Consider the following 64,820-nt stretch of genomic DNA (forward strand, 5'->3'; position numbering starts at 1 on the left):
AGCTACTTTTATAGAAATAAGATGAGAAATGGAGAAATTGTTGAAGTCACAGTGCATGAAATTAAGGGAGCCCAAACTGTACTGGCAATAGTGCTTTTTTTTTTCTCTCTCTTAAGTTGATGTTTTGAGGACCAAGGTTGTAGTTGCTAACAAACAGGGCTGATGCTGTTTTCTTTCTTTTTTCAAGTTCATAGACTTCTGACAGACATGCCCTTAAGGATTCAATTTGTTGTTGTTTAGGAAAATTATATGAAGCAAACTATGTGCGATGGAGGGCTATTTTCAAACAACACAAAAGCAAATTAACGATGGCATCTAGTTATGCGATAAAAGCTGAAATTGGGCGGGATTTCATGCAAAGCAGGATTCATTGTGTAGACCTGAAACAGAAGAGCTACAGAAGATTTCAAGCAACTTGTGTTAGAATCACATGGCATGTGCTGGGAGGCCCCACCAAACCAATAAGGTGTTAGTTATGTGGGTATTCTAGTCAACATCAAATTTTCTATCATGCTATTGTGTCTCTAAAAATACAAAGGGAAGAGATGAAGCTACACTTTTCTCATACATTAATCAATGTAACAACCACGTTGGAAATTCTACTGCCAAATTCAGGAGTTCTGCATTGCCTTGCTATACAATTTAGATTAACTTGATAACAGACATTTTTTTGGGGGGGGTTGTGGATGCAGGTCAGTCTTGGAACTGGTTTTAATTGCTAGTTTCAAATTATGAAGATTCTGAGTGAGATTTTCCTGCTGACCTAGAATAGAGGATTAGTACTCTGAGATTAGAACAAAGAGGTATTAACCCCCAAGTTTAAAGAGAGAGCCTCTAAGAGCCAGCAACAACTGGGGCCTGAAACCTCCATCAAAGATTATTAGCTCATGAAGCCCAGCCTTCACTCCAGCAGACTGTAGAAAGGAGAACTGAGAAGGCAAAGAGAGCAAGAGCAGCCTCGAGGGCTCGTGTTTCCGTCCTGCAGAATTCCCCTCCTCTCCTCACCGGATAGCTGGGTGCTTGTCAGTTTCTACCCCAGCCCTCTTGTGGTACGGGGGGTCAGGAGCTGAGGGGTTTGGGAGATAAGACCAGATCTAGCTTGCCATCTCAGAAAACTGATCCGTAGAGAGGTTCCCTAAGGTCTCCTCATAAACTCTGACAGGCCACCCCTCAGTCCGCACTTGGACTTCTGACTTTCGGAGGGCAGAGTTGGCCATTCAAGGTGAGCCAGGAAAGTGCTGACAAGCAGTGAGAAGGAGGCTACAGTCATGGTGTTTAGCTTAGAGAACTTTGCACCTCCTTCCCATCTCTTCTCCCACCTACTCCAACCCCAAAGAGGTAAAGCCTTGAAAAGGGACAAGGAGGAATTAGTGTCCTGTCGCCCCTGCCCCCTCCACTCGAAGATGCTAAGAATGAAAGCGCTGATTTCACCCTGCTCTCCACACCCAAGCTTTTGGAGCTGCAGACCTGGCCTTGGCCAAGGGAGGGAGGGCTGAGGCAGAAATCAGATTTAAATGGGATATGAGAGCAATTTTAAACTGGAGAGTGTTCTAATCATTGAGAGTGAACTGAAATGCAAGAGACTTGCTAAAATGTTGGGCAAAACAAGGTTGAAAGCAGTGATTGGGAAAAAAAAGTGGTAGTTTATACCCAAAATGTCAGTTCAATTAATTCTGTTTGGTTCCTTTGATGGCCTTTGATCTCTTTTTGTAATTTTCTTTTGATTTTAGGACAAAACCACTGAGGTTATCCCTCTTTAAAAAACTAAAATTAAATAAACACAAATGCTGAATTTTTTTCCCAACCAAAAACCTTCCATGTTTCCTACATTTAATGCCACAGTAATAATTTTCCCAAGAAAAGAGTTTTCTGGAAAAAGAGAGCAACAAAAAGAACAAAAAAACTGCCCACGAAACCCACAACATTGTTTTGCCTTCTGCATTCTTATCAATCATTTGAAACAGCTCAAAACCAAGTAAATAGTGTTATAATTAGTTATCTTTTTAGAATGATTAATTTTCTATTTTAGCTCTGGGTAATAAACTCCTTCTTAGCTGTTTGTCCCAGGTTGGGTTTTTCAGGAAGCGGTCTCTGCGGTAGAATTTTGTGTGTGGGAGGTTGATTAGAGAGTGCTTGTCCGGGTCAACAGTGAGGGAGTGAAGGAAGCAGGAAGGAGTACAGGGAGAAATCCAACCATGATGCAGTTACAACAAAGAGCTGTCCTGAATTGGGGCCTGGGGGCTGGGCCTTTAATACTCTCTGCCTAGACCAGTCTTGGATGCAGGATGTCCTTAGGAAGGGGATGTGACCTGACTCAGCTGGGGGCTTCAGCTACCTATACTCCCAAGAGTGGCGCACTGGTAAACCAGCTCTCCGGAAAAAAGAAAAACGAAACAAAACAAAAAACAACCACAAAACCCTTATTTTTTGTTTGTTTGCTGGTTTCTATAGTATAAGTAGTTCCATCATGGCTGATTTCAAACTGCTGTTATGATGCCACTGAATGAGAGTTGGGAAGAGATGATCGCAATTGGCTCTCACGAAGCAGTAAGAGTGGCCCCAGCACATCATCGGTTCCGTCCTCGGGGGAGGGATCTTGGTAGTGCACCATGGCACCCACCACACTGACTTCTTTTCATGTAAAGAAATACTTTTAAAACTTTAAAAATTTTCAGCTACATTGGGCACTCCATAATAAATAGTTGCAAGTTTTAATTCAGTGAAATTAAATCACCCGGAGTGAGAAAGTCATTTATATTCCATGATATCCCAACAGCCTATTCTTATTTGGCGGTCTCAGGCTCTGAACCAACAACAACATCTGCTGGCAATTTATTCTCTATTATCTTCTGCCTACTACTTAACCTACTGGATCAAACAATTCTATGTTCACTGTTCCCTATCCACCTGTAAGTTGGAGCGTTCACTTGTAAAAATTTAAATGTAGCTTTAGAAAATTTTTCATACCCTGATTGGAATGTCGTTTATAAAAATTTCAAATATGTAATCATTATTTTGCCAAATCCACTGCTCCTTTGGCCAATTTATAATTTATTTCCCTACGATTTCAGCCTGATTGACTTTCTGAAGGCTATTGACTTTCTGAAGGCTTAGGAAGGGCAAAGAGTATACAAGGACTGTTGAAAACAAAATGGAGAAGTGCCGAATGATGGTGCAAGCTGTTGACGTTTTGCTTTACTGGAACCCAGTGAGATCGCTGACCTCAGGGCTTATTTCCTTTTCACACACATTCATCAACGATTGGCCTGTCTTCTATCTGGGACTCTCTCTTCCCTCTGGGACTCTCTCTTCCCTTGCCCACTGTGGAAATGAACTTAGTAATCCAACTTCTCTCATTCTTGTCTCTAAGAAAAGATTGTGCGCTTGCAATGTAGGAGTTGCACACTCAGTATGTATTGTTTTGTTGGATTTACTCTAACAGTAAAGGCAAGCAGGCAGGGCCTGTGAAATAAGACACAAAAGGGATTTTCAAACCAGGAGGATATTTTCACTCTTTGTAACAATAGTTATCTCTAGTCTTCATTGAGGTGTAAAATAGATCCCAGTTTGATTTTTCATCCATTTAATTTCTTAGTTTATTTCCTATGAGTTGGTAGTTTTCTTTATTTCTGGGGATAGCTCCCAGAATTGTCCTACCTTAGACAAGAAAGCCATACAGTCCCTATAAAGGGGAAGAAATGTGGATGTATATTAGCTATGGCAAAGGCTAAGCTGTTATAACAAAGGGACCCAGAAATAAAATAGCTGGATTAAGATAGTTAGCTTTAGGTAACACTTCAGCCAGTTCAGGCCTGGGTGATAAGGGATCACGAAGGACAGAGTCATTGGGGAACCCAAATTTCTTCTCTTTTTTTCTGCCGTGTTCGCCATCCTCTAGATTGATGTACTAATTGGCAAGGCCCTAGGAGGGATCTGGGACGCTAACATGGCCGTGCTCCAGTTCACGGGAAGGGCAAGAGCAAGAGATCGCTTTTTAGCCAAGATACAATTTACTTTTAAGATGCAAGTGTTACTTCTACTCACATTCCACTGAGGGCTGGAAAATGTAACTTCTAACTGGATGGCCATGAAATTATGCGAGGACAAATTTTGAGGGATGGCTCGCAGTCTGCCACTCTGGCCCCCTAAATACCCATGTTGACATCTCTTACCATCTTCCTGTGTCCCAAGGGAGACAGTCCAAATTCCCTTCCATTTCTGCATCAGATCAAAGTTTAGGAATTCTGGGAGATGATGGATAGTTCTCTTCAACAGGTCCAGTTGAAGTTTTTGTGGTCTGGTGACTATAAACCAATAGACAACTTATTAGCCTAAAATATGATAACTACAATTTGAAACTCTCATTCATAAAATAGAAGAATTGGAAACACACAGTCCTTAGTTATTACAAAGACTTCCTGCCCTAGCAGGGGAGTACAGTTTGTAATTAACCATCTGGCCACCTGTTTTTGTGCTTTCTGGGAGAGCTACCTTGTCCATTTTCCTCTGTGGACCCCAGCTTTATGCCCTGTAAGAGTCTCACATGTTAGGTTTTTCTCTATCTGGAGTGGGTGTTGAAAAGTAAAGTTTTTGCAGTCTGCTCTGCTACAGGCCCGGGAACTAGAGTGTTGCCAGACTTGTGATTTCTTTGGTAATACAATTTCCTAAAAATTGTACGCTTTCAATCTACTTGTTTCCATTCATTCCTATCGGCAGGTGACTTTAATAAAGGTTTTTTCCTAGACATAGTCCTTATGCCTACTGATTCTCTTTTACTGCTGGCATCATCGCTCAGTCCACCCCCCAGTTCTTCACTTAGGCTTGGCTTGGAAGATAAAGCTCTAAAGATAAGGCCTAACGTAGTGTAGGTACCTCATGCCAAGGCATCTTCACAGGAGGTGTTTGAGAGAGGCTCCAGGTAACAGACTTATGTTCTGCCGTTCTTGGTATAAACCAATCCAGTTTGTGTTTCCAATTCTGTGAGTCTCCAAATTTCTGGATTCTCAGGTGATTTAGATTTCAGACTACAGGCAGAGAGTGTCTCACTTAGCAGACTTGTGATTCCTTACATGTCTGCTTTCAAACTGACAAATTCTTGCCTGAGTGTATCTCTTTCTCAGGTGTCTTATTAAAAGTAGCAAGGAACAGCTAACCTCTAAATTTCTGGGTGTTTCCCACTACTTCTTCCAGAGCTATAGGCTCCCTGGGTGTGCTTTCTGAGTTGACACAGGTGAGAGTTTTGCTAAATGCATAACAAGGGTTACAGAAGGCCAGCAGGCAATGTCTGGCTTTTCTCTGCCCACCAGATAACTTCTAAACCAGTTTAGAAATGTATTTTAGGTTTTGTTATTTACTATACTGCTTCCAGGTGCTAATTTCTGTATTAATCAAGCTAAGTCGAGGTAAAGGTTATGTCGCTATAACAAAGAGATATCCACATATGACTTATGTAAGAAGTTTTAGTTTGAGTGATCCAGGATCTTAGGGTAGTTCTGCTACTCAAGATGACCGATAGATCTAGATTTCTTCCATTGTGTCATTCCACTAACCCTCACAAATGCCTGTTTTTATGGAAGAGAGGAGAATGGATTTGAGGGAACCAACTAATAGTTTGCCAAAAGCATTAGGAAATAGGCCCAAAATGTTTCAATAAGATTAATTAATATCTTAGCAATCACTACACTATGCCATCAATCTCGTTGTCATCTTGTTTCACAAATGATGAGACTCTTAAGCCATTCTCCCCAAGTATCTTTTTGACTAGAATCATGAAATCATCCAATTGGATGAAATCATCTAATCAGCTCCTACAGAGGGCACTTGTGGGATGTTTGGGTAGTTGAAATGTCTGGGGACTGTTATTAGCATTTAATGCCCAAGAGGCCTGAATTATGATCGAGGGACATGACCTCAAAATAGAGGACTGTCCGCTCAAAATGCGTGAAAAACTGCATTTCCTAATTCACAGCCCTCATTTTCAGGTCATTAGTGTCAGAACAGAGACAAGAATATAGATTTTCTGACTATCTGATAGGTTCACTTTCTAAAATCCAATCCTTGAAGAATAGTCTTGAGGGAAATTACACTTTAAAAAAAGTTTTAAAATGTTTTGCTGTGCTCTTGGCTCCCACCTGTTCTATAGCAGCAGCAACTTACCTGTATAATTCTGTCTTTTCCTACCATATTTGAAGAGTAAAAAAATCTGTTAAAAATAGAATGACAGTTGTAGGGGAAGGAAATAAAACTCTAAATACAGTATCTCTATATGCATATATAAATAGGGATATAAACAGAAAAATACAGACTATGGCTATAGCAGTAAGACGTTATTCTGGTACGAGGTTTGTGGCATCAGTCTCATTGCTTTATATTCAGGCTTATGTATATGAAGGTACTGTGCTTTCCCTTTTCAAATAAAGAAGGTTGGAGAGTGAAGGTGGAGGCACGGGGATGGGAGCGATCAAGCCCATGGGCACTGGGCAGAAGCCTGCGGCTTGAGTGTCCGGACAGGGGCTTGGTGTCTAAGAGGCTGAGACCAAGGAACCAAGAAGAAGAAACAAGGGAGAGACCCCAAGTCAGGAAGACCTCAGGGACCAGTGCAGAAGCAAGCCAGCCGCAGGCTCGCATGCAGGGAAGTGGGCAGGGAAACAAGCCGTGAGACACCAGGAAAAGGAGGGCTCAGCCCTGGGACATTGCCGAGAACCACATAACAGCAACAACAATATAAAGTAGAAACAAAACACGGCCTTATCAACAACAGTAATAACTACCGTAACAGGATTCCCAGGGAAAGCCACCTTGTTGCCTGGAAGGGAGAATGAAATAAGGAGTGGTAAACATGTTATCTTGACCAGAGGCACAAAAGTTAGACATAAGAGCAAATTGTGACATATTTATCTTAGCCTGTTGCAAGCCTGTTGTATGCTCTGCAAAAGAGCATATTGTGACTGCAGGTCCAACAGTGCCACGGAGGAGGGACAATATAACCATTTGTCTTAGTATCTTTGTGTCTTTCCCTTTCACGTATTGTTTAAGCAGTGAAAAAAAAAATCTGATAAAAATAGAGATGACAGTTTTTGGAGAAGGAAATATAAAACTAAATACATTATGTATATTTGCATAAATAGAACTAAAAACACAGAAATATGGAAGAAGATAAAGTAAGAAGACCATGCCACGGACGGTAGAGTCTGTGTCAGGAAAGGGTACAAAGACGCATCGTTTTCTGTAGGTCCCTGAGCTGTTTATTTTAATTTGCTGAGAGGATTGAGAATGTGTGAACTTGCTTGCACTTCTTAGAGTCTGAGACTGTCATATTCTGGAGCTCCTTTGAGTTCCCTATAGTGTTTTGATTTCCCATAGTTTCGTATATAGTTGGAAAAAAAAAAAGCGTAACTTTTTATTTGCCTCCTTAAAAATCTGTCCCGTCTTTACTGTTACACAGTTGCTGCTAACTGACATTTTCCAGTCTGGTACCAGGGAAAATCACCTGCGTGGACTTTCTTTCTTTTACCTACTCTTTTTATCAGAACCCTAGCACAACTGGACTTCTGTCTTTTCTCTGTGAATGACACCCTGTCATTCCCAGGCACATAGAATTCTACTTCATTTTGTTTTTTTTTTGGACGATAGCTTCAGTTTAACAGCTTACTAGGGGCGTGTTTGAAAGATAAGCTGGCTAGCCACTCACCAACCCACAAAGCACCTTTCTCTTTGTCTGTGTGGTCTATTCTGGAGTTCAAGACTTTAGAATGGGAGGAAGTGGGAAATCAGTAACACAAGATCATTCTTCCTTCCCTCCTTGCTGAAATTTCTTGCTTCCATGAACTGCAGAGCCACAGTTAGCTCGTGACAGCCAGGGTGGCAATAGCTTGTCACTGAAGTCATGTCCATGTCCTTCTTGAGTTTTCTGTGTCGCAATTGCTTAGGTCAGCCAGGTATTTCTTTGCCTTCCTCTGGCTGGATTCTAGACTGCTCTGTGTCCAGTGATCAATCTGGCTGCTGAGAGAGAATCAAGAGAGAGAACCTTGGAAAGTTAGAGTTTTTAGGGGACTTACAGCTTATCTGCTTCACCTCTTCTTGTAGACTGGGAAAAGGAACCTCATGAAACACTAGCTGGGGACGCTAATAAGGGCAATTTTAGTCCCGGAAGCCAGGTCTCCTTCTGGTCTATTTCCAACAGGCCATGCATATTTCCTAGCCATAGGCAGGAGCCTACATGATGGTATGCAAGTATTTGCTCTATAGATAGACTTCTCAGGGTGCTTTCTTCTTTATAGTCTATATAATAACACTGTCGCTAGCAGCAATTTTCTGCCACTACACAGTTAGCAAACAGAAGAATGAAAAATCCCTAACCCCTCCTTTTTCTATTTTTTTCCTGTTTTGTGACTTTTCTCCAAGGTAGACCCGAAAGTAAAAAGAGGAGGGATGTTTGAATCTCTCTTTTTTGCCCTATATAATTTTTGTTTTTGGAAAAAAAAATTGTAACCTTGTTCCAGTTTCCTGAGAAGACAGTGGATTCCTCTGCCACCGTGGAAATCTCCTTCTCTTCTCTTCATATCAGTATCCTCTTAGATTTAACCTTGAAGTGCAAAATGTTGTCTGACTGCCTTGACTAATATCTCGAGTAGCTCCCGCCATTGTAACTGGAGTCATGGAAATCATTCCTCACAGATGGCTGCGTCCCCTTCTCTTTGTGACAGTGTCTCAGCTGAAGCATTTTCAGGCGTGTTTCCTGCTGGGTGCTTGGGATTGTGACTGCTATAGGCTGTCAGGAGCAACCTCTGCATCGATACCTTCTGGATAATAAGGACCCGAAGAGCATTTGTTAGAGATTTGTGGGAACCCAAGAGGTCTGGGTGTGCAGTCATAGTGTGCTATTCTCTCTATTTGTTCATTTATTTGTGCTTTTTTCACTGAGCAGATATTTAGTGAGTTCTACTGTGAGCAGGGTGCTGGTTTTACTGTACTAAATGACACACAATCCCTGCTCTCCAGGAGCTTAGAGTCTAGCTGGGGAGATGGATAAAAATGTGAATGATTACATAACCTGGTGTGATCGTCACTCTGAAAAAAGGCAAATTGAAAGAGTCATAGAGGAAGCACAAAGACACTGCATTTCATTTGACCTGTGAGGGCAGAGAAATCTTCCTGGCATGGTGATGCTTGAGTGAGTATTTAAGGATAGGTAGGCACAGGCCACGCGGTCAGGGAGGGAAAGAAGCCCCTGTCGGGGGAGAGAGCAGTGCAATGGCACAGAGGAGTGAGAAAACATGTCCTCTTGGGAAACGGCAATATTTTGGTGTGGCCAAGGGGGACTACACGAGAGATAAGTCTGGAAAAACAGTGGAGGGTCCAGATCACAGCCAGCCTTCTCAGCCAAACTTGGACTTTCTTTTCTTGGACTGTGAATTTAATGAAATCTTTTGAAACATAATATAATGAGATTTATGGATTGGAAAACTGACCTGGGCAATAAGGTAGGTTTGCGGGGTAGGTTGTGAGACTGAAGGCAGAGAGATGGGTGGAGAATCAACTGTAGTCGTTTATACAGAAATGTGGGTGCCTTGAAACAAGGCTGTAGTAGTTGGGGATAGACAGGGGGGCTCAGAGCTGTTATAGTGTTAGAGTTGACAGGGCTTGGCAACTGGCTGGATGCCGAGAAGGAAGCAGGTTAGAATGCCGTTCAGCAACTGAATTGGTACCATCTAAGGGCAGGTTATCTGATGGGGGTGAGGCTGGGGCTGGGGAACCTGGAGTGAAATGCCTGTGGTACTTGTAAGAGAATCTGTCTGGGAGGTAATGGGCTCATAGACCTATAGCCCAGCAGAGACCTTAGACCAGAGATAGAGACTTATTGGTCATTGGCGAATTTTTTGGTGGGTGAAACTCTACATATAGGTAGGGAAACCAGGAAGACAAGCTAAATGAAAACAGTGGGTATGAATCAGGCTTCCTGGATTCAAATCCCAACTCTACCACTTTTGGGCTGTGTAACTCTGGGCATGTTGCTTCACCTTTCCAAACCTTGGTGTCCTGCTCTGTAAAGTGGGAATAATCATAGTGACCACCTCATACATCATGTGAAGTCCTTAGTCAAGTGCCTGGCACATGGTAAATGCCGATCAATATTGACTGCTATTATTAAACTGAGAGTCTAAGGTTGGAGCTGAAAAGACGATTACAGATGAGGGAGATTTAGCATTTAGAGAGAAACAGAGTGAGGAATCTCAGGAGTGTTGGAGTAAGCCATGAGCAACTTAGAACTGGGGAGGGGAATACATTTCGGAATGAGTGGGCAACAATGTCAAATAGTACTGCGAGCTCAAGAAAGAGTAGGTTTGGCAAACGATGTGATACTTTTTGAGGACAAACACAGTAGAGGGTGGAAAGCCTAGTGGACTGAAAAGTAAATGGAAGATGAGATGATAGAGACTGCAGTATAGAATACTGTTTTAACAAGTTTGGCTGTAAAAATAAAGAAATCTCAGTATTTAGAGCAGGTTTTGAAGAAGAGAGAGGGCTTTTGTAAAGTTGGGAGGAAACTGGCAAGTTCATAAACTGAAGGAAAAGAAATACATGCAGGATGTATAGCTTAGAACTCCATATTGATCTCTCCCTCCTGTGCCAGATAAAGTGTGTTATGTCCCGAAGTCCAAGGTCAAGGGAGAAAAGAGGAAGAGAACAAACTTTAGTTGATTTCCAGGCATTGTGCAAGGTGCTTTCCATTTAATCACTTATTGAAACTTCTTGGAGACTTGGCAAAAAGAGTTTCCTGTTAATAATTCCTATTTTCCTTCGAAAGAAGCTAAGACTTACAGAGAGTAGGTAATTCACCCAAGGTCACGAATAAAAGTTGGGAATTTGGCCATGCTCTGTTGCTTTCAAAACTTGTGTTTCCTGAGCTATTCGGTGGTTTCATTTACACGAAAGATTTGCGGAGAGTGCATATTTATTATGATGGATGGTTTTAGCAGAGAGTATCAGTACTCTGCCCACATCCCCTTAGATTTCTTCACCATTTTCCTGCACTTTGGCTCTCATTGCTCTTTCCTTATAGCCAGCACCTGCACCTCTTTGTTGGAAGGCTGTCCTTGCACTGTAAGAGTATACTTTCCTGTGAAAAGGGCAGGAAATTCTTGGAAAATTAGGTTCACTACTGCCACTGCATACTCCTAGCCCTTAGGCAATGCTTGATGGATGCCATGGTTGTAATACCCTGCTCTTTGGTCCCTGATATGAAAACACTGAGGTGTGACTTACACTGTCACCAGATTTCCTGCAGGGAATTGAGCTGGTTACCCTCTCCGGTCCTTTGCTTGATATCACATCTTTATATGGCTTCTGTACTAGTTTCCTATCGCTGTTGTAACGAATCATCACAATTTTCATGACTTAAAGTAACAAAAACTTATAATTAAATAGTTCTGCAGAAGTCCTGTCTGGGTCTCGGTAGGCTGAAAGGTGTTGGCAAGACTGTGTTCCTTTCTGTAGACTGAATGGAGGATCCTTTTCTTTGCAGAAATTCAGTTCCATGTGGTTGTGGTCTTGTTTCCTTGCTGGCTGTCAGCTGGACCCACCCGTAGCTCCTAGAAGCCTCTCTCTGGTCCTTGCATATAACTCCCAACATCTATGAGACAGCACAGGGCATCAGGCCCTTCTCATGCTGCCATCTCCCTGACCTACCTTCTTTCACATTTAAGTACTCCCGTGATTAGATTGGGCCCATCCATATAATCCAGGATAATCTCCCTATTTTATGATCAGATGATTAGTAACCTTAATTCCATCTGTAATCTTACTTCCCTTTTACCAAAGAAGGCAACATATTCCTAAGTTCTGTGTATTAGGAGGTGGGCGTCTCTGGGGGGAGGCGTTATGCTACCTACCACAATTTCCTCTCCTGTGGTCCCATTTCCCCCAACCCCCCTACTGGTTTCTTCTGAAGACACTTCCGAATAACTCACTTTCACAAGTGATTTATTTGGGAGGGGGTCTGCTTTTGGGGAATTCAACCCGAGACAATGAGGAATTCTCTGAATTCAAGAATAGTCTTGGTTATTGAATTGGGGTGAGGGGGCCGGTGGGGAGGTTAGGCTAGCACTCCAAGTCCAGGCAGAAAACAACCACTCCTGTGCCTGTGTCCGTACCTGCTGGGCTCACTGGCTTTCTGGCAGTTGGACGGGAAGAACAGGGGAGACCTCGCTAATGAGATTCTCTCTGCTCACCTGAAATCCTCTGCACATCAACAGTGTAGCACCCGCAGCAGCCCTGCCTACCAGCCAGCGAGTCTGCGCGCGGCATTTCTAAATACAAGCGTGTGGTTCCGCCACAGCTGTCAAAGGCGGCAGCTCGTTAGTGAGCAGCGGATACCAGCCAGGGCTGGCCCAGCCCTGATGCTACGCGGCAAGGCATAGAAAGTGAACATGCCACCCAGTTCAGGGTCAACATGCAAAACAGAAAAGGGAAAAATGGAAGCCTGACAGCCTGTCGTGACGATTATTAGCTGTCTTCCAGAGTCCTGTGGGCTCCCAGCTCCATGTACACACTTAACCAGTCAGCGGTCTATAACAGCTCTTTAGGACACGCTCCTTTGCTGTGTGTATCCCTTGGGTCTGTTTCATCATGTGCCAAGTTCCTTGTCCTCTAGGTACACAGATGCTCCGGTTACACCCACTGCAGCAGGGTCCCCAGTGATGGAGGCACATATATTTAAACTTAGGACATTTTTCTGGTGTTAGCCAGGTTAATCACAGGCTCTGCCAGGTGACAAAAGGAGAGGGGGCTCAAACAGAGCACACCTGCTGAGCAGAGTTTACATCTGGTCCTTGAAAATATCACTTCAGAAACCATTAGTTGGAAGGCCATGACTGAAGGAGGCCCCTGGGTAATGGTGGTAGTAGATGCCCCATGCTTACTTTTCCTTTGCCTTCATTCCCTTTCTTTCACCAACCTCCAGCTCCAATTTATACTTCCCTTTCCCTTTACAACATAATCCTCACTCCCTGAAATTTACACCTACATTCCAGGCTCCACATGAGAGCTACATTCATAATACCACCCATGAAAAGGCTTTTATGATTTTGAATTTTATACTTCTCCACATTTTTTCCCCACTACTTTCAAAATATACATTCCTCATATCCCAACAAAGGGGAGAAGATTAAAAAGAGAAATACCAGGAAATAATTCAGTGAAGACCTAATAAAAGATGCAATCAATCAAGTAAGTGACAGTAGCAGTTTCTTTTAACAGCAAATCTAATGGTTTCTTTTTCTAGTACAAAAGTGCTCCATTAACAATGTGAGTCTTTTATTCAGGTAATTCACACGAGTGGTTGCCAGGTGTAGTTTATTTTCAGGAGGGCACACTTACAGAAGCAGCACACTGAGCGGAGACAGAGTTATCTCCATCTAACGGACTCTCTAATGACCTTTCAGAGTGCAAGTAGCAGTGAAATCCTAAAAGCGGAGCCCTCAAAATCAGATCCAAGTAGCACTTCACATTTAAAGAAATGGTTGGGTGTCAGGGCTGGTCTGCAAAGAATTGCGGGTGACTCTTTGCCTCGCCATCTGTCCTCAAGGTACAGCCTCGACTTTCCAGAGCCTCCGAGCCCTGTGCAGCCGGGGGCTGGCTCCAGCCTCATCTGTGTTTTGACTCCCTTGCTTCAATCAAAACTCACCTTTTGGGCCTTCTTCCCCTCAAACGCTTCTTTGCTACGAGGTACTTCAATCAACTAATCAACAACTAATGTTCACTAATGTATTCACTTTGTACAGTGATTGATAAGCTTCTACTCTGAGTGTCCATTAGTAAGGGACACCTTTTGAAGATGACGCCTTTAACCCAGAGCAGTGGCTACAACGGTGTCAAGCAGAGGGGGAAGTAAATGGCTTGGTTTCAGAGAGATTTGGGTTGAGATCCAGACTCGTTATGCACTAGCTAGTACCTCTGCATACATTGTCTATGTCCTAGGAGGCTTATGTCTTATTTTGATGAAAGTGTGGATGATAGTGTCTAAATTTTCCTTCTTTCAAAAAAATATGTATTTAGTGTCTACTATTTTTGTTGATTAAATGAGAAGAGGTCGATTAAAATATTTAATACAATGGCTAAATGTAATTTCCCTAAAAACATTAAAAAGATGGTGAAAGTTTCTGGGAAGATAGTTTTGAGTTGTGTAACTTTTGTTCTCCTTCAATTCATATCATAAGTTAGTTGGTTAACCAAAGGGGGGCTGGCTTTGGGTGACATGTATCTAAGATGCTTAAGAAGTTGTCTGGGGACATTGAAATCTGATTCTAGTGAAACACAGTAGACAATCCTACCTCAGGAAAAGTTCATCTAAGGTTGAGAAGATGGGCAAGTGCTTTAAATTCAAGATGACTTCTTAACAGTGAATGAATGAATGGCTTCTTAGGTTAATAACCTTGATGACACACAGATTTAGGGGTAAGAACTGTGTTCTGGGGGTTAGGCAACTAGGGTTTAAGTCTTGGGTCTGTTAGTTAATTATTACATGCCCTAAGAAAAGTCAGTTAAACTTTCCATGCCTTAATTTCTTCATTTGTAAAGTGTTTGGGGTGTAGCAGTTTATCTCTAAGATTGTTTCCATGTCTAGCATTCTCTACAAACTGTGTTCTCGTATCTTCCTTAAACGTCTCATTTTAAGAGCTGCCATTGCACAGATTATATTTGAACCGAGGCTTGATAAAACCTTTGTAAGCATTTCAACTTCTTTCTACATTCATTTTGCTGACTTTTCTCCTTCTCTTCTGTTACCTTTTCTCACTCTCACTCTCACTCTCTCTGTTAAATCTCTCGTATTGGATAGGCCAAGCTATGAATAGAATTTACTTTATATATGGCTTGCTAGACAATTGCATCCTTGAGGGATTCTGTCAACTGCTTTGTTAGTATAAAGACAAGGAGAAGAATAAATCAGACAAATGAGTGGGATGCATTATGGGAAGAACAGGGAAGGAATGGTTTCTAAGCAATCCACAGTTCTAGGACGAGCGCAAGATATTGTGCTGCACGTTAGCAGAAGGAAAGAGAGCAGAGCAAAGCTATGTGGCTTGTCCAGTAGGGCATAAAAAGAGTAAAGGCCAGTATTTTCTGAGCTTTCACCATGTAGAAGGGACTGTGCTTAGTGCTTTACTAAAACCTTAAGAAGAAGATACTCTTCATAATCTGACAAAGATGAGGAAACTGAGGTCCAGAAAATGTAATTTTATTACCCCAAATCACACAGTTCGGAAGTGGCATAATCGGCATATGGATTCAAGCTATGTGACTCCAAATCCAAGGCTGTTTGTCACTATCGTCATGGCTTTCCAGGACCTAAGAATATGAGTTTGGACAGAAATGAGGGATGAACTCTACATGGTGTGGACTTGAATGTGACAGACAGACACAGAGCAAATCAAAAGGAAGCTAAGATGTGTTAGATTGGGAAGGACAGTTCTTTCTATTTAATACAGAAGCCTTTTGCTGGGGGCGGGGATGGGGAAGGTTGCTTTATCTGCTGCTTATGTTAGAGTAAAAGAGACCGTAGAATATTATCTATACCTTGGCATCCATAGGTTTTCTGAGGTTAGTCAGGGTAGCATGGAAAAACAAAAGGTAAAAATGCATACTAAAATGAGAAAGAATATATGTGTTCATGCGTGTGTGTGTGTGTATTTGCTGAGGTGTATTTGGATGACTCACTGAGAAGATAGGTTAATGAATTCACTGAATTTTTCAGTTGTTTAAAGAATAATCTACTCCCTTGCCTTCTGCCAGACTAAAAGGGCTTCCTAAACAGTCACGTAAAAAGTAAGATAAAATATACCAAACTGTGTTGTCCTTGAACCTCTCTTCACACACTTGTTTAAAATTAATATACTTAAACAGAATGACCCACCTATCTGTGGCACCCAGAGGCTTAGAGCTATATATAACACATATTAATAAATTAGGAGAATGTGGTTCCTGCCACACTCATTTTGTTTTTGTCCTCCTGACGGGGCTCTTGCTGTCAGAGGCTTCTTCTCAGATAATGAAAGGCAATGCAAGACATACACATTCATTCCTTCCTCCCCTCAATCCTCTGTCCTGTCATCTCAGAGCAACAGAACCTTCCATTAGTGTTCACTTTATTAAGCCAATTTCTTTGGGTTTATAAGTGACAGCTTTTAAATCAGTGGGGATCCATGCCATTGGGGGTATCTACATGTTGCTCTCTCACAATTAGGTTTTAATTAGCAAGGTAACTGCTAATTTTAAGAGAATGTAGCAGGACCCGTTTCCTTTCCCTCCCTATTTTGGTAACGTCTGGCTGGTAATGGAACCGTATGTTTTATCAGGATATACCTAAATAATGTCAATAAGATCAACAAGGAAGTAAGCCAGAGTGAATCCCACCAGAACTTCTACATAGATTTCCTTTCTCCTTCTAATTCTGCCCTGTATGTATGTCCTACTTCTGTGACTTACGGATACATATCAAGAAAACTTTGTAAAGTTATGGTTTTTAAACTCATGTTTTCATTTTCATTCCATTTAAGTAGTTCAGAGCTGTTAAGAAAGAAGAAATAAATCTGGGCAAAAGTTACAGGGAAAACCCCAGTTTGTTCAATGAAGACAATCCTTTTTCACCTGGGGACTCAATATGAGGGTACGTCAAACCATGGCTGTTTGCTGGGGCAATGCTGGCCACTTTCATCTTTTCTGTAGAGTAGAGGATGGTTAGTGGGAGCGCTGAGGTTTGCTTTTGTCCTCAACAGCCCGTGTGGCATTTTGTCCCTCCAGTTACTTCCAGAGCACCTGACCATCAGCATCGTTACACCACACGTGCTGTTGATGGTGGACTCTCCAAATCTCTTTGTCCACAGCCCACAAATCATACGGAGAAGACTTTTGAATTAGCTCAGAGTGGGCTGTAGCGAGAGTATATATCATTACAAACCTCCTGTTTGAAAGCTCAGCTACAACTAGTAAGGGCAGGCCAGCTTCTCTAACAAATAAAAGCAAAAATCTAAAAGTTCGAAAACCATTTATTTCTCTCTTATATAACAGTCCAGGCAGGTGTTCCCAATTTTATGCTTCTTTCAGAATCATCCCATAAAACTAACTTCATGTAAAACTCCTGATTATGAAAGATAAACTACATTTAAAAAAAAAACTTTTCCGCTCTAGTATCATACATACTCTCTTCTTTGAAAGTCCACAGAACACTTGGGTGTAAGACATTTGAGGTTAATTGCTGTGTTGTTGTGTTGCTTAAAAAATTTGAGGGCTCGGGACTTCCCTGGTGGTGCAGTGGTTAAGAACCCGCCTGCCAACACAGGGGACACGGGTTCGAGCCCTGGTCCGGGAAGATCCCACATGCCACGGAGCAACTAAGCCCGTGCACCACAACTACTGAGCCTGCGCTCTGGAGCCCGCGAGCCACAACTACTGAAGCCTGCGCGCCTAGAGCCCACGCTCCGCAACACGAGAAACCACCGCAATGAGAAGCCCACGCACCACAAAAAAGAGCAGCCCCCGCTTGCCGCAACTAGAGAAAGCCCACGCGCAGCAACGAAGACCCAATGCAGCCAAAATAAAATAAATAAATAAATAAATAAAATTTAAAAGATAAATAAATGAAATTAAAAAATTGAAACCTCAATTTTTTTGTGAAACAGCAGCAGACTGTCTAGTCTGGAATCCATTTCTCAGAAATGTGCCCTTTAGAATCAGAAAGGACCACAGATCTAGCCCTGGAGGAACAGAAAATGAATGAGTGCTACTAGAAAACAAGTTTGTGACTGCAAATTAAAGAATCATTCTGAGATCAGAGTAAATTTCCTATTGGCTATGAATGCATGTTTTCTTATTGGAGTATGATCATCGTTACTGAGGCAATTTTTGAAAATGAATAAAAAAAGAATGTGTGTGTCGGGATTTAGCCAGATGAGTGATGTTCCTGCCTCTCAGTGTCATGGAGGTGGCCAGCTGTTGAAGAGATTTTTGTCAGTAAAGTTATTTCTCATTGAGGTCCCAATCTTCCTGGATTTTCTGTGGCTCCTCCTGGCTGTGTAACTTAGAGGAAGTAGAAGCGTGATTATGTTTTGTCAGGAAAGAAAGCTAGCATAGAATTTCAGCTCAATACCAACAACTTGCACTTTTGACAGTGCCATTCAGCTTTCACTGCAAACTTTCTAATTAATTCAAGCTTCACTGAATTCTGACTTGTATTATTTGGAGCTTGTTTTTGGTTAATTATTTTGCTTTCCAGACCTATGTTGTTGAAATATCAAATGCCTATTTGTAAGTAATGTTGCAACTTTTCTTCTTTTATGGCTGCTAACATTCTTTCCCATGGAGAGAAGCCACATCTTGCTATCCTTAAGGAAGGCTATCATTTTCTCCAAAGAAGGACTGAGCGTTATTATTACAGATCCTGACTAAAAACTTCGGCAGGAAAAAGTGTGTGGAAAGCAGAAAGCAAAAACACTGCGTCTCCCACTGTGGGCTTTCACACTGCTCCCACAGAGCCACTGAACTCCTCCTGAAACTGATCGATTTTATCTGTGAAATAGGTGAAAAATGTTTCCCAGCAAGATAAACCCTGAACTGTTCCTGAGTTAAAAAAGCAACACGATATAAGTAGGGCTTTTATTTGAAGGAAAAGAAACACATGAGATAGTATCCAGTGACAAAGCTGGACACCAACACAGGTTGAATGCCAGTGCCAACACAGGTTGAATGCCAATGTCAGACCTGTCGAGAAAGCACTTAATGTTGTCGTCTATATAGAGAGACTTTATGTTTACAAGGCAGTCTGGCAAGCTGAATCTTTTTTACTCTATAGCCCTATCGAGACCTCTACGGTGGTAAACAATTAAAGTCAACAAGTAATTATTGAACAACTATTATGAGCAAATCACTGTGTAAGATTCTCCAAGGTTTAAAAAAATAAGCAAGACATTAAACCATGGTATCAAAGAATTATAAACTTAACAAGAATAGGACAGGCAAACAAATAACGATATAACAAGTCATAATATGATATGTCCTTAGACTCTATACAAGCATATGTTGTTGGATACTGAAAAGGATTAATGAAAAATATTTTATACAGTTAAATTAAACATCAATTCCTAAGGGGCAAAGGCTATGTTTTACATTCTGTATAACACTGAACACTCAACACAGATGACATAGGTCATAATTTTTAAAAAATCATTGAGGTTGGACTTCCCTGATGGCGCAGTGGTTAAGAACCCCCCTGCCAATTCAGGGGACACGGATTCGAGCCCTGGTCCGGGAAGATCCCACATGCCACGGAGCAACTAAGCCCGCGAGCCACAACTACTGAAGCCCGCGCACCTGGAGCCCGTGCTCCACAACAAGAGAAGCCACCGCAATGAGAAACCCGGGCACCACAACGAAGAGTAGCCCCCGCTCGCCGCAACTAGAGAAAGCCCTCGCGCAGCAACAAAGACCCAACGCAGCCAAAGATAAATAAATAAATAAATAAATAAAAATTTAAAAATTCATTGAGGTTGTATCCATTGGATGTTCATTAGCAACTGTTAACACCAAGAAATTACTGGGAAATAAACGCATCTCATGTAAGCCCTTGGATTTGCCTCTGTGAAGAATGCCTCTAGTCATTTCTTTCCCAGATTTAAGTTATAGGGCAATTTTAGGTACTTAAAATATCTTTAAGGGATTAAAAGAGAGTCACTTCTGCTTAGGGATCTTGATAATTTCCTTATGAAGATTACAGTGGAGTGAATTCCAGGTACAAATACGGAGTCAAATTAGGATTCTTAAGTCCTTTGGAATAGTGATATGCCCAGGACTGGGTAGGTCTTGAAGAAGTGGCAAGATTTGGGTATTTGCATCCTAATATTAGCTTAATGGCAATTAGAGATCCTAGTGCGTGAAAATCCTAAAATAATCTTTGCTGGGCCTTCATAACCATGGATACTTGGGTTACTTCTATTTTTCCTGTTATTCTAGCAGCTTCACCGTGTAATTTTTATTTTTGTTTCTTACTCTCTAAAGTTCTGCTTGAAATATATATCTAGAGGGTAGAGGGGGCACTGGGGCTGGGTTTATGAAATACCCAGAAGGGAGGTGGGGTAAGAGTATTAGCTTTAAGGCTCTAAGTTATTTGAGTGCAAGGACTGGACTTTATATTGTACTAACATTCCCAATGGCATAATTCAATAAATACTCATGTTGATTGAAAATGTCAAAGGTAGGGGCAATCCTGCTGTAGGTATCAAGTCTAGGAATGACAACACTTTGCTCCAGTTTTTAATTAAACTTTTAATTAATTTAATTTAATTTAATTTTTTACTGTTCAAACAGCCAGTAGATGTCATGCCTTTGAAGGAATCACTGTATTGCATCAGACAGACATTGGAATATGTGTAAGTCTACTTTCCTCACACACTATGTCTCCAAGCTAGTGAGAAAGGCAGATAGCACAATGGTATAATATGGCATTGAGTTCAAATTATAGAATTCAAACTTAAAATATTAAAATATATGTGAAGCTGAATCAGCGTGTGCTTATAGCTTGCTAATAAATCACATTTTCCACTTGCTGCTCTGATTTTAAGAACTAGCGGTTGGAAACTAGGGGCATAAAAGAATAGGCTTGGAATGAATTTTAAGGAATGATCTAGTTCATTTTTCTGCCATTGGCAGATTTTGGCTAAACTCTTCTTTTATGGGGAGAATCTCTCCTACTTGAAAATACCTGCTGGGAAGGAAATTCTAGCATTCCCTGTAATACCATTATGATCCTTGGAAACAACTTGTTTCCTTCAAAAATAAATAGTTTTCTCAGTTATTTTGTTTCTGGCAATACCCATTTCAGGCATAATAAATCCAGTACAAGTGCCACTTTTTTTTTTAAAGCTTTTAGTAGAATATATTAGTTGGAGAGAAATATGTATTCAACAGAGAAGAAAAAAGTTTTTTCTTCCAGATGAAGGTTAGTTCTAATAAGAAAATAGAAAGTCCATTACTAATGCCTTTGCATTAAAGCTCACTTCCTCTCCAGTGATCCTGAAGGATGTTGTTGCATATCAATGTTGTACCAAATGCTTTCATTATCTCTGTGGTTTTGTTTATTCAAATGTTTTCCCCACGTGTGATTTCTTCATATATAAACTAAATAGATGCAAATACGTGTCTTTTGAGAAGTCTGTAAATCTTTCTTTAATGAAGGTGCCCTTCAGAGCAATGGGCCTATTTGGAGATTGTTCAAAGATGGGTTTACTTTCATTAATGTTTTTTTTAATTTTACTTTTAGTCAGAGATAGCAAAGTCAGATCAAACAGAAGCAAAATTTCTCCTTTTTGATATTATTCAAGACTCTTCATCTTCATAGTGCTCCAGATAGCTGAGTGTTCTTGATACAGCAAAATTTAGGCCAGTATGGGGAAAGGGTTAGCGTCACCTGATATTGATGACCCAGGAAAACTGACTGAGTTAAGCAGAGAAAAGAACTGTTATTTGGTTAGTTGGCTATATAATTTAAATCACTAACCACATCAGCATGACAATGTGCTGTGACTAAAAAACAAGTAACTCACCCCTGTCAAAAAATGTAGCTTTCTTTTTTCCTAGCAATGAAAGTAACTGTCAATTCATATGCAATCCCAGATAAAAAATGGTGGTGAACCAGATGCACTGGTGCATGAGAATGGAAGTAATTGTTTGTGGTTTTCATAAGAAGATTGTCAGTTTGCAGCATTTAAATTACACACAAACTGCTTTTTACATCTCTAATTGTAGCTCTGTTGTTTTCAGGGAGGGTTGAATTGACATTGACAAACATAGACTTAGAAAGAATACAAAGACATGAAAACAGCACTAAATTTGCCCCAAAAATGATTCAGTGAACAATACTGCAACATTCTGTTTATTCCTTGATATGCCAAAATTTCCTTTTTTCCTCCTAGGAGCAATGCTGACTTTGGTAAGTTAATGAGAAGTAGTAACTGCAGAGATGTTTGGTAAATCAAGCACATGAGTTTCATGAATTATTGTATGCCTACTTTTTTTTTTTTTTCTTAAGAATTGCTTAAATTTAATGTAATCCTTTGCCTGTTCCTTTTCTTTAACTCTTCAGATTCTTCATTTACCTTCAGTATTTAATTCACTGTAGCAGTTTTTCCCCATTCAAATATTTCTGTGATAACATTTTAGCTCTGGGGAAGTATAAAAACAGGGTCCTATTGATAGTCTACTCATCACCTTTTGCTTTAATCCCCAACTTTTCTGTAAAATAAGGCCACTAACCTGTTGGTCCTAAAGAATGAAAAGCTGGCTTATCAGAGAACAAAACAATGAAACAAAGAGGTAATTTAAATTTTGATTTTGTAAAGCCAATTGAATGTGTGATGTTAATTCTAGTGTACAGACAACTGCAACAACAAAAAAATGATTTCCAAATCTGCAATTCAGTTTTGGTTTTCTTTGAAAAAGACTTTTGGTTCTTAAAGGGTCATACTGAGTTAAAAATACAGTTAGAAAGATAAACAATAGCTTGGCAAGAGGAAATTCAAGGTACATATGCTGGGGAAAAGGGCCATGTTAAAAGCAGAAAACAAATGAAAAAAAAATGTAAACTTCTACATTTGGGCATTTCTGCAAGGAAAATTGCCCACATTTTGCTTGGCACAGACTTTTGAAAGTTCATGCAGTGAGAATAATTAGCAGAAACCATTTATGTGTGCACTTCCAGAAGAGCTGGGCCCCTTGCACACGTGCAGAGGACTGTGCTGGGGAAAGAGTTGTCCTTTACCTTTAAAACTTGAAGGAAAGCCAGGAGCCCTTTGGTCCCCTAATGTTCACGTGCTCCGAAGGAAGCAGAGATGTGGGAGACTGACACAGCAAGCTGACTGGATGCTTCTCTAATGATGAGCCACTTGCTGGTTTTCTTTGATTTGTATCTTGATCCAGACTGTGGCTTAATTTGAGTAGCACCAGGGAGTGGAAATTGTAGGATGACAAGCTTTAGCGCAATAAAAGAGACTTTTTGTGTGTGTGTGTGTATAGGCTGAACAGTTTAAAACTGGAATGGGCTGCCTTGGGGAGTGTGAGCTCTCCATGGGTGCAGGTGCAGGAACAGGCGGGATGGCCAACTGTTAGGGAGATTGACAGGAAATTGAGTGGGAGGACAGACTAGATGACCTATAAAGTTCCTTTCCCTTCCAATGCATACTCTATTTTGGTTTATTTTAAAATTCATTCTCAGCTTTTGCTTTCTTGGCTTTGGGTCAGCTACTATTCCTGGTTCTCTAGGAGCTGTGGAGTGCTGCTGCGTGTATGGGGTAGAGATGGGGGTGCAGAATCACCAACTGAGCAGTTTCCTAAAAGTTACACTCCCTTTACCACCATCATCCCCTCTTTTTCATTTGTGATGCCAGCAGAGCGGCCACCAGGCTTTGGTATAATGCATTTAAAGAAAGTCACACCGATGTCCCTGGAAACCTAACTTGCCTTTTACTTTTTGGAAACATCTATTACCTGCCAGTCCCGCATATGGTTTAGACTAAATCAGCAGGAACTTTAAATTCCAAATTTAATTTGGAAATTATTCCACTAAGCAATTATTATGACCTCTGTGGTTACCTGACAACTCACTCTCTCCTCAACAGAGGATTGTTTCAAGACAATTTGTTTTTCAAACATGATGATAATTCTACTAACCCCTGACTGAAAGGCAGGTGACCTCAGTTTATTTTCCAGTAGATTTTCCAGTAGCCCCTGTCTTTTTTGTTGTTATTATTTGGCTTCTATTTTTATAGAAAAGATGTGGGCTGAGTCACCTGAACTGTCTTGTCTTGGTTTCTTTGTGGCCATTGACACAGGTGACAAGAGACGATTTTTTAACTTTGAGATCTGTGCTTCCCTCTTTTCTTCTCAGGACCTTTCCCCTAGTCAAGCAGATACCTACTTTGTCTCTGGGGAGAAGTAGGATTGTTTCATGGGAATGGAAATAATAAGGAGCAATCAGTCTGGTGTGGTTTTTTTTTTGTTTGTTTTTTGTTTTATCTTTCCTAAAAAGCTTTTGAAAATCAAAAGAGAAAGCCCTGAGGACAGCAGGTTAAAGTGTTTATATCATAACAAGGGTATTGGAGAAATAAAAAGAACCATTCTATCCTAGCCTTCCCCCTACTGTGTGACCTAGAAGGATAACTCTATAACTATATATATAGAGGGAGATGATTGGATATGACCTGAGGGGAAATCTCTGGTGGGAGATGGAGCATTTCCGGAGACTTTTTGGAGAGGAGCAGCTTAGAAAACTTTTGTGAACCAACCTTGGAAGTCAAGCAATATCACTTCCACTGATTTTTACTGGTTAAGGCCGTTGTAAAGTTTCACTCAGGTTCAAGCGGAGGGAACACAGATCCCACCTCTTGATGGAGGAATCTCATGGGGAATATGATATATATTGTTACAGTTTTCCATGAAAAATACCATTTACTACAGTGGCTTAGTGTATCCAGAGCACTGTAGATCAATAGAGGACATGGTAGATTCCAACAGTGCACAATGCCCAAAGGAAGACAGCCAATAAAAACTGTTCCATGTTTTATAATAAACTTCTTGACTATTTTTGTTTTTTTCATTATTTATTTATTTATTTATTTATTTATGGCTGTGCTGGGTCTTCGTTTCTGTGCGAGGGCTTTCTCTAGTTGTGGCAAGTGGGGGCCACTCTTCATCGTGGTGCGCGAGCCTCTCACTATCGCGGCCTCTCTTGTTGCGGAGCACAGGCTCCAGATGCGCAGGCTCAGTAGTTGTGGCTCACGGGCCCAGTTGCTCCGTGGCATGTGGGATCTTCCCAGACCAGGGCTCGAACCCGTGTCCCCTGCCTGCATTGGCAGGCAGATTCTCAACCACTGCGCCACCAGGGAAGCCCTCTTGGCTATTTTTGAATAAAGTGACATTCTCCTGAAATAAAGAGAAACTTTCATCAAAATTGACTTTCAATTACATAGACATGTAATTAGTCTTGTAATGTAATAGAGATATTACACATTGTCATGATTTATATCTACCAATTTTATCTCAGGATGCTTTCTTATATTTTTCTACTTTTCCTATTTTTCTTATTTAAATTAATACTTTTTGGTATCTGGGGTGGAAGGATATCTTCAAACTTTTAAGTAAAATTCTTAGGCTATAAGGCGAGAGTCACGTTTTATATATTTAATTTTAATACCTATATGATGAATGCATAAATTATTAAACTGTAGTATATTGAAATTACCTCAATGGAAGAAAATTAACTAGTCCCATGTTTTCTCTCTTTCTTTCTGTATCAGCTGGGCTGCTTTAGGCTGTGACCTCTGATAATGGCTTAACCAATGAGGATTATCTATTACCTTACTAAGAAGAATTCAAGAATCAGGACTTCTCAGAGCATAGTAAGTCAGGGCTGCCCTTCTCTGAGGATCTCTTAGCTCTGCCTCCTCAGTGTGCTGGCTTTATGCTCAGCCCAGTAGCAGTATGGCTGCAGCAGTTCTAGGCATCACATCTACAGACAACAATGAAAAGCACGAAGAGATGATCTCTTCTGATGTTTCCTTCTTAGGAATGAGTAACTTTTTCCAAGAGACCCCCCCTCTCTCATATTTCTTTGGCTAGAACTGGGTCACATGCCCACCTCAAACAACTACTGGCAAAAGAATAGGATAAGCTTCATGGATTTCTTCCAAAAAAGATTTAACTCTAAGAGCTGGGATTGGGTCACACTTCCTAAATCAAGAGATTTACCCTTGGGTCATATCCAGCCTTCTGCCTGTTTCTGTAAATAAAGTTTTATTGGGTTACTGCCATGCACATTCATTTACTTATTGTCTATGACTACTTTCACACTAAAACTGTTGAGTAGTTGCAACAGAGACTGTGTCACCTGCAAAGCAGAAGATATTCCTATCTGTCCCTTTATAGAAAATGTTTTCTAATTCTTATCCTAAACCATAGAACAAAATTGGGTTTCTGTAATCAAGGAAAAAGAGAGGATAGGATATTGGATAGGCAACAGGTTCTACTAAATCTTCTGCCTAATTTTTCAAAAAGTACCTTATGGTTAATTTCCACAAACCTCACAGACATTGTTACATGTATATTGTGACATTTTATGCTGTTACTTTATGTCAGTGACCCTGTTAGGTTATTAAGGTTATTCTACTGCTGTATATAAAGGTTTTTTCCTAGGCTCTGGATTTCAGGATATAATCTACTGTGACGGGTTAATATTGTACCTTTTCCCTTTGTTGTATAGACTAGCCATGAAGCCATACTGACCTCTAGCTTTATCAGTAACCAAGTCACATTTTCTACTCAATACTCTACTTGGCCAAAACTTACAGACTGAATTAAGTAGAATGAAACTTCATGAAGGACCTGGTATGTTTAAATTTTAATGTGGGGTTTTGTTTTAGATGTTATTTTTAGAGCAATTTTAGGTTTACAATAAAATTGAGAGGAAGAAAAAAAATCGAGAGGAAGATAACAGAGATTTTCCACATACTCCCTGCTCCCATACACGCACAGCCTCCCGCATTATCAACATCACTATCAGAATAGTGCACTTTTAATCAAGGATGAACCTACATTGACACATCATAATCATCCAAAGTCCATAGTTCACCTAAGGGTTCACTTTTGGTGGTGTATAGTCAATGGGTTTAGACAAATGTATAGTGACGTGTATCCATAATTATAAGCATCAGACAGAGTATTCTCAGTGCCCTAAAAATCCTCTCTGCTCTGCCTATTCAGCTCCCCCATCTCCCACCACTGGTAACCACTGATCTTTTTATCGTCTCCATAATTTTGTCTTTTCCTGAAAGTCATAGAATTGGAATCATGCAGCATGTAGCCCTCTCATATTGGCTTTTTTCACTTAGTAAAATGCATGTAAGTTTCCCTCACATTTTTTCATGACTTGCTAGCTCATTTTTTCTTAGGGCTGAATAGTATTCCATTGTCTGGATGTGCCACAGTTTATCCATTCACCTACTAATTTCAAGTTTTGGCAATTTGGTAAACATCTGTGTGTGGGTTTTTACATGGACATAAGTTTTCAGCAAGTTAGGTAACACCAAGGAATAGGATTGTTGGATCCTATGGTAAGAGTGTGTTTAGTTTTGTAAGAAACTACCAAACTCTATTTCAAAGTGGCTGTACCATTTTGAATTCCCATCAGCACTGAATGAGCATTCCTGTTGCTCCACATCCTCACTAGCATTTGATTCTGTTGGTGTTCCAGATTTTGTTTATTCCAATAGGTGTGTAGTGGTAACTCATTGTTGTTCTAATTTGCATTTCCCTGATGACATATGCTGTGGAGCATCTTTTCATATGCTTATTTGCCATCTGTCTGTCTTCTTTGGCTAGATGTCTATTAAGGTCTCTGGCCCATTTTTAAATTAGGTTGCCTGTTTTCTTATTGTTCAGTATTTAAAAGTTCTTTGTGTATTTTGGATAGCAGTCCTTTATCAGATGTGTCTTTTGCAAATATTTTCTCCCAGTCTGCAGCTTGTCTTCTAATTCTCTTCATGTTGTCTATCACCGAACAGTAGTTTTTAACTTTAATGAAGTCAAGCTTATCAATTATTTCTGTCATAGATCAGATCTCTGGTGTTTTATCTAAAAAGGCATCATGGAGGTCATCTAAGTTTTCTCTTATGTTATCTTCTGGGAGTTTTATATTTTACATTTAGGTCTGTGATTCACTTTGAGTTAATTTTGTGAAGGGTGTAAGGTTTGTATTTAGATTCTTCTTTTTTTTGGCATGTGGATACCCAGGTTTTCCCAGTACCATTTGTTAAAGAAACTATGTTTGCTTCGTTGTATTACCTTTAATCCTTTGTCAAACATCAGTTGACTATATTTATGAGGGGCTGTTTCTGGGCTCTTCATTTTGTTCCATTGATCTATTTGTCTATTCTTCCACCAGTACAACATGGTCTTGATTACTGTAGCATTATAGGTAAGTCTTGTAGTCGGGTAGCATTGTCCTCCAGCTTTGTTCTTCTTCAGTATTGTGTTGGCTCTTCTGATTCTTTTGCCTCTTCATGTAAACTTTAGAATCAGTTTGTCAATATCCATAAAGTAACTTTCTGAGATTTTAATTGGTATTGCATTGGATCTATAGATCAAGTTGGGAAGAAATGACATCTTGACAATATTGAGTCTTCCTATCCATAAACATGAAATATCTCTCCATTTATTTAGTTGTTCTTTGGTTTCATTCATCACAGTTTTGTAGTTTTCCTCATATAGAGCTTGCATATATTCTGTTAGATTTATACCTAAGTGGTTTACTTTTCGGGGTGATAATGTAAATGATATTGTGTTTTTAATTTCAAATTCTACTTGTTCATTGTTAGTATATATGAAAGCCATTAACTTTTGTGTATTAACCTTGTATCCTGCAACCTTGCTATATAGTTCCAGGAGTTTTTCGTCAGTTCTTTCAGATTTTCTACGTAGATGATCATGTCATCTGCAAACAAAGACTGTTTTATGTCTTCCTTCCCAATCTATTTTCTTTTCTTGTTTTATTGCAAACAAGAACTTCTGGTATGATGTTAAAAAGGAGTGGTGAGAGGGGACATACTTGCCTTGAGCCTGACCTTACTGGGAGAAATTAGTTTCTTATCATTAAGTATGATATTAGCTGTAGGCTTTTGGTAGACCATCTTTATCAAGCAGAGAAAGTTCCCCTCTATTCCTAGTTTACTGAGGGCTTTTACCATAAATGGGTGTTGAATTTTGTCAGATGCCTTTTATGCATCTATTAATATGATCATATGATTTTTATTTTTTAGTTTGTTGATTTGATGGATTACATTAATTGATTTTTGAGTGTTGACTCAGCCTTGCATATCTGGGATAAGTCCCACTTGGTTGTGGTATATAATTTTTATACTTTTTTGGATTCAATTTGCTAATATTTTGTTGAGGATTTTTGCAGGTATGTTCATGAGAGATACTGGTTTCTAGTTTTCTTTTCTTGTAATGTCTTTGTCTGGTTTTGGTATTAGGGTAACACTGGCCTCGTAGAATAAGTTAGGCAGGATTCTCTCTGCTTTTATCCTCTTAAAAAGATTGTAGAGAATTGATATAATTTCTTCCTTAAATATTTGGTAGAATTCACCAGTGAATTCTACCAAATATTTAAGCACCCATCTGGGCCTGGTGCCTTCTGTTTTGGAAAGTTTTTATTGATTCAATTTCTTAAATATATAATATATAGTTCTATTCAGATTGTTTACTTCTTCTTATGTGAGTTTTGGCAGATTCTTTCAAGGAATTGGTCCATCTCATCCAGGTTGTCAAATTTGTGGGCATAGAGTTGTTCATAGTATTCCTTTATTCTCTTTTTAGTGTCCATGGGATGTCCTCTCTTTCAATCTGATATTAGCAATTTGTCCTCTCTCTTTTTTCTTAGTTAGCCTGGGTTATCAATTTTATTGGTATTTTCAAAGAATCAGCTTTTGGTTTCTTTGCTTTTCTCCATTGATTTACTGTTTTCAATTTCATTGATTTCTGCTCAAATTCTTATTATTTCTTTTTTTTTTCTTATTATTTCTTTTCTTTTGTTTATTTTGGATTTAATTTGCTCTTCTTTTTGTAGTTTCCTAAGGTGAAAACTTAGATTATGAATTCTAGATATTCTTCATTTCTAATACATGCGTTCAAGCAATAAAATTTCCTCTAAGCACTTCTTTTGCTGCATCTCACAAATTTAATAAGTTGTGCTTTCATTTTCATCAAGTTCAAAATATTTTTACATGTCCGTTGAGAGTTCTTCCTTGATCTATATGTTTTTAAAAGTGTGTTGTTTAATCTTTTTTTTTTGAGAGGGGTGGATTTTCCAATTATCTTTCGTTATTGATTTCTAGTTCAATTTCTCTGTGGTCTGAGGGCACATATTTTCTTTTTTTTAATTGAGGCATAGTCGCTTTACAATGTTGTGTTAATTTCTGCTGTACAATGAAGTGAATCAGCTATATGTATACATATATCCCCTCCCTCTCTTGGATCTCCCTCCCACCCCCCCATCCCACCCATCTAGGTCACCACAGAGCACTGAGCTGAGCTCCCTGTGAGAGCACATATTTTCTGTTCTTTTAAATGTGTTAAGGTGCATTCTATGGCCAAGAATGTGTTAACGTAAGTCAATTCCAATCTAAGCAGAGACCAATGCAGAAGAGTCATGACCATTGCCTGAGAATGCCTGGGTGCCCCGGGGGCACACAGAGTCCATTGTTGGAGTGTGTGAGTGGAAGGGGCATTAACTTAGGTATGCATTCCAATTTGGACTTTTTAGATTAGAGAATGTGAAACCTCCCTTCTACTCAAGGATGAACTAGTTATAAGCAGTCTAGAAAACTACTTCCTAGGTAATATTGCCTTGAACATATTGGTCTAAAAGTTTAATTATGAAAAACAATATTAGTTGCTGGAAGATACGTAGTCTAGTTGTATATTCCCCAGGAATCTAGATATTTAAAATTTGCATCCTTTTTCAGACTCAAGTCTGAATATCTGAGAACTATATGCTGGGGTCATATTATTTTGACTCTTCTTTGAGTTGTTACCAAAGAATTCTTTGGCATTATGCCCTCATTTGGTACCAAGAAAAGTTGCAAAAATAACCATTTGCAAATCCCTACTGCACAAATTGTAGGGATGTTGTTGAAAATTATGTCAGCTCTACCTCTCTGATAGCTATATGAATTTCAGCATGAAATTGAGCATGAAAATTATATCTCTCCTCAGTACCTGGAATGTTTTTAAACTTATAGTTGATGAGAGTTTTTTTCAGTATCATATTTTCATATATAGTTACATATAGACTTCAAGAAAAACATGTCAGACCAACAGAGAACCTATGGTTGGAACAGGGGTAGCAGCTGAATATACCCACTCTACCCATCCTTGGAGGCCTGAGACAGTGTTGAGGGAAATCTCAGGTTCTGCTGAGCTAGACTGGAATCTAGCCACAAACCTATTGCATTCCTACTTGGCTTCACCCAAGAAGCTTAGAGTCAAATTTGTAGTCCAGCTTTCAATTGTCTAAGTTACATTAATTGACCTAATGATTTTCCCTTGACTATACCTCTCTTCTGAATTTTATACCTCTAACAACAGCAAAAAGAAAAAATCATTTTTTATGGGGAAAAAAATTATCTCTAGAAAATGCTTCAAATCCTTTTTAAAGAAAGAGTAAGGTATAATTTGATAATTACAAATATTTCTAGGTTTGTGACCAAGAGTTTCACCAAGGATTGATAATCAGCTCATTATGCAGTTGTTTTATGCAGGGTAATAAGCCCTCTATCAGATTCTTTTTGTAATTTTCTAAACTACAGGTAAACACACAGATTAGCACCTATATTTTAAAAGTGTTTGTTTTGGTCTCCCTGTCACCTGAAAGCACAGCTGATAAAAGGTGAGAATTGTAGGTGGAGACTTCACCTTATAAAAGTTGTTCCTTATTTTTGCATGGACTTTTCTTTTCCCCTTTGAGATTCAGAAATGGTATTCATTCTAGCTTCCTTCATTCTCATGAAGCTAGCTGAAATCCTAGCTGGTAACATGCTTCATCCTTTCCTCTCTTAGCTTTTATCACAATGGAAGTGGCAGACCTTTCTAGGGGCTTTCTCGAAAACTCTCTGGGATTTTGCTCCCGCTCTTATAAAGACTCTCGACTTTTGTGAAAGCATTCAGAACCTGTACCATGCAAACCACCAGACACACAGTGTTTGACACTCTTCTATGTGGCATTTCTATATTGCTTACATCTGTAAAATCCCAGGTCTCTTTGGAATCAATTGGAAATAGGAGATATTTCTGAAGACTTTTTTAAAGAAAAGCAACATGCAGATATTGTAGCAAATCCAGCTGTCTCTGGTATAGGCAGTGGGGGAGGTTCAGACACGGTGTCTCTGTGTGATAGTTGGGATGGGAAATAAAATGTGTGTGAGGGCGGGTGCTACCTCGCTGGCATCCTCTCCCCCTGTCAGACACCCTCCCCTACCTTTAAAATCAGGCATTCTGGTGTGGGTCCAGGAATAGTTTCCATGTGTCGGAAGAATTACCTCCCCGTCTGCTTTTAGTTCAGGTGGCTTAAACATTTCTGGGTGTGTAAATGAAATAACGAAAATAGGCTCTTCATTCCTAGATTTGATATTCTCTCTAACTGAACGACTGTATTCAAAGAGTGACAGTTACTAGATAGATTGAACCTGGGCAGATAGATAATATGAAGGATAATAGAATCCAGATCACTTTCATTTCAACAGACTCCCAGAATAGCTACTCTATCTGAATAAAAAATAGTGCTGGGATTAGCTGCTTTAATAAGGACAGTGATAAACCAAAAAACGTCTAAAGAACAGAATTCAAGATGGGGAAAATATTATAGAAAAATACCGTATGAGAAAACGGTGAGGGAACTAACATTTTTACCCAGAGAAGAGGACAAGTGCATGTGTACATGTGGTCTGTGTGCTTGGTGTGTATTGATATGCAGGGGTGATGGAGAGAGAATTTTGAGCACTCTCATGTGGAAGAAGTAGAAAAGATACCATTAGATGGAAACTCAGTGGCTTCAGAGGCTAGTGTATATATGTATGTATATATATGTATATATACATATTCACATATATATATTCACATATATATATTTTAGCAATTAGTTGATAGCAGATGGAAAGCTCTCACTCAGAAAGGCATGATTTCCTGTCATTGAATTTATATTCACTGATGATTTTTCCAATTATTGTTAAACCCTTCTTAGAGGTGCTGTGGAAGGCATTCTGCATTCAGGTTGGCTTTGGGATCTCAAAGTAAAAGTTCCTCCAACTCCAAACTATCCTAATTCTCTAATTTAGAATTTAACTTAGTTCAGATTGACACTTTTTTTCCCTAATTTCACCTAGCCAGAGTTGTGCAGGTTCTAAAATAGACATAACTGTGATACTCTGCCTAGGGTGTTCTTAGATATTATTATACAATTATGAGTGTTCTTTAACTTTTTGGTGATCAGAGGGGTTTCAGACAACTGAAAGCTTCTTTCTTTCATCAGAAAAGAACTAAACATTACTACTTGTGGCACCTCTTTCAAGGTGGCAGATTGTAGTATTCTTCCTGTGCCTGATTCTTGCATTAGTCACATGTTTCTCATCATGGGCTTCACAGCAGCTTCCTTGGTTCTGTAGAGAATTAACTGTTTCCCTAATCATCCAAGTTACTTCCACCAGAATTGTTCAGGGGATGGAGAGAGCAAGATCTGATACATTCTAAGTGTAAGTATTATTGCCTGCTTCTTAAGGAATACATGCTTAAGTGCACATTTCAAGCAAAAGTACACTATTATTTAGGATATCCAACCACATGTATCAGTCTAGCTCCAAGATACCCACTCAAATTAATATTATTCAAGGAGGATTTAATAAAGATACTTTTTGTAAAGGTGTGGGAAGGGCTCAAAGAAAGTACAAGGAGTAGTGCAATACGCAGGGGCTAGTATAGTGGACCTCTGACAGCTCCTAGGTCTGAAGGGAAGAGAGAGGAGGCAGTTACTACCATCTGGAAGGAAGGAGCCATGCAGAGAGAGCTGTCTTGAGAGGAGATTTGACCTTAGGTTAGAGCTGAGTGTGTAACCGAATAAAGCCTCATGTAGCCACAGCCCAGAAAGCCAAACTCAGATGGTAGGTGTTTGTAGCAAAGTAAGGGTTGATTTACAGGGCACCAAGCAAGGCCATGGGAGGCAAGTCTCAGATCCACTCCATCTTGGTCTTTGAATTAGGGATGTTTTAAAAGGGAAGAACAAAGGAACTGGGATTATTGTCTTGCAACATTTCTTTTTTTAAAATTAATTTATTTATTTATTTATTTATTTTTGGCTGCGTTGGGTCTTTGTTGCTGCGCGCGGGCTTTTCTCTAGTTGCGGCCAGCGGGAGCTACTCACCATTGTGGTGCACAGACTTCTTATTGCTGTGGCTTCTCTTGTTGCAGAGCACAGGCTCTAGGTGCGCAGGCTTCAGAAGTTGTGGCTCGCGGGCTCTAGAGCGCAGGCTCAGTAGTTGTGGCGCACGGGCTTAGTTGCTCCACAGCATGTGGGATCTTCCAGGACCAGGGCTCGAACCCGTGTCCCCTGCATTGGCAGGCGGATTCTCAACCACTGTGCCACCAGAGAAGCCCCTTGTGACATTTCTTAATCATGGTTTCAGGAGTCAGGATGTCTCTGGTTTATGATTCTCTGGCTAGGTGGTCCATGGCTTGGAGGGGGTCTCTGAGCTCATCTTGCCCTAGAGAAACAACCTGAGGTGGTATGTGAATGATGATATCTACAACAGCATTTTTAGTACATTAAGATTGACAACAGCAATCTTAGTCATCTGACTCTGGTTGATTATTTCAGTTAGCAAAGGATTGAGGCCAGAGGGAACAAGAAAGGGATTGAGGTCAGAGGAGACAAGCAAAGGAATAAAGTTTTGGATAGAGAGATTAATCATCAACTCGGTAAGGGAACTAGGTTTTAGAGGGACCGGTTTCAAGAGCCAGCCTGAGGCAACCCAGCAGGGAACCAGGAGAACAAATTCCCAGCTCAGTGATCTGTTCTCTGTCCTCTCTACTGCAGGATCCCCAACTGTATATATTGTAACCTCTGAAGCCACAGTGGAGTTTGCATATAATGATAACTCTTCTAATTCTTCCCTATGATAACCCTCAACATTCTCCCTTTGATGTAGTTTGTATGGTCAGGCTCCTGGAACTGAGGAGACCCTGGTGAAGGGTGGAGTATGGATCTGAAGGGGAAAATGGCACATTTTTGACACCCAACATTTGCCTACTCTGGAAGCATGAGTGGATCCTTGGAGGGACCTTGATTACACCTCTTTTTCTTCTTCCTGAATGCCTAGAGAAGACCACTTTGGACCCCTTTCTCCTTGATCCTTTTGTTTTAAATGCCTTCTGAGATAGTATCACATGAGTAATATGAAGGGAAGAACTGGGAAGAAGAAGATTACTTTGTCCCTTACCCTTCTCTCACCAAAATGTCCACTCTCCAGCATAGTGACTTGGGTGGCACCTTTTATTTCCTTGCTGACCTCTGTTGTGACAGTGTTTCACTTTTCCTAAAGGTAAAGTAGAAGGCTATCTTCAGTTTTTTTCTTGACTTTGGATTGAAGACTGTCAGGGGCAGAACCCACAGCTGTCCTGAAATTCTCAGGGAAACCTACTATCCTGAAATTGTGCTAAGAAAATTGACCTGAAAACAGTGCTAGAGCATGACTGTACATCTGCTTCTACTGCCTTTAATGTTATACTGTCCCTTGTGGAAGATTAGTCTGTCTTCTTCCCTTTGTATTCTCATTGGGAATAAGCATTTTGAAGAGGTGTTGGCTAACATTACTACCTCTGTTTGATATCACAAAAGTGTTTGACATTTGCTTCTTTCTCACGTATTACTGAGTGAGAAATCAGAATGTTCAACTCAGCAAACCCAGGGCAAGAATTCGGTCTATAATGTCGCATAAAATGCCTTGCTGAAAGTCATATTAGGATTTTGAAAATAGAAGTCTTTAGTATATATTTTTTCTAGACTTGAGAGAAACCATGACTTTTTGAGAAGTTGATGGGGATTAATTATTTAATAAACAAAAATAAAAGTAGTAGGCTGGGAAAGGTATTTGGTAAAAGCTCATTAGAGGTGGCATAGAGCATGTAAGCACCACTCTCTTCTCTTGGTAGAGTTAGATGAAGTAATAATAATTTGTGTGCATTAAAGTATATATTATTGGTACAAAATCAAAAGTCGAGAGATAATGTACCCTGCAACATGATACAGAAAAATAATCATGCTTGATTTTATATATATATTTTTTTGATTTTATATTTTTAAAAGGATTTAAATAGGTCTCTGGCAAATGATTTTTTACTTTTTAACATAGAATTGGGGTTGGCAAACCTTTATGTAAAGGGCCAGATAGTAAATATTTTAGACTTTGCACACCAGATGGTCTCTGTCACAACTATTCAACTCTGTCATTGTAGCTCAAAAGCCACCATATACAGTATATTAATAAGTGGGCATGGCTGTGTCCCACTTAAACTTTATAAACACAGACAAGGGCTGGACCTGGCCTGTAAGCTGTAATTTGTGGACTCTTGACCTAGGTCTAAATATTTTTTGTCTGCCATTTCTAAAATTTTAATGGCCTTGGTAAAATTGGACAAAAATTATATATTTTATTAAACTAGAGTTATGAGACATTTCCCAAGAATTCAGAATGTTAGGAGATCATCATATTCTTAGCAGTAAGGACACCTCAGTAGATACTGTCATATTTTAAAGATACTCTGGAACATCTGATGATTTTGTGGTTTTAAAATGAAATGTTCTGTTCTTATTACACACACACACACACACACACACACACACACACACACACACACTAATAATAAATAATGAAGGCAGAAGGAAACTTTTGGAAGTGAAAGATATGTTTATGACATAGATTGTGGTGATGGTTTCACTGGTGTATACTTACCTCCAAACTCATCAAGTTGTATACAGTAAATATTTACTGCTTCTTTATGTCAATAAAGCACAATAAACTGGCTTAAAAAAACACCTGAGGACTTGTTTCAGGCAAAAACAAAACACAACCAAACAAACAAAATCCCCAAATATGCTCTTGTCAAATAATATATCAATGTGATCCAGCCATGGAGTACATAAAGACATGCATTTCATCTTATTTGAAATGGATCCATCAAAGTACCAAGAAGTTGTATACTAAATATTAATAGGGGAAAATTTTTCTTGAATTTGAATAGAATAAATTTAGTCAATCATGAGTTAGAAACAAGATATGATTTTTCTTCAGTTACTGAATCTCTTTTTTTTTTTTCTTGCTTTTGGCAATGTCCTTCAGCCAAAGAACACAAGGAACACATCTATAGCTGAACAAGTTGGGTTTATTGTAATTGCAGCTTGAGATAACACACATCATGCGGACTAACCAAGACAAACCTAACATTCCCCTGAGCTTGACTAAACTTTAGATAGGCTTCTTCCTGACTATAGGCCCCTGACCTCCCTTCCTTAGAGCAGTTACTTCAGAAAACTAGCTATTATGAATTCTTTCTCTACCCTTTGAGCTGTAAATCTTCTCCCAGCCTCTTGCCAGTTTTATAACTTTCTCAAGGACCTGGGAGCCATCCCTTTGAAATGGAATCAGCAGGGAAGATAGTGTCCCTATCTCCCAGTCTCTGTGGGAGGGTAGGAGCCAACCCTCAAGAAGCATTAATCAGCAAACACAGATAGTCTAATCACACTGACTGACTTCCAACTAATATCCTCCAGTACTTTTCCACTAGCTCACCTTGGGCTTAAAAAGGCACCTACTTTTTGTTTTAGTGGAGTTGAACCTCTCTCCCCTATTGCAATAGTCTTGAATAAAGTCTCTCTTGCCTATTTAACTCTATCCTATGCAATTCTTCTTTGTTAAGAAATATGGTTGTTTCAATAAAAGGGAGTTAGGACTTACAGGATTTGAGCTTTGGTTGGGCAATTTCGGGGAGGTGGTAAAGAAGTGGGAGCTCACTCTGTGAGAACACAGGGAAATTCTATGAATGAGTATATCAGTAAATCTTATTTATTGGGAGGGAAGACTAGAGTGAGGGCAGAGCTGTAATTGGTAAAGAAGCAGCAGTCCCTCATTTAATGAGAGGGGATGATTTGTGTTTTGCATGTTGCACAGCGTCCTTGCTTTTGTCTCACTTTATCATGGTCTCATAGTGACCTTGTCTGATGTTGATGTTCTCTGAGACTATGTCCAACTGGAGAACAAAATGACCTGAATGTGAGCATCAGACCAGCTTGCAATAACATTGAGGGCTAGCTGTGAGTTCTGAACAGCTCCAGAGGCAGAGATCTGCTTGTTTTCTTTTTCAGTTTGTTACATAAAAAGAAAAATATTGCTGCTCCATATGTGAAGTTTTTAAGGACAAAACAATGGTTTTGGAATTCATATTTTTAGAAGATCAGAAGAGTCCAATTAGACATATATACAGAAAGATATACATTCTCTCTTTATCGCTTATTCTCATAATAATAGTATCTGATTAACTGTGGTCTTGGTGAACCTGGAGAAAAGCTTTACCTTAAGTCGTGGTATGAATAAAATGGCCTCAAGAAATTACAAGATCAGGGCTATTTTATCTATGCTTGCCGTATACCTTTCATTGGTCATTGTTCTTTGAGGTTGATAAGTAGCAATTTTAGGATTTATCTTGGAATGAAGGTCCTGTAATAAATAAATATCCCATAAGTTCATCTGTTTTTGCTGAGTTAAACAATCACTCTTGTCAACAAGGTCTTTGCTGGAGGTGAGATGAAGTTTTCCTGGTTGAATGATATGCCCAAGACTGAATCGTGAGCTGACAATATTGAACGTAGAAGGCCCATTCTTGCTCGGTAAGAATTCACTTGGTCAACTGACTTCAGCAGGTTCACCTTGGTCTTGATGGAATTTTCTTCTTAGCATACTAGATCTTCTATTCATTGTGTAAAAGATACCTAGTGTCTTTTACACTATGAATGGAAGATCACTTCTTCATCTAAGTAAGATTCACTTATTATCCAGAAATATTTACTGAGCATCTCCTATATAACAGACACCGTCCTAGATACTCATAAACATCAGTTAACAAAACAGACTCTCATGGATCTTAGCATTTATGAAGACAGGTAATGAACAAACAAATCAATAAATAATGTGACAACTATTGTGAATAAAAACATCATAATTGGAAATAATATATCGGAAGGGAGGTGTACAGAATCAGTTCTCTCTGAGGAACTGAATTTAAGCTGAGACCTTAAAGTTGAGAAAGAATTAGTTATGCAAAGATGGAAGTAAAAAATGAGTTCCTTCCTTTCACTCTCCTTCATAATTGACCCATCAACATAGATTTAACTTATAGCCTGATGCTGTTGTTTTGTTTTATTTTATTTATACAATGTTCACTTGTTGGCTGGGTCTGCAACCCTCATTAAATTTTGTTCTTTTACATTACTTTTATACTTAGGTTTTTATTAATATAGTTACTGTTACAGTTTGACCTATAGTATCTCACAAATAGATATTTCCTTTAGGGTTATGGAAGCAGGATACTTAACCTATCTTGCTTTTGAAATTCAGTTAGTTTTCTATGATGTTAAGGACAGTTTTCTTCATCAGAGTTTCTGACAGTGAGAAGTACGAGCCTGTATTTGTAGGTTTGATATATAGATTAAGTTCCAACAGCTTATCACATTTTTGTATAGATCAATACAGCTAGGAAAAACATGAAACCAGGGTTCCTAGTCTGTTTAATCTTTTTGTCATTTCCAATGTCCTGTTGACAAGTTTAGGAGCTGTCTATTGAAAGGGGAGAAGGAGAGAGACACAAAAAGAGAGAGAGATGGACCTCCTTTGAGGCCTTTTCTTTTCTCTACTGCAGTCTCTATAAGTGGCATGACCATATTTTATTTCCTTCTGATTCTAAATCTTTGTTGTCAATTAGGATTCTCCCTCTCCCTCACTTTGCACATCTAAATACAAAGGCATTGAATTTGTTCACTCAATCTGTTTTTGCTCTCTTTTCTCTGTCATGATCTCTTTCTATCTTGAGTCTGCATTATCCGATAGGATAGTTATTAGCCATATGTGGCCATTTAAATTTCAGTGCAATAAAATTAAATGAAATATAAAAGTTAGTCCCTAAGTTGCACTAGCTACCTTTTAAGTACTTAAAAGTGACATGTGGCTAGTGGCTACCATATTGGTAGAACATTGCCATCACTGCAAAAAGTTCTGCTGGACAATGCTGCCCCAGACTATTACAACAGCCTCTCTGCTTTCACAATTGTGCGTGTTCTCAAGCAAAACCAATCCCATCTTACCCTATAGCTTGTTGCCAAAGTTAATCTTCTTAAAGGGCTGAGTTTGCTTCCTTGATCAAAAATCTTCACTGGATTTCTCATTAACTTCAGAAGTAAATCCAAACTCCTAACCCTTATATTCATAATGCTCTAAGATCTAATCCCATTCTCCACTCATGCCATTAGCAAATATTTTTTGTTAAATGATGATACTCTATTCTGACAAAGGGAACGGTGAAACAGATACTCTCACTTGCTGCTGGTAACTTGGCATTTTTCTAGAAATAAATATGGCAAATGTTGCAAGATATGAGAAAGAAGTATACCATTTGCTTCATTAATTTCATTTCTGGTAATCTGATCTTTAAAAACTAGTTAGAGATGTGGTCAAAGATAGGTACAGAAAGGTGCACATTAAGGTGCACAGCTTAATGTTTGGGAAAAACTGGAAATAGTCTAAATGCTTAATCAATACAGAAATACTTAAATCAATTATGCTGCATCTATACCAGTGAGCCTCAGCTTTGTAATCTTGATACCACAAAAATATTTATAGCTTCATTTCCTGCTACCTCATTCGTTTCTCCATTACTCCTTAACTCCAGGCACATCAAATACTTTTATACTAAACTTTCATTTTTTTTGTATAAGCTGTTCTGTCTGCTTGGCATATTTTCTCAGTCCAGATCACCAAATGTCTACTGATGCTTTAAAGCCAGCTCAGATTTCATCTCCTTCATGAATTCTTCTTAGACTTTCTCCATTAGAGATGATAGCTCTTTTCTTCATACTCCCATGTATTCCCATGACACTTGTATAGCATGTATAATGTTATATTTGTAATTCATAGCTTATCTGTCTTTCTCACTCTCTCACAAACTATAAAATCTTAAAAGCTGAAAGAGTGTTTTCTTTTTAAATCATTGTCTTTTTAGTATGTGACACAGTACCTGGTCCATTTTTGATACTAAATAATGTTCCTGAAGAAATGAATGCAGGGAAAACAAATGTAACTCTAATCACTAATGCCCAGAGGAGTTCAGTACACACTGTAAGATCCCCGCCCCCATTTTCTTATGATCGAGTTGGGAAATCAATGTGGGAAAAGAGGAGATAACCATAGAAATGAACTGGAGGAATGTCAAAGGTTTAATTTTGTATTATTGTTAATGTTAATCCTCTTCAGGCTGTGTAAACTTTGTTCAGTTAAGCAAATACTCTGGAAGACAAAGATTTTATATTTGCTGGGAAATTCACAGTTGCTAATGTCTGTGTGTTTTTAGTGTCCTTAGGAACCTTAGCAAATAACTAACAGATTTGCATTTTCCTTCCACCTAGAGTGAAAGGTCTCCAGGTCCCTTACTGAGCAATGACATTAAATAAATACCAGAATATAGGCACTGAGTTGGTAGAAGGGATTTGGGCTGATCTTTGATTTTGGAATAGATTACTCACAGATACTGTAGCCCAGTAAAGAGAATAGAATTAAAATTACATTTATAATTATATTTGTACTCACTCCATATGCACTGTTGACATAAGGTTTTATAAATCATGACTTTTATATATCAGGCAGGTCATGTAATTTTGAAATAAATATTCAACTCAAAGTGAATCAGACTCGTAGAGTCAAAAAAAAGTCCTGATGTGTAACCACTGGTAGCTTAAAAAAATTGCATTGAAAAATTCATGCATAGTATTTTACCACCAGATCACCCAATTTTATAGCATATGTTTAGGGAAAAGGAGCACTAAATTCATCAAACTTATCTAATTTCGGATGCTTCATAAATAAATAATGAAAGAAAGTCGATAAATCCAAATCTCCTTTCCACATATTTATTTACATAAACTTATACTTTCAAGAATTTACATAATAATTTATATGGGGAAATGTTCTGCAGAGATTTTTGTTATCAATTCTTGTCAGAGCACTTAGACTTTAGCCAAATTTATGAATTTTGTTTTACACATGTTAAAAAGGAGACAGGAAGATAGTGATTTCCTGAAAGTGACAAATCAAGATACTGGAAACTTGAGTGGAAAAACTTCTCGATTTCCACTTGAAAAGAGGACATCTGAATATCAGTGTTATTGAAGCCAGCAGTGTTATCAATAAGAACGGTGCAGAGAAAGAGGTGATATGGTCCATGGGGTCCTGGGGTCCTAGGGTCCTGGGATGATACATAGACATGAGCAGTGTTTGATGGAAGGATAGTCTGGCTATTATTTTACAAGTTTTGCTCTATGGAACAAATCTTTATTTACCTATTTCTGATTTTTAATTAGTTTTTAGTTATTTAATTATTTTAAGTGTATGTTTTTGTAGTAAAATATAAGTATGCAATTTTAAAATTAATTTTATTCCTTTAATTAGGTTACCCAATCTTGGGGCCCAGAAACTATTCAGTTTCTGTTCCCAATAACTGGCATCAGCTCACATGTGGTGGCAGCAAAACCTGAAAGATGAAGAAAAACTCTTGACTGGCTTCTGAAAAGCCTAGTTAAGAAGTAGCTCCAGCCTCAAATATAGGGGAGTAAGAATGTCACCGCAGGTCACCACAGAGGCCCTCCCCAATTACACATGACACTGAAGAGCAGGAAGCCTTTGAGATTCCCTTCAAATGGCAGCAGTGCTTTGTTCTGCTGGAGAATAGCCACATGCCTGGAAAAACTCCCTCAGAGTTTGCCTTGAGTAAGTTCAGTAATTGTACTCAGTGGAACACAATTTTCCCAAAGGCACAGGGATTCTCTGAGGGAAACCACTGGGCTCCTTAGAGAGTTTTTAGAACATTTCAGAATTTTCTACTGAGTTTGTATTATATACTCTTGGCCCACTTTAGAAAATAATATAGTATATTTTTGCCTTTAAATATATTTGATTTTCATTATACTTTCTCTGCCTAGATCCTGGAACTAGGGGACAATTTACCTCAGCAGAGTCCTCTATTTCCTTTTATGCATTACTTCTTTGGAAAGAGGTAAAATCACTTTGCTGACAAAATAATTTCTAAAACTTATCTAAACTGCATTCACTGATGCAACCAGGTTATTCTCATCTCTTAAAATCTTCCCAAATTTTGCTCTTAGTATTGAATAATTTCTTTCCTTTATAACCCTCATCTGGTCTGCATGGTTTGTATTATCTACATTATCTCCTAATGATCCGTTTGTTCTTTCAAAAAACAAACCTCTTCTTTTTGTTTCTTTGTCTGATTCTTTCAACGTGCACTAAATGTCCCCTTTGCTCTTTATATATCTAAAATGAGTGATTTCTCACTCTTCACAGGTACAAACCATCTTCTAAGGAGTCTAGCTTCACTAGTGAAACCAAACGAAGAGCCCTCATTCAATCCACTATGGCTCACCCCACTCACTGATCAGTTTCTCAATATGACCCTACTTAGCTCCAGGAAATGTTTTCACTCAGGTTTCTTAGATTATTTTTTTAATCTGGGAAGGAAAAAAAGTAAAAATTCTGTTTTGAGTATAAGCTCAGTGCTGTACCCATAATGGTGGAAGGGAGGGGTAGGATAGAACATAGCTACACATCTTATGCTGACTGGTCAAGCATGCACAGGGAAGTCAGACAAATGATCCTTTAACACAGCGGTCCCCAACCCCTGGGCCACAGACCAGCACCGGTCCGCAGCCAGTTAGGAACTGGGCCGCATAGCAGGAGGTGAGCTGCGGTAGAGCGATGGAAGCTTCATCTGCCGCTCCCCACCACTCCCCATCGCTCGCAGTACTGCCTGAACCACACTACCTGCACACCGCCATCCTTGGAAAAATTGTCTTCCACAAAACCGGTCCCTGGTGCCACAAAGGTTGGGGACCACTGCTTCAACCCACTGTTAACTGGGGTGGGCAAAGTGGGATCTATGTGGGATTTCCAGAATGACCCTTCCATTCTTTAGAATTCCCTCTGGTTCCTTAGAGTGTGCGTCCTTCAATCTCAGAGCTGAGGGCTTTTCAGGGTGGGTTGGAAACCCATTTAGTTCCTGTACCACTGTTCTCTCTTCTCCCAGTCTTCTGTGGTTATCTATGACTCGAATTTATCTGATTCCTCTGTGAATGAGCTGAGGGAGATGGGGAACAAGCTTAGATCACAATGACTGAGTGTCTATCAGACAATCAGAAAATGCACACTGCAACACTGCCTACTTCCCAACACATACCCCAGGCATGAATTAAGCAACGGCTCTGTCTCTTTCTTGTCATCATAAATTGACCCATCCTGCCAGCTTAACTTTGATTTTCATATGCGCCCAACTTCAAAAAGGGAGAAGGGAGAAAAAAAGAAATCCTATTTATAACACTTTTGTAGAGATACCTTTGAACCCTTGAAAGTGGGACTGGCCATTTTCATGTTAATGGGTAGAAAAGCCTGCTGAATTGGGTTCTCATGGATAGATTTAAGGGGTATGTATTACTTCTCTGCTTAAAACCCTCTGACGGCTTCCTGTCACACGATGAAATCCAGTCTTCACCACACTCTACACGAGCAAATACTATCATATCCCTGACTTCTTCTCCAATCTTATTTCTTACCACACTTACCTGAACATTCTTCTAGGGCTCCGTTAGCCTGACTGCTGTTCCTTGAATACACCAGATATGATCCTGTCTCAGAGTCTCTGTGCTTGCTACTTCCTCTTCTTAGAACACTTTTCTTCTAAAAGTTTACCTCCCATCTCTTGTCAAGTGTCACCTCCTCAGAGAGGCTTTCCTGATCACTCTACTTAAAATAGCTTTTATTCCTCAGAGTTCTTGTCGTTCATTAGCTGAGGTTGTATTATATAAATCATCAGTGCAGAGACTTTATTCTATTCACACTGCCACATTCCCCAACATCTACAGCAATGCCTGGCTCATAGGAGTCAGTCAGTAAGTATTAACTAATTTTGTTTCTATGAATGGGTCACCGTATTAATTACTACTATATCTCATAAATGGGCTATGGTTGAAGTTCGTACTGCCTCAGAAATGCCACCCCTTGGTCCTGAGAGTGATGATGGAATGATGACTTGGAGGCCTATGGAAGATATAAAGAGTAGATTTCACTATAGCACAGTTCTTATAATCCAAAATGGTAGAGAATATTAAAGGCAAAATATGACATGTGGGCTTAATTCATTCAGGAAAAACCATCAAGGTGACACATCTTCAGTCAGTTATAACCTGTGATCCATTGAATTAAGTTTGCATTGATATATTGTCTTTAACAACAAAGTCATCTGAAACATGGGTGGCATACCTTGAGGACAGATTTCTTTACCTCCTCCAGTAATAGTAATTCCTAAGATGAATAATTTTCCATCTTAGAATGATGTTATAGGGAAAAAAATGACTTATTTCTGTTTCGGAGCTCTCTGCCTTCATCCATTCTGACCAAGAGACAGGTTTAAGAGTCAGTTACTGTGGAAGGTTTTCCAATTATTTTACTGAGGATCAAAAAGTTTAAGGGACTTCCCTGGTGGTCCAGTGGCTAAGACTCCACGCTCCGAATGCAGGGGACCCGGGTTTGATCCCTGGCTCAGGGAACTAGATCTTACATGCCACAACTAAGAGTTCACATGCCATAACTAAAAAAGATCCCACATGCCGCAATTAAAAAAAAAGATCCCGCATGCCACAATGAAGAACCTGTGTGCCAGAACAAAGACCTGATGCAACCAAATAAATTAATTAATTAAAAAAAAAGTTTAAGATGACTACCTATCATACTCAAATGGATCCACAACCAGAGAAACTTAGTAACATTTATTTAAAAATCAGCAGAGACTACTGTAATAGCAAATAAGCTTACAAAGCTGGCACATGAGTTTCCTAATCCATGCATATGATGGCTTCCCTTTCTTCACATTTGGACAGAAGGTCTAGATGCCCATTAATATCTACTTTGGGGTAAGGGAAAAAGAAGGCAGGCACAGATGTTTGCTATCAACATAACATTCTCAAACAGAAAAATATGTTCTCACATCCAGCTAAAGTCCTAGGAATTGCAGACTGGAAATTACTTTGTCAAGACTGACCTCCTCTTGGCTTATTTCCTCTGCGTTATTATGCTTACAAATCTTTTCTTTGGCTTGAGTTGCAGTACCACATGGCCTTTCTGGCACCATAGCCATGCTCATGCAATGGTAGCAGGTGGAATAGGAAAAGCTGTCCTGCACCACAAAGTGTCCCATGGATTTAAACACATTAAAATTTCTTTTGGCATTCTGATAAAAAATTAATTTAGTTAAATACAAGCTGAAAATAGTACAACTGACTTGAAAAGAAATATTGTGACTTGTATCCCTTTCCATTGTAAGAAGTTTCTTCTCTGACCATGAACTTCATCTCAATAACAACATTAAACTGCCATGTGTAATTTCAATTAGATCCCAATTTTGACTAATATGTATGGCTCTTTATATATTTGAGTAAAAAAACCAAACCCTTTATTTCTGTAAATTACAATCCGCACTGCATCCCAGCAGGTCCAACATTGTTTTGGTCTTTTTCCTTCAGTTGTGAATGTACTCCATATTCTTAAGGTTAGGAACATAAAGCCTGCAATCAGCTCATTAGTGGATTTGGTCATTATGCTCAAATTATACATCAATTTTACCTGGATTACTTGAAGCTAAGTAACAACAAAAAAAAAAACTGCCTCAATATCTGCTGCCTTAAAGGTTGTTGAATTCAATAGTATTGAGATAATAGTTTTAAATTAACATTTATATTGAACTTTACAGATATGTTATTCTTAAATTACTGAAACCGGTTACTCAAATCATAGAAATGGCATCCCAACTAGATCTTCTTGCCTCCAGCCTTTCTCTTCTCTCTCATTCATTAGCTTGTCACCAAAATTGTTTCTCTAAGTCACAGTTTAGCATATATGTCTTCTTTCTTGGAAACCTGAGATGGTGGCTTCCGAATTACAGAATTAAGTTCAAATCCCTTTGCTTGGTGTTCAAGGCTATTTGTAATCTTAGATCAACCTACTGTTTTAATCTCATCTCCTGTATGCACTCTGCTTCTCCCACATCTACCTCCTATGCTCTGACCTTAACCAACAAACCATACATTTCTAGTCACGTACACACAAACTTTCATGTCTCTAGAATTGTGTTCATGCTCTTTGCTCTGTCTGAAGTCTGAGATTCCTCCCCTTCTTCATTTGGTTAAACCCAACTCAACCAATATGCCACCTCCTTTATGCAGCTGACTCCAACCCTCTACTCTTTTCCTTACCTCAGAAAGAAAGTCATGATTGTCTTCTCCAAGTTTCTGCTTAAAGAGAGAGATGTTACTAAAAAGTAAATAAAAAAGTAAATTTCTTCCCCCTGTACCAGTTGAGCTATTGGACCTATAATATTTTGGGGTGTTCTGGTTATTTTAAACTGAAAAGGCTTCATCAAAGGCTTATGTGTAAAACCTGTGCTCTGTTATTCATGTTAATAGAACATGTCCCATAACTGTTCATGTCGGCTGGGCTGGGCTGTTAGCCCTGTGATTCACCTAAACTGCAATGCCTACCCGTTCATACAGAGGTCGTTCACATAGAGTACTCAGAACTCATTGCTAGGCCATGTCTGGTTGCCCTGATTTCCTTGGAACTTAGCTATAGCCCTGATCTCATAGACCCATTCTCATCTGCCCATCTGCCCATGTAGGGGAAATGAAGTGTGATTTGTCCTAGGATAGAGGAAGCAAAAAGATACAGTGGGATGGTTTTAGAGGGTTAGGGAAAGCTTCCAGAAAAAAGGATCCTTAACTTGAGACTGAAGTAGGAGTCAGTTTAGCAGTTAGTAAAAAAGTTAGGCAAGAGGAAGGAGCAAGTCTCAGTGAGACGAGGTGAAAAACACCAGAGAGGCAAAAGTAATTCAGTCTGGCTGGAGCAGTGAGTGTGTAGGTGCATGTGTGTGACTGTGGCCACTCCTGGGGAGAGAACATGAGAACAGAAGAGGCCAAATGTTCTAAGGAACATTTGTATGATAATTATCATACAAGGTAGAAAGTGATAAGTGCCATATGAGAGATAAAAATAAAATGCTAAGGGAGTTCAGAGGAGGGAGAATTCACACATTTATGTGTGGCTGACCTATTTTTACTAACACTTTGATAATCTTAGCTATGTGGCTCATCTCAACCATGGCGATGTTAATTCTGCAACTACTTTGACCTTCTGTAGGGGACAGTCTTTATAAAAACATCCTATTTATAATATAAACTTGGTCCAACTACTGAGTGTCTGCAGGCTGACAGTGTAATGGCATCAAAGCTGGAGAGTTTCAGTGGGTTTAAGCTCTAGATGAGTGGAGGGAACAGAAATGGAGACTTACGTTAATCAGACTTGGGGCTCATAACTGTTAAGTGTGAGCCAGTGTGGAGTTTTAATCACTGGCAGTGGGCAAAGGGAAAAATTGGGAAAATCAGAAAGTATAATTAATGTACAAATGGTAGGCTTTTTTTTCTGGGTACAGTTGCTAATGCTTTACCTATGGAGGAAGCAAGCTTAATATGTGAAGAGACATCCTTCCTTTTACTATAAGACACCTTCTGTGCACCCTATCTGTGCAGACACCACCAAAATAGAGGGACTATACCCCATCAACAGACCCATGTGCATAGCTGGTGGTCAGCCTCTACTTTCCCAGGCATGTGCAGGCTCAACTCCCCTAGCTAGTGAGCCCAAATTTGCTAAGCCTGGTAAATGGATGTCCCAATGCACCAGATGAAGAGATTAGAATTAGTTTTTCTGCTCTGAGCCCAGCTTTGTGCTCAACTGAACTGTGACCATCTCTTTTAAATCCTGCTGAACTCGCCTGGCTTCTAAGACTAAATTTCACATCCTTCCATCTTTAAGCATATCGCGCTATCTTGTCAGCAGACATAATTATTACTTTCCACCTGCCCTGGAAATAATAGTGATCAGAGCCAACATCTTGTACTTAAACCTGAGCCCTCAACAAACATTTCTAAAAGGCAAACATAGCAAATGCAACATAGTGGAAAAGCTCCAGACTTAGAGTTGGAATCCCCAACTTGCTTTAGTAATTATGATATGCTTTAGAGCATATCAGTGAATCTCTTTGAGTCTCTGTTTAATCATCTGCAAAATGGATTGTTCTGGGATTAAATGTGAAATATAAACATAAGGCTTAAAATGCTGCAGAAGGTAGGGTATTATTTATTGAAGATCAATGGATTTTTGGTATTGAGAAATGCTTTTGCTTTCCCCCCAATCGTGTATACTTGGACATTTATTATAGCCATTCAATCTATAGATCAAAGTGAAGAGTCCATTCTTCCAGACATGCAATTGGAGGCATGTCTATAGAGTGGAGATGAGTGTGATTTTATTTACCTTTTCAAGGCTATAGGCTTGCAAGCTCATTAAAGAAGTGGTCATCTTGTTAAATTTAGTCAGCTGAAAATGAACCTTGTATTCCTTTTCTAAATGGTATATTATTCCATGAAATTCATTTTCATACCTTTCACGTAGAACATGAACATTTAAGTGAAAGAACATTTCAGAAAATAGAAAAAAGGACAGGATAGTAATTACAACCAAACTTTCCTTGTGCTGACAGCAGCCAACTCATTTATTAAGTCAATGTAGTCAAGTAACAGCAATATCACACTTGATTGAAATCTTGGCCAAGTCTGACAGATGTTCTCTACTCATTGTCAATCTCAAGTATGTTTTAATGTGTTTCAAGTGGCTGGAGCTCCCCTCTGCAGATGCCACTGTTGCAAAGATCGTGAACAAATTCTTCAGGGCAATGGGTTTTGTATTTAATAAGTGGTTCATGGTAGGTAACGGGTAGAAATCATTGCTGGAAATGCAATCATAACTCTGGAAACAGCCATTCTCAGTCTGCAGTTGACGAGCCTCCTTCAAATCAGTTAAATTCAGAGTAGTGCCCCAAAGCTAGTCTGTGTGTATAACATCTCTGACCTAAAAAGTTGATAAGAGTATTTCAAAACCTCAATCTCTTTGGAGATTTAAGAAGATTCTAACTTTAGGAGACTCACAAGCCATAGAAACATTTTTAAAAATTGCTTCGGTATTTTTTACCATTATTCCTCAATGAAATTGCAATGTCTAAAGGTGAGAGAGAGAAAGAAAGCTTACAAAGTAATTCCTATTTACTTCTATGTATTTCTATCAATACTAGGTTCACTATAAGGTTTTAGATGCTTTTTTTTTTTTTTTTAGATGCTTTTTTTAAAAAAAAAGTTTTCAGAGAAATAGTTTGATATTTCTACTGGTTTATAGGTCTGCTCATTTCACTTTAAAAATTATTACCTGTGTAGAGAAAAGCCATGAGGATAATATTTTCTTTGGTCAATCTCTATCTCAAACAAATGGTTTATATATTTTGTATACTACGCCATAAAAATGAATATTGCTTAGCTGCTGTGGTGTATTCGTTTTTTCCACACCAGGATAAATCTACTTCCTATTACTAGTCTCTATCTCCAGTTTAAATGTAATAGTTCATTTCTTTTTTTTTTCCTTATTCTTCTTTATACATCAGATATAAACCTTTTAATGATCTAGAGTGTCTTTACATAATGGTCTGAGTTGAAAAACAATTTCTAAGAAATTACTTTGGTCTTATGATGCAGCAGTTGTTTAAGAGCAGAGAAACTTCTGAGAAAGGTAGGTGTAAACCTCGCTGTAAGTCAGAGGACATGTGTTGAAGTCCTAATTTCATTTATCCAACACATCGTCTAAAGGGAATGAAACTTGCAAATATTAAAGGAGTGTTTTATCAGACTTTTGCTGTTTACAACTTTTCATACTTCATGCTTGATTTAAAATCCAAAGCCTGTCAGAAAGCCAGATGGCAAGTAAGGCCATCTCTGATACATTAATATTGTTCAGCTACTGCAAGGTAGAAAAGGATTTCCTTGTTTTTGAGGAGGTGTAGGGTGGAGTAGAACACCATTGCCCTGAATGTCTTCTGGGGAGTGATGATAGTGAGAGTTTCTGTGAAAAGATGATTTCTTAAAAAATATTTCTGTATTTTTATCTGTTAGGTTTCTATAGCTCCATCCCTACAAGTTTCCAGAGCCTGGTTGCTGCATAGAGCAATTAGCTTGTGCCAGAGAGCTAATGAGTAGTGAGAGAAATCTCTGGGTTAAATGCAGTCTGTGACAAGCACAGTGGAATCTGAAAGAGCTGCTTGTTAGTTAGAAATCAGTCATGGGCTGGCCCCAGGGTTTATGGGTAGTAACTTTAGATTATCCATTCTCATCTTTCTTTGGGCAGCCTTGCCCTTCCCTCAGGCATGGTATGTCCTCTGGGGAGTTGTTAATGGCACTGCCAAAACTATAAAACATTTAAATGGAACATCAACTGAGGAAAAAATTCTTTGTGGCTTGGAAAGACAATCAATAAGATGGGTATGGAGGCTGGGAGGAGACCTTTCTTCTCTCCCAAAGAGAAGGGCAGTAAGGGGTGAGGTCACTCACTGTAGGCTGATAACTGAGTGCAAAGATGGTGGGTTGATTGAAGGTGTATAAATAGACCACAGAATCTATTAATTTCGGAGAGATATTTGTGTGTGCTCATTCGAATGTAAAGTTGAAGGGTGGCTTAGATCAACTGTAATATTTAAAGTTATTGTTTACCAAAGCAGCAATCCAGTATCCTTGGCATTCTTTTAATTTGTGGGCAGGATGCATGGGCTGAAAAATTCAACCTCTAAAAAAAGTGCAGCTTTGAATCTGTAAAAAGCCACTAGCTGCCTTAGCTGATTACATAGAAGGCTCTTTAGACCGCCAATCTCTCGGCAGGCATCCCTGCCTCATGTTTTCCTATTTATTTTTGCTGAAATTCTACCATGGATTTTAAGCTAAAAGAAAAAATAAACATGCAAGCATTTGTTTAAGAAGAATCTGGAAACTCTCTGATACGCTATGTGAGCTGAGAAACACCGGTGTGGTGGTTTATTGTATGCCACCATTTGTAACCACTTCAGCTGGAGAGCACTTTATATTCTTCTTTAAGGCAATAATTGTTAAGCATATTTTCTGCTTGTAATCAATAGCTTTTATATTCAACATAATATTTCTAAACAAAAAGAGATACTACGTTGAATGTGAAAGCCACTGATCACAGGGCGCAAACGTCACTTCCACATGCCACTCCACATGACTAACACCAAAATTCGATAGCGCTGTACCAATGTGACAAATGCTACTATCATTAATCGGTTCTTCAATCTTTGGGAACCAAGAAAGAAAAGAAATCTCATTCCCAAATTTCCAGTGAAACTTACCGACCCTTTTGAGTAGGGCCCCAACAAGGGTCCTCCTGCCAGGCGTCAAGCCAATGGAAAGAGACTGAGTTCAGTTGGAAGCACAGGAAAACTTTTTTCTTTGATCAAGGAATGGAGAGATGTGAGCTCGTGCTCTAGAGCACAGGCTCCCCGTGAAAGGCGGTGGGCGGGGCTGATTTACAGGGATCTGGGCGGGAGGGGCGGAGTTCTCACCTGTCGGGTGCAGCTGTGCAGCTCACGCTCCAAATCTCGCAGGGCTGGCGAGCGTCTCTGCGCACGGCCCACTGCCGCCATCTTGAATCGCAGTGCCGCGAGCAGCGCTGCTGCGCGCAGTGTCTGAGGTGCAGCGTCCCGCGCGGCTGTTTCGCACGAGGAGGGCCAGAGGCAAGGCCTCTGCTCTGGGCCCCCTGTGAGCAAGGAAAATTAGACGAAGCACAAAGGAAAAGAAAAAAAAAAAAAAAGGTGAGACTTTGTTTTATTACCCAGATTCTATTTTTATTTCCTACGAATCGTTCATGGGCTTTGCGGGTGTCAAAACCATGACTTGCATAGAAAAATAATGTCATGAATGTTATATAAACCAGAAAATATGATTTGAGGTTTTTTTCTAGAGGTAGTGATGAGCTTTCACATACATGTGTGTGTTGTTTGTGTGTATGTACATATTTATGAGTGTCTGTGTATGTGTAGGATCTCATGGAACACTTCCCCGGTCTGTTCCAGGACTGACGTGAATTGAACTCCCCGTTACATCTACATCTGTATACCATCTCACCCTGTCACGCATATATACGTATATGACATATACGTGACACGTTCCCACACACATATATTTATACTGACTTATACAGTTATACCCCCTTATCACCTGGTCTTTCACATGACTAAGGAAAAAGATTTCCAATGTAGCTGATTCTTGTCAGCAGTATGGCCTCTGAGTGGAGTTGAAGTTTTTCCTCTGTAAAAGCAAGCTCTGTCATGTTACAGCATTTGTTTTTTAGCTTAGTATCGCTGGCCAACGTGTAAAGTGGAGGCACCTGGCTGAGTCGGTAAATGATATGCGGTCCACCTTTAGCTTGCTGAGCTCAAAGCTTCATCCACCTGGAGGAGAGAACACTCTTACCTATGTGAAGATGCCATGGCAGAGATGTGTTTTCATAAAAGGGGAAACCTTTTGATCTGAACATCATTTTATGGTCTAGCAGTGACCTTGCTTGTATCATGACCTATGAATTTAGCTGATGAATTAGGCACTAGTATTTTTCATAAAATTTATAATTCACAAAAAATGATCATTTGTGGGTGATAAAAATCAGACGCAATGGATTATTTTCAAACTGAGAAAATAATGAAAAGATGTGAAACTTTGTAAAATGTAGCTAAGCCAATAAGAGGTGGAATTCAGATATCAGCAAGGAGAAGTGGAGTAACCAATCATCTTTGAATTAGAAATTGAAAATATAATGCAGCCGATCTTGCATCATAGATTCCATCATGATATTGACCACTGTATACATAGTGAAATCACTATAGAAATTTATTTCTCCAGATTTGATACTTTGGAAATATATTCTGAAATACAAATATGAAGGAGCCAGGTAGATTAGAGTGAGGATTTTTTTCCTTATACAAATAGATCAAAGTTACATTAACAGTACATTCTTTTAAATGACTCTGTGCCAACAATATTTAATCTCTGGTCTTTCGTCTTAAAATACAAAATAATGTGAAAAACTTAAATAGCATCAATTTTGTACTTTGCTTTACATATGGAGTCCCTGAACTAAATGAAGGTCCTTATAAACAGCTAATAGCTTATAAGCTGGCCATCTTGAAATTTTCCTCACGATAGGATTTTTATTTCTAAGTCCACAGTCTCAAAGGCAGGTTCAGTGGAGTCACTAGGGACCAAACAAGATGAGACATCAAATAACCTCTCACCATGAAAGCAGGTCCCTCTCGAAAGGGATACAGAGGAGAGAAGACAGCTCTCTGAATTTACTCGGTACATGAATAGATGAATTCAGGCTCCAAAAGAGACCACCTGCTACCCTTTATAGGTGCTAAGAAATACCAAGCTTAAAATTTAAGAAATATGATACTCTAAATAGAGAAGGGAAAAGACTGGTAATGAACTTTCAGAATAGACAAGTAGATTGCACTGGTTGCTATTAAAATTACACATCCACAGGCAGAGAAATGTTCGCTCAAATTGTACAGGGATGCCGTAGTGCTCTAGGGTAATGCTTTTAACTTATAATGAGGCATTGTGAAAAATATTCCTCTTTTGCACCTGTGTCTATGGGTTTGGGGGCTCACTCATCAGAATGTGAACTGCTTTTGTGCGTGTGTGTATGTGTGTGGGAGGAAAATTCATTTGTTTCATAGTGTTTCATTCCTGAGCGAAAGCCGCATAAGAAGAGTTGTTTGTTGTATGAAAGAGTATTTTATACCGTACTAAATCTAGGAGTTTATTATTTTGGGGACAGACTCACATTTCAGGGTAAGACCCGTATGCACCTTAGTGTATTCTGCCCTTTCCCTGGCAAAACATCCTGTAGAGATCTCCAAATAGCAATTACCTCAAGTCATAGCACCAGAAAGTGTCTTATTCTCAGCAGAGAGGCCTTATTTCCAAAAGACGCTCTGAGCAATCTGATTCAACTGTAAATCTTAATTCTCCTAATGCTCAGGTACTGAGGGGGTTTGTTGATGTTGAATAGAAGCACTAAGTGGAAAGTTATACATTAAATTTTTTTAACTGTTGTACTTGAAAAGTATTATTTTTTGCATAGTTTAGGAAACACATCTAAACCCTACATGCCCCTATTCCAGTGTGATAATCCTAAAAACGTTATTGAACCAGCAGAATGGAAAGAAAATCAATAAGCAAATTAATTAATGAACTGGGTGAATTCATGACAATTTGTAATTCCTTGTACAGACATAATATGGCATGGATATGTCGGTTACAGCAAACTTTATAACTACCAACCTCATCACAAATATCACGTATACACACGGTGTCTTTTGTATTTTTGGAATTTTCTGGTTTTGCACTTCTTAATCTAATCCAAAAAACAACTGTAATTGATTAGAATATGCGAAAAGTACAGCTTTTGCAAGCACTTTAGGGACTTAATTTAATCCACATGGCCAGTGTAAAGTAAAAGTAGAACAGGATGCTTTAAAAACAAATGGCACTTTCAGTTAGGGTAAATATATTCCTGCTAATACTTAAACCTGAAAGCTTTCTTAGTTGCAATATGCTATTTGTGATAACTTGGATTATCACACCTGAGGATGAAACATACTTAACATGTTAGGTGTGCCTCGTACGAAAGCTTCACTTTTTCTTTTCAGCTCTGTAGAACATGGAGTTCTAAGTCATCAGGCCACATGCTATGAACTGACTCCTAATGTTTCTCATACTGTGACTCTTGTCTAAAGCTAGTGACCTGCTTTGCATCTGAATATATGTAGTCAATTTATATATACTGATGTTAGAAATGAGAGTTAATGGTTTTTATAAGCGCAGTTGAGAGAACATTCCATCTAAAATGCTGAAAACGCTAATATGTGAAAATGAAGCAGCCAAAAAAGATTTTTTTATATGTTCTAGTCTTCAAGCGGCAGCCTTTCATAAAAAAGGTGAGATGACAGACAGCAGATGGATTTATCTTTTAGCTACAAAACTACAGATCAGTTTCATATAAACAGATCTCTCAGCCAAAGATAGCTTGACAGTAATTCTCTAAAATTCATCAGATCAAGGAAAATGATTATGTCTGATGACATGAAATAATGTAAAAGTAGAATATATCATGATTTCAATATATGAGACTAGATAATCCATTAAATACAACCATTTTAATGAAAATGCTTTTCATGTACCATTTACTCTTTAGAATGATACATAATTCTAATTATTTTCAGAATAATCTGAAAGCATTAGAATAATCTGAAACTACTAAAATATAGTTTTCAAGTTGCAAACAGTATTAAATGTTTTAAAAATTTTAGGAACATCAGAGGTCAGTGTGAGATTTTAAAAATATTTTTATCTTACTTATTAGACTAACATTTGTACTTTGAAACTGTATACGGAATTTAGATAATTAAATTTCTTTTAAGAAAAGATACAAGATGCATTGTGCATAAAACACTTAATCGTTTGTAGTTTAAAGCTTCTTTTACTTCTCTGTAATATTTGGGGGCAGACCCAAACCAACTCCAAAAGTGATGGAGAGAGATTCTGTACATTACAGCAAGGCTCTCAGGCTGCACTTAATTCTGGTATAATGACATCTGGTCAACATTCTAAGATGAAATTTTCAATAAATGCTGGCTGCTAACACAATTCATTATGGTTTCTCCTGGTAAAGGATGTGGGCAAAAATTGCTTTGGCTCTAAAAAAGCTTTCACTTCATTATGAGACTGGATCAATCACCATCAGTAGAAAATACTCATTGGGCTACTTCTTTTGCAGCTGTTATGCACTTTGTTATCAGGGCCTGTTGAAGGCATTAAGAAATTGTTTCTGTTAGGCAGGCATTATTGCTAGACTCCTTTAAACTGAATTTGTTTTTAAGTGTATTTCTTTAGTAAAGAGATGGAACAATCAATCTGAACTGAGACCAGTGTGCGATCACCTGCTTATCCCTATAAAAGCAATGCCATTTAGATGGCATTTTATTTGTATTTCTGCACAAAGATAAATGAAAATATATTTTTCCACTAAACTGAGAAAGGGAAATCAAGTTACTCAAAGATCACTATGCATTTGAGACAAGCGGAGAGGTTAAATTTCATGTTCAGCCCCTCTCTCCTCTTTTTAACTTCTCAAGGAAAATTTTTAAGGAAAATTTAAATGCTGCTATAGATGGAGGTTGCAGTATAAACTAAAGCTTGAAACCATATCTACCTGTCTCATCATTTCATGTCTTTTCCATTGATTTTGTGTCTGCCTTTTTGGGATCATACAAGGAAAGAATTAGATAAAACTTGATATAAAGTTTTTCAGACATTGAAATGGGTTTTAATAGTCACCTCACCAAAGAGAATCTGATGTATAAGCATTATTTTGCATTTCACACACGTGGTAAACATAATATATTGTAGCAGATTGCTTTGGACATGCTGTATTTAAATTTTTACTGCTTTCCTCTCTCCTGAGTCCTCTAGAAAAAAATTATAGAATCTTATGTTACCCAGAGTGTCAATCTCTTCAGTCAGATTCCCTTTATTATCAAAGAAAAATTCAAAAGGTCGTCTACCATTTCATAGGTAGTTTATTCTGAATGTGCCTGAAGAAAAGCATATAAATTAGAATATGTGAGCATGTTCAAGGGTTCTCACATGTCAAAGAAGTATGAATTATTGCAAATGAAAGAGATATTTGAGAACAAGCATGCTGCAGTGATTGAGAGTGACAACTAAAAAATTCCAGAATAGAACTTCTGAACCACCCCCAAATATCCAACATGGGATTTTGTTTTGCCACATCTCTGCTAGCAAAATAAGAGAGGAAATTTATCATCACTTGTCAAGTTGCTCAGTATTTCATAACTGCTAAGGCACCAAAGCATTATTGGATAAGCTTATATTATTCAACGTTCTTTAAACTGCTTGGGTATATGGTAAATAATTGGCTGGAAAATATAGTTGGAAAACCTTCTTTAAAGTAGGTGATTCGCAACTCCTCCATAATACCATACTTGTGTTGTATAGGAGTCTTGTCAGAAAATATTATTTTGCTAAATTGGTAGCATATATGGGTTTCTCTACAGGCCCTAAATGGAATAGAACTTTACACGTTTGGTATAGATGAACACCAATTTCACTGTCAGTTCTAGAGAAAAATTGACATTGTTAATGAAACACTTCTGAAGATTTGCTAAGTGGTTAACAAAGAAAATGAAGTAGGTCAGGGAGTTTACATATTTATACTAGTTTAGGTAACATCATGAATATAACAAATCAACATCATATAACAAATGAATCCTAGAATGTTTTAATGGCTCAAAAATATAGAGGTAGTTCCAGTTTGTTGAAGTGCTTTGCCCCACACAGTCATTCACAGATTCAGGCTGATAGAGGCTCTGCCATCTTCAGCTTGAAGCTTTTAGGCTGCCCTGGGTTTTGACACCTAGCAGGTAGTAGGGAAAATAATATGGATGGCTTTAATGGGCCAAGGCTGGAAATGTGAAGTTTACTTCCACATATATTTTGTTGGCTAGCACTCAGTCACGTTGTCACAGCTAATTAAATGAGGCTGAGAACAGTAGTCTAGATATGTCCAGGAAGAAGAGGTGAGCAGCCATCTGGTCTAGGCAACAGTATTGCACAGTACTCATAGGACCATGGGAAGAATAATAGAACTTTATTTATCTGGAGATACAGAGATTGCCATAGGTTATGAGATGGGAATTTTAACTTCCGAGGTTGGGACAAGAAAGTGGAATTAAGCCTGAATTAAAAATTGATGAAAGAAAGCTTGAATTTAATGATTGGCCACCAGCCATCTCATGTTCTCCTTGTTCTCCTTTCTTCTTTTCCCCTCCATTGTGCTGCTTTTTGGAGAATTGTACATTATATCACAAGCTGTAAATACTTTCTAGTTTGATTCAGCCAGTGTTTAGGTATTTTCAGCAATAGTATCAAAACTTAAAAAATACTTATTTATACTTATGTGTTAATATATGGGTCCCTATTAAAATTGAAATATTATACAGAATTTCAGTTTGCAAATCATGCAAAATTGGACATGTTTTGGTTGAAGTAGGGACCCAGAGTCTCTCCCATTCAACGTGCTCTAATCCCCCTTCCTATCCCATGTCAGACCTTAAAGCATCTCTAGGAGACAGAGTTGAATCAGCTGTTCTACTTTAATATCACCAAGAGTCATATGGTAACAGCCAGTTTTTGTGTACTTAATCCTGAATTCAGCTGCCACTATGTCTCTGAGTTTTCCAACCCATTTGGGTCATTCTGTGATTCAGTTCCTTATCCATCTCAACTTCATATATGGTATACTAATCAATATTTCCGAAGAATATCAGAATCTATTTCTTCTAATCACTTCTTATTCCAGTTAAGTCTGATGAATTCTCCATTGACCTTTTTCATTTATAATCTTTTATATTTCCTTCTGTTTGTTCTGAGTTGATCCAAATGGGCAATATATATAGCTCCTATGCCACAATTTTCATCTTAATATTCTTCACAAAAGACAATTGTGTGAATAGACTTTTACTGAAGATGAGGGGTCATCTGGAAGAAGGCTGTGTTTCATCAGAGCACAATAGAGAGACAGTTGACTCTGACCATTAACCACCTCCATCCTTAAGTCCTTCAGTGTGGCTAGACCAGCTCCAGGCACTTCCCACTGGCTGTTTCTCCTCCTCATGTCCCAGCCTTCTACCATCTTGCTGGGTTCTCTTCCCTGCTCCTCACATCCCCTCTGTTTTTCCAGGTTCCTAGGACAGCTGTCACCCTCTCTTTATAGGGCAACTAGTGGAAACTCAAATTTTTCCTTTTTTTATTTTGCAGAGTTTTTTTTTTTTTTTTTTTTTTTTTTTGGTCTTATTCACAGTCTATTCTGGTCATGCCAAGGAAACTATCTATTCATATATAAAATAGCCTTTTAAGCCTATTATTTGCTAGACAATACATTTCTTTACCTAAGAATTTTTCCACTAGATTTTAAAGAAACACTCCCTACTCTTCTCTCTCACCCTAATCTGAGGCCTGTACAAGAAGAAGCTTTAGACCTAAGATTTTTTTCTTTTGCAGCTCATGATTCAAGAAATATATATTGGAATGAACACACAGTAGGACCTGTATACAGAGACAAAGAAATTAGATAAAGTAAGACAATAAAGTCCATGTCTGGATCTCAGTAGAGACAATAAATATACATGGGTATCATCCTCCACACTGTAGTACCTCCTTTCTCTGCTTTCATTGTGGATACTACCTCTTGGGTTTCAAACTTTCTTTGCATTATTGTACCCTTTGAATGATTAATTTTTAAATAGAGGGGTTGCTCCTCAAATATGTTGAGCAGGAATCTTGACCAGGATGCTTAAAAAGAAAAACTCTTCCTGATATATAAGATTTATGATTTTTATGATCTCACTATGCACACATTTCTTGCTCTATTATCGCTTTCTGGGCCCTCCATCTGATTTCCATAATGTATGTTCATAGTGAACATGTTTATTACAACAGATTGCTAAGTTAATTTATCGTGGCTTTTCTGCATTTATATTTCCTCCTGATTCAGAATTTTAAGAGACACCAAGGCAAATCTGACAGTTACCTAATAAAGCTGAAATTCTGTCTACAATGAAGTACCTTGGGACCCTGACTGCCTTTGGCTCTATAAACGCATGCTGTATGCTAGTGTTGCATTGATCAGAATGAGTCTGCCTGCAGTGAGCCCTGGGCATGCTCTGGGCCTTGAAACTTAAGAGGAGTGAGGGACGGTGTAATCATTGTGAGAGCAGCTTAGATACAATCGATCGATGCTCTTGACACCAACAATGAACCACTCTCTAGAGGGGCATATTGCAGTTGTGAAGTCAAGCAAGTATAAGTGTGATGGGGTGGAACTTCAGTTTTTCTCCTAGTAAAGACACTACTCCAGAGGTCACAGCTGATGAATGATCAACTGCTCCATTCTTTGGGTTGTCTGCAAAGATAGGCTGGTGTTTACAAAAACCTATTGATAATTCCATGAAAGGTCTTTCTTAATTCTAAATATACACCTTTCCTTTGGGCTGAGAAAGAAAACTAATAAAAGAAATTTGACTTGCTGCAATCAAATATAGGGAACAATTACACTAAAAATAATCTCTCTTGAAAGTGAGATGCTGATGATCCAGTGGGTTTGGGGTAGAATGAACCTTTAGAAGTTAACATAGCGGCTTCTCCTGTAGTGCTTTGAATGAGTGCTAGTGGCCATTTCAACCTTTGGGTGGAACATCTCAGTGATGAGGAGCTTACCTTCTTGCAAGACCATTACAGTGTTATTTCCTTGGAAATTGTACTGAGCTGAAATTTGTCTTCTTATTACTTACAGTTTTAGTCTTAGTTTTGGCATTTGGAGCTACTGCTCGGTTCATTCTAACCCTCTTCTGAAATCTTTCAAATATTTGAATGCAGTTCTTATGTTCCTGCTATACCTCTGCATTTCCAGTGTTTGTTAATTCTAAGATTCCTCAAATGACATAATTTGTAGAACTTTCATTATTTTTGATAGTCTCCGGATAACCCCAGTGGGTTTTTGAAAATGTGGAATCCAGGACAAAATGCAGTGTTCTGGATTTGGAGGTAAAAATTCACAGAGCAATGGAAGTATACCTTTCCTTTTTTGATATTGATATTTATCTACAACTCAAGTTAATATGAGCTGTTCTAGCAGCCACATCTCATTATTATCTTATGACAGGTGTTTTTAAACAAGAAGTGCTCTCTCACTCTGAAATTGTACATTTGACTTTTTGAGCCGTTATTCAGTCTTTATATTTATTCCCATCAAGTTGCATATTGTTTGTTACAATCCACTCGTCTAGCTCAACAAGAATTTTTAAATTTATTGTCAATTATTTCCAATAAATGGATCCATTCCTTAAGTTAGAGTCACCTATGCTGTTAATAAAAATGCCTATCTATTTAGTAAAAATGCCTTATGTGGTTAAATCAGGTCACTGATAAAAATTGGAACAGGGTAGAGTGAATATATATGTTTCAGCTGATATCAATGTATTATTCACTGTTTGGATATAGTTCATGCAGCTATCAATCCCCTGAATTCTACTGTCATCCAGCCTCCAATTCTCCTAGAGAATCATAGGGAAATTGGTCATATTTCTTTCTGAAATTAATATCTACTCTGTGTAGGTTATTCTTCTTTACTAACATAAAGATTCTATCTCATAGGAAATGAAATTGGCATGAACAAATATGGGGCATTTGTTCTCAGTGGAGCCATTGTAGCTGCTAGTAATTAGTTTTATCTGAAAAATGTCCACAGAACATCTATTTAAAAGTTTATTCTCAAGAATTTTCAGCTACGGATAAAAGGAAACAGAGAGGGTTGCAGGGACAAGGGCACTTAGCAGAAAGAACCATGAGAAGTTAGATCTACCTAAAGGACTCAATTCTGATTCTTACTGGTAGGAGAATATTAACGTAATACTTTGTGTCTTAGCTTGAGCTGCTATGTCAAATTACCATAGACTGGGTGACTTAACAACAAATCCTTATTTCTCACAATTCTGGAGGCTGGGAAGTCCAAGATCAAGGTGCTGGCAGATCCAGTGTCTGGAGAGGGTCTGCTTCCTAGTTTGCAGATTGCTGTCTTCTTTTTGTATCCTCACATGGTGAAGAGCAGGGAGAGAGAGGGAGAGAGGGAGAACAAACTCTCTTGTCTCTTCTTATAAGGGCACCAATTCCATTCATTCCACCCTCATAACCTAATTACCTCTCAAAGGCCCCTGCTCCTAATACATTCACATTGGGGGTTAAGATTTAAACATGAATTTTGGGAGACACAAACATTCAGTTCATAATATCTTTTAACAGTGAGATTGGTTCTGGAAGGAAGCCTGACCCTGATGGATTCATTGCTGTGTTCTATGAGGAGCAAGAGTGTAACAGAAAACCAGAGCAGGGAGCAAGGAGGCAAAGACTGCTGGAGCACATCATGCTAAAATGTCCAAAATCAACTTTCTCTCATTTTTGAATATTGGGGATAATTTTGACTTTTTCAGTTTTTCTGCATCTTATCCCATTGTCTAAATATTTGCCAATAGCCGTTCCACAGTTGTATGCGGATGTTCTTTCCCTGCCCTTGCATACATTTCATTTCTGCTTGAGACTTAAAGTTAATTTAAAGCAACTTGACTTTCTCTTAATCATCTTCTTATCTACTTTAGACTCCTGTCTTCTGGTAACCAAGTCTGTTCTATCCTTTCCAATTTCAGGATCACTTTTTATTATAGGAAGTGGAAGTAAAGTAGAAATTGAATAGCTTTGCTTTCTCTCTGCTTCTGGTAATCGTTATATCATATATCTTACACTCTGAGGCTGTACCTTCCCTTTTTCCAAGCACTTAAATAAAGCAGATGTTCAGTGTGTGCTGACTCTGTAGCAGATATGGAGCTAAGTGTTTTATTTACATTATTTTTTATTCAATCCTCAAAAACTCAATGTAGAAATATTGTTATTTTCATTTTGCAAATGCAGAAACCAAAAATAAGAGAAATTAGGTAGGTTTGCCAAGACCACATAGTTAAAGAAAAAACAAGCCAGACTTAGAATCAGGTCTGTCTGTCTGAAAATCGTATTCTCATAAGCAGTATATTCTGTGATGTCTTTTAAGAATTTTTAGCATTTTATTTATTTATTTATTTAAATTAATTTATTTATTTATTTTTGGCTGCGTTGGGTCTTCGTTGCTGCGCGCGGACTTTCTCTAGTTGCAGTGAGCAGGGGCTACTCTTTGTTGCGGTGTGTGGGCTTCTCATTGCGGTGGCTTCTCTTGTTACAGAGCGCAGGCTCTAGGCTCACGGGCTTCAGTAGTTGTGGCTCTCAGGCTCTAGAGCACGGGCTCAGTAGCTGTGGTGCACCGGCTTAGTTGCTCCACGACATGTGGATTCTTCCCAGACCAGGGCTTGAACCCGTGTTCCTTGCATTGGCAGGCAGATTCTTAACCACTGCGCCACCAGGAAAGTCCCAGCGTTTTATTTTAAAACTTCACTGTAGGGCTTTTGCCGTCCTAATTATAGTCTTAATCTCCACCCCTACCCCACCCCCCACCCCTCACCGCCGGGTTTGTGATAATGTGTTTTGTCTGTTTTTGGCTATGAGACTTTCCTTCCATTTTTAAAAATACATGCCTTTTAAAAAATCCAAGCTTATTACATTTATCTATAGAAACATTGTTTTCTTTTGATAATTCCCTGTTGTCCTTCATTTAGACTGTATTTTCAGGATGATTTTAAAAATCAGCTCATTCCACTTGAGCCACATATCTAAACTTTAGGAATTGATAACCTTTATAAATTATTTTAGGTCATCAAAGCAAGTATATACTCAGCTGGAGCCGGTCCCCCCTGGTTCACCCTAGTGCTTTCATTAACAAGATGCTTCATGGGAGTGGAGGCCATTCTAAAGGCATCAAGTAAGCAATGCAGGGCCTGTGACCAACTCCCCCCAAAACTGAAGACTGCATTTACTATAATCACATACAGTGGCACACATCTAGACACACTCGTCACTCAAAATCACCTATTTAAGTGTACTGGTTACACGAGCATCTACAGGGGGGACGCTAGCATAACGATAATTATCTGGTTAATTCTGATCCCTGATAGTAATAGTTAGGAGAGAAGAGTGTAGAGGAGGTGACAGATTGTATTGATACTTTATTTTTTAGATTAGAGTTTTGGGATTGCTCCTTACCAGATTATTACTCAAGCCTCATTTTCAGAATTTTCTAACCGCATTACCTAGGCAGAATTTAGGGTTTTTTGGAATCTAATCATTAATA

General features: G+C 38.8%; 1 long non-coding RNA gene across 1 annotated transcript; it reads left to right on the forward strand.

The window, feature by feature from the left end:
* The first annotated feature begins 37,544 nt into the window (after positions 1-37,544).
* Positions 37,545-59,482, forward strand: LOC309627658. The gene is made up of 2 exons (XR_014243903.1): positions 37,545-38,524; positions 52,516-59,482. It is a non-coding gene; the product is annotated as an uncharacterized lncRNA (long non-coding RNA).
* Positions 59,483-64,820: the final 5,338 nt, after the last annotated feature.

Source organism: Balaenoptera borealis (genome assembly GCF_965194805.1).
Source record: "Balaenoptera borealis genome assembly, chromosome: 4".
Classification (NCBI taxonomy): Eukaryota; Metazoa; Chordata; class Mammalia; order Artiodactyla; family Balaenopteridae; genus Balaenoptera; species Balaenoptera borealis.